This window comes from Gorilla gorilla, chromosome Y (genome assembly GCF_029281585.2).
Source record: "Gorilla gorilla gorilla isolate KB3781 chromosome Y, NHGRI_mGorGor1-v2.1_pri, whole genome shotgun sequence".
Taxonomy (NCBI): Eukaryota; Metazoa; Chordata; class Mammalia; order Primates; family Hominidae; genus Gorilla; species Gorilla gorilla.
Genome location: NC_073248.2, coordinates 15,781,736 through 15,853,673, shown reverse-complemented (window position 1 = coordinate 15,853,673; position 71,938 = coordinate 15,781,736). Strand labels below are relative to the sequence as shown.

General features: G+C 45.9%; 2 long non-coding RNA genes across 2 annotated transcripts; both read left to right on the top strand.

Annotated features, from left to right (window-relative positions):
• Positions 1 to 18,225: 18,225 nt before the first annotated feature.
• LOC129530257 (uncharacterized) lies at positions 18,226 to 59,092 on the top strand. The gene is made up of 3 exons (XR_008675770.2): positions 18,226 to 18,418; positions 31,205 to 31,470; positions 58,871 to 59,092. It is a non-coding gene; the product is annotated as an uncharacterized lncRNA (long non-coding RNA).
• Positions 34,606 to 36,199, top strand: LOC129530258 (uncharacterized). Its single transcript, XR_008675771.2, has 3 exons — positions 34,606 to 34,652; positions 35,459 to 35,666; positions 36,050 to 36,199. It is a non-coding gene; the product is annotated as an uncharacterized lncRNA (long non-coding RNA).
• Positions 59,093 to 71,938: the final 12,846 nt, after the last annotated feature.

Genomic DNA, 71,938 nt, shown 5'->3' with positions numbered 1-71,938 from the left:
CCTTTCCCAGTTCATGGAAAATGACCCTCAAGGGATTCCCTTGCGTGAGTATTTCCTCCTAAACACTGTTGTATTTTAATGACTGGGCAGCAGCGATACTTTTAAAACTGTAAATTCCTGCAACAGCCACAAACAAGGAAACTCTTGTTCTCCCACTTCTACAGAAAAGCTGCATGATTGCTGGAGGATGTTTTATTGTCCTACAGCCAACCCAAAAATGGCACTACCAGTCATGTTTCAGGGCCCCTTGAATTAACCTTGAATTAGGTTTCCAGATGAGCAGGTGCTTCATGTTGTGAAGGGGCCCTCCTCCATCATCCTAGAGTTTCATTCTGGGACACAGAGTGTGAGCAGCAATAAGGTCAGATATGGGTGAGGATACAATCTGGTGAAGGGTAGATGTGGTCCCACACCTTCCCCTGTAGAAATGGTAAAAACAGATGACACAGAAGGTGCTTCCAACTGCATTTAAGCATTCCCTTAATTGCAAAAGGATTCCACACCATGGCCCAGTTTTCTGGTGTGAGTATTCCAAGTTGCAGGAAACAGTGTTACTGTGAACTTTGGCAATGCTGGCAAGTTCCCTATTGGAGGGCTTCAGTACATGGAGCCAAGGGGGAGTGGAATGGAATGATGCTGTGTGGGATATGGCCTCCACACTTGCCTTTTCTTTTCCTCACTTTCATATTCTTCATTGGCCTAGAATTTCCTGGGTCTTGCTAAACGTCTTTCACAATAAACGTTTCCCAGTTCACAGACGATGACCCTCATGGGAATGTATTTCATCAGTGTTACCTTCTAAACACTGTCACATTTTAATGACAGAGCTGCTGTGATACTTTTAAAACCATAAATTCCCATTACAGGCACCAACAGAGAAATTCCTTTTTTTTTTTTTCTAGACAGAGTTGCACTCTGTTGCCTAGGCTGGAGTGCAGTGGCATGATCAGTCACTGCAAGCTCTGCCTCCTGGGTTCATGCCATTCTCCTGCCTCAGCCTCCTGAGTAGCTGGGACTACAGGTACCTGCCACAATGCCTAGCTAATTTTTTGTACATTTAGTAGAGATGGGGTTTCACCATTTTAGCCAGGATGGTCTCAATCTCCTGACCTCATGATCCTCCCACCTTAGCCTCCCAAAATTCTAGGATGACTAGCATAAGCCACCGTGTCCGGCCCTTGGGAAACACTTGTTTTCCCACTTCTGTCAAAAGGCTGCATAATTCCAGTATGATGAGAAGCAGACAGCCATGTCTGGTTTTTTTTTTGGTAATTTACACTCTGTTTTATTTCATCTGCAAGTCCTTTCTGATTGTGGAGGGTGTATAGCATTGACTGTTGCTGGATAGGACTGCCTCTATATACAGATTTTCCTGCCACTGATTTCAGAAACGTCCGTGGTCCGTTTGTGAGAGCTGAGGTTGTTTGCAGTTCTTGGGAGGCTTCTGGTTCCTCTGAGAGGAATCTTTGAAAGTTTCTTATATTCCAGCTCAGGTCAGCTCCTTCTCTCTGGCAAGCCTTGATTTTTCTTTCCTTCCAGGCTGGGTCCACATTGCCCCTCAACAGCATTACTGGACACCTTTGTCAGACTAGCAATTTCCACAGACACCTTCTGTGAACATTTTTCAACATCATCTGCAGCAGTGAGAGGCCAGTTTGATGTGTAAGAATACTGCTTGACTTTGGACTTGCCTTTGTCATGGTTCCTGCTTTTCTCATAGATCTCCTGCCAGGACAAGGATGATAGGAGGCAATGAAGTCAAGGGCCCAGCCCCATTCACTGAAAGCTGCCTCTGGGATCTCAGGTATGATTCCATCACATAAAATCCCCTCAACAGCTCACCAGACTATATTCCAATCTCCGTGGGACCTGATTCTTGCAAACAGCCTCTTTCATGAATGGAGCCAGAAGAGCAGTTTTCAGTGACCACCTCAGTTTGGAAAAGCCTCCTCCTTCAGTTGGTCTCAGCCACAGAGTCATCCCGAAGGGGCTCTAAGGTCAATAATTTTAGGGTCCGACAGTTGATTATCACAGACAGACTTTTTCATGATAGCAGGTCATCTCTGTCTATATCATTTTCCTCTGCTTAGACAGGCTGACAGCTCTGACAGCCAGGCACCTGAATCTACCTGGCAAATGTTCATGCTCTAGTCTCAGTGCAAAAGGCCTGTTTGGGAGTTCTGGCTAGTGTCACAATAAACGTTGGCATTGCCTAGTGACAAGTCAATGTGGATTGAGGGAGGAAACCTCTATGTAGGGGCATAGGTAGTGGACTCTCACCTGTCTTCTATGTAAATTGCATGGGACAGTCCTATGAGGCTAGAAGAGGGCAGACAGAAGCCAGCCTCAAGAAACTTCAAGGGCAGCCTCAGGAATAAACTGCATCATTCCTAATGATTTAAAAGACATGCAGTATTTCTAATGCCTGCCTAGATGTTGCAGGGGTGAGTCATTTTGAAACTTGCCCCACTGTGATATGTAGGTAAAGCCTACCTCTGTTCCTGGGGTGGCTGTCTCCCAGGTGGGGATTCCTGAAGAATCACAAAGCCTGAGAAGCTGCCGAGCTTTGTTTTTCTGTTGAGAGTGTTGTGAGTGTTGGACGTTTGCATGTATGTGTAGTTGTGTGTGTGTGTGTGTGTGTGTGTGTGTAAGGGGAGTCTGCTTAAAACAATTTTGCTAAAGAACTGCAGCCCCCCCTTTTTCAAGTCTTGCAACTTTTTAGTGGATTGTCTCAGGCTGCGGGGCTTTGTATTCTTTCTTTTCCTGTGGATTATGAATCTGCAATGAAGTCTAAGGCAGGATGAGACCTGCCAGTAACAAACCACCTCCTTCCGCCAAAAAAAAAAAAAAGCCACTTTTCTAGAAAGAAGAAGACCACACCACTCCCAAGAACAGACTTCTCCCAGTGTTTTATTGTCCTTCAGCCAACCCAGGGAGAGACAGCAGCAGTCCTGTCTGCAGGGCTTTTTAAATATACCTCAAATTCAGTTCCCAGCCAAGCACCTGCTTCACATCGTGAAGGAGAATTCCTCCATCATCGTGGGATTTCATTCTGGAACAGAGAATGTCAGCAGCAATAAGGTCACAGAGAGATTAAGATACAATGTGGTGAGGGGTGGATGAGAACCTGCACCTTCACATGTAAAAAAGATGAAGACAGAAGACAGAAGGTACTTCACACTGCATCCCTGCATTCCCTTAATTGCACAGTAGTCCACACCATGGCCTGGTGTTGAGGTGGGAGTACTACAAGGTGCAGGGAACATTTGGAGTGCAAACTGAAGCCATCTTGCAAACTGTCAATTTGAGGGTTTTCACACTAGAGCCAAATGGGAGTATGATGAATTTATCCGGGGTAGGATGTGGCATCCACACTTGCCTCTTTTTTTCCTGACTTTCATGATCCTCACCAGCCTAGGGTTTCCTGGGTCTGGCTCAATGTCTTCGACATTAAACATTTCCCCATACAGTGATTATGACCCTTATGAGAATCCATTGTGTGCGTATTTCATATTAACAATGTCACATTTTAATTACTTGGCAGCTGTGATACTTTTAAAACCATGATTTCCTGTTACAGCTGCCATCAAGGAAACTCTTGTTCTACCACTTCTATCGGGGGATGCAAGATTTCTGTAGGGTGAGAAGCAGGCAGCCATATCTCGCTTTTGCCTGGCATTCTAGGCACTATTCCATTTCATCTGCACGTCCTTTCTCATTGTGGAAAGGATCTTTCACTGGACTGTTGTTGGATGGTACTACCTCTCATCACAGATCTTTTGGCTGCCAGGGATTTCAGGGAGCAAAAGAAACTTTGGTTATGCTGGCTGAAATCCAGGTTGTAAGCCATGGTGTCATCGTGGGGGCTGAGGTTGTTTGCACTTTACAGGAGGCTTTTGGGTCCTCCGACAGGAATCTTTGAACATTGCTTGGACTGCAGCCCAAGTCAGATCATTCTTTCAGGTGAGCATTGATTTTTCTTTGCTTTCATAAGGTATGCATAATGCCCATCAACAGCAGTACTTTACACACTTTTCAGGTTTGCACGGCCACAGACAGCCTTGGAGACACTGTCTCAACCTCATCTGCACCTGTGAGAAGAGAGTCCGCGGTGTGAGAACACTGCTCCATCTTGGACTTGCCTTTATGAGGTTGCTGCCTTTCCCAGACAGCCCCTGCAAGGTCCAAAATAAAGGGAGGCAGTGAGGACAAGAGACCGGCCATCTTTCTCTGACACCCACCTTTGGGGTCTCAGGTATGATTCTATAACCCAAAAAATCCTCAACAACTCACCAGACAATACTCCAATCCTCATGGGACCTGATACTTGCACATAGACTTTTTCATAAATGGAGTCTGAAGAGCAGTTTCCAGAAACCAAGTCACCATCTTGAAACACCTTCTCCTCCAGTGGGAACCTATCACGGAGATGAATGCAAGGGGCCCTGAGTTTGTGAATTTTAAAGTCCCACAGTTGGTTTTCACAGGCAGACTTTGTCCTGATACCAGGCCATCTCTGCTTGTACTATTTTCCTCTGCTGAGGCAGGCTGACAGCTGTGACAGTCAGGTGCCTGAGCCACCCTCATGAATGCACATGTGCTAGTCTCAAGGTATCAGGCCTGACTGTGAGCTTTGGCAAAAGTTACAGAAAGGGTCACCATTGCCTAGTGACAAGTCCCTGCCTCTTGGCAGACAAGGAGACCACTGGGGAGGTGTGTCAGCAGTATACTCAGACCTATCTTCTCTGTGAAATCCACAAATAGTCTCATGAGCCTGGGAGAAGGCCTAGGGCTTGGTAGAGAAGGAGAATTCTGTGGAGGTCCATGGGCAGTGGAACCACACCTGTCTTCTCTGTGGGATTCACAGGATAGTCCTAGAAAAGGGCAGACATGAGCCAGACTGAGGAAACATCAAGAAGAGGAATAAATGGTGAACTGCCTAAGGATCCAAAAGGATTTGCAGGATTCCTCAGGCCTGCCTAGAAGTTGCAGTTGTGAGTCTTTTAGAAACCTGTCCCAACGTGATTTATAGGTAAAACCTGCCTGTGTTCCTCAGGGTTGCTCTCTCCCAGGTGGGGATTTCTGATGAACCATGCAGCCTCAGTAGCTGCCAGGCAGTGTGTTTCCATGGGAATGTTGCAAGTGTTGGATGTCTTTGTGGGTACGTGTGGCATTGTGTGTTTGTGTGTGTGTTTGTGTGCCTGTAGGTGGAGTCTGCTTAAAGGAATGTGGCTAATGCACTGCAGCACTTCTTTTATTTTTGAGTCTCTTATACTTATGGTGGTCTGTCTGTGTGGCTCAGCTTGGGTTGTGGGTCTTCCTGTTATTTGTCTGTGGATCATGAATCTGCAGTGAATTGGGAGGTGGGTTGAGACACGCAGGCATCGAAATTACCTCCCCTGCAACAAAAGCCATTCTTCTATAAAGATGAGCACACCATTCCAAAAAAAAAAAAGACATCTCCCAGTGTTTCATTGTCCAGAGTCCAAACCAGAAAGTGACACTCACAGACCTGTGTGCATGGCTCCTTGAATTTACCTTGAATTCAGTCTCCAGCTGAGCAGATGTTTCATGTCATGAGGAAGATCTCCTTCATCATCTTGGATTTCATTCTGGGACATAGATTGTGAGCAGAAATGAGGTCAGATGGGGTGAAGATACCATCTGGTGAGGGGTGGAAGTAATCCCCCAACTTCACCTGCAAAACATAAAGACAGATAACACAGAAGGTGCTTCCAACTTTATCTCTGCATCCCCTTAATTGCACAAGCAGTCCACACCATGGCCCAGTGTTCTGGTGGGAGTACTTTAACCTGCAAGGAATATTTGGAGGGCAAATTGGGGCCATTTTTGCAAACTCTCCATTTAAGAGCCTTCATACATGAGCCAAATGGGAGCAGAATTGATTGATTCTGGGTTGGATATGGCCTCCGTACTTGCCTCTTTTCCCCTGACTTCTACGTTTCTCATCAACCTAGGGTTTCCTGTTTTTGGCTCAATGACTTCCACACTAAATGTTTCCTAGTTCACAGAGAACGACCCTCCTGGGAATCCATTGCATGAGTGTTTCCTTCTAAACATTGTCACCTTTTAAAGACTGGGAAGCTTTGATAGTTTTAAAACGGTAAATTCTTGTTACACCCACCAACAAGGAATCTCTTGTTTTCCCACTTCTATCAGAGGGTTGCATGATTCCTGCAGGATGAGAAGGAGGCAGCCATGTCTGGCTTTTGCCTGGTAATCTAGCCTCTGTTTCATTTCATCTGCATGGACTTCTCATTGTGGTGGGGCCCTTTCACTGGGCCGTTGCTGGCTAGGACTGCCATTTGCCACAGATTATTTTGCTGCCAGGGATTTCAGAGAATAAAAGAGACTTTGATAAACTGGCTGCACTCCATGTTGTGGATCACTGTCTCATCTAGGAAGCTGCAGTTTTTTGCACCTTGCTGGAGGCTTTTGGTTTCTGACAGGAATCTTGAACATTGCCTGGACTCTAGCAAAGGTAGCTCATTCTTAGGTGAACCTTGATTTTTCTTTGTTTTCTTGGGGAATCCATAGTGCCCACCAACAGCAGCACTGCACACCATTTTCAAGGTTGCCATCACCAGAGATGGCCTCTGAGACACTGTCTCAACCAAATATGCACAAGTGAGAGGCCAGTCCGAGATGTGAGAACACTGCTCCACGTTAGACTTGCCTTTGTCGTGGTTCTTGCCTTTCGTAGATATCCCCTGCAAGGCTCAGAATGAAGGGAGGCATTAAGTTCAAAAGCCCAATCATCTTTTGCTGACATCCACCTCTGGTGTCTCAGGTATGTTTATGTCACCCAAAGAACACTCAACAACACACCAGATTATATTCCAATCCCCTTGGGACCCAATTATTGCACACACCCTCTTTCGCTAATGGAGTTAGAAGAGCAGTTTCCAGCGACCACATCGCAGTCGCGAAACACCTCTTCCTCCAGCGGGACCTGAACAAGGAAATGGCAGGGTCCCTGAGGTCGAGATTTTCAGGGTCCTGCAGTGGGTTTTTATAGTCAGCCTTTTTCCTGATACCAGGCGGGCTCTGCCTGTTCCATTATCCCCTGCTGAGGCAGGCTGACAGCTCTGACAACCTGACTTGAGTCTGCCTCACAAATGCGCATGCGCTAGTCTCAGGGCACCTGGTCTGATTATGAGCTCTGTCTAGCATCGCTATAAATGTCACCGTTGCCTAGCAAGAAGTATCTGCATCTTGGTGGAAAAGGGGACCTCCGTGGAGGAGCGTCAGCCGTGTCTTCTCGTCTGTCTTCTCTGTGAAATCCATGGATAGTCTCATGATCCTAGGAGAGGGTAGACGTTGGCCAGCATGAAGAAACAAGCATAGCTACAGGAATAAACCACAAAATCCTTAAGCATCCAGAAAGATCTGCAAGATTTGGTAGGCCTGCCTAGATATTGTACGGGTGAATCTTTTTGAAACTTGCCCTACTGTGGTTTCTAGGTACAGCCTGCCTATGTTCCTTGGGGTTGCTCTCTCCCAGGTGGGAATTCCTGCAGAGCCATGCATCCTCATGCACTGCTGGGCTATGTTTTTCTGTGGGAGTGTTGCAACTGTTGGATGTGTGTGTGTGTGTGTGTGTGTTTGTCATTGTGTGTTTAAGAATGTGTTTGTGGCTGTAAGTGGAGTCTGCTTAAATAATGTGTCTAATGCACTTCAGTGCTTCTTTTTTTTTTGAATGTTTCAATCTTTGTTGGCCTCTCTGTTGCTTTGCTTGTGCTGTGGGGCTCCGTGTTCTTTATTTTTCTGTGGATCATGAATCTGCAGTGAATCAGGAGGTGGGCCAAGACATGCAGGTGTCAAAATCAACTCCTCCTGAAAAAAATAAAACAAAAAAGAGCCACTCTTCTAGAAAGAAGAGGAGCACACCACACCAGAAACAGACATCTTGCAGTGTTTCACTGTGTCAACCTTATCTGCACAGTCCGAGGTCAGTCTGAGGTATGAGAATAACCACAACTGCATAGTGAAAGACCAGTCTGAGGTATGAGAACACTCCTCCACCTCAGACTTGCCATTGTCGTGGTTTCTACCTTTCCCAGAGAGCTTCTGAGAGACCCAGGATGAAGGGATGCAGTGAGGTCAAGAGCCCAACCTTCTTTCACTGACACCCACCTCTAAGGACTCAGGCCTGATTCTATCACCCAAGGAACCCTCAACAACACAACAGATCATATTCCAGTTCTTATGGGACCAGATTATTGCACACAGCCTGTTTCAAAAATGGAGTCAGAAGGGCAGTTTCCAGTGAACAGGTTACTATCTAAAAATACCTCCTCCCTGAAGAGGCCCTGAGGTTGAGACATTTAGGGTCACACAGAGGGTTTTCAAACAGCCTTTTATATCAACAATAGGCCTACTCTGCCTGTATTGTTTTTCTCTGCTTAGGATGTCAGCTTGCTTAAACACAGGCAAAAACATCTGCAGGACTTCTCAGGCTAGCCTAGACATTGTAGGCATGAGTCTTTTGAAACTTGTCCAACTGTGATTTCTAGGTATAGCCAACTGGCGTTTCTTGTGGTTGCTGTCTCCCAGGTTGGGATTCTTGCAGAATCACATAGCCTCAGGAGTGCTGAGCTCTGTTTTCCTGTGGGAGTGTTGTGAGTGTTGGATGTCTGTGTGTGTGTGTGGCATTGGGTGTGCACGTGTGCGCCTGACAGTAGAGTGTGCTGGAAATTATGTGGCTAACCCACTTCAGTCCTTTTTCCTTCTTTTTTTTTAGTCTCCCAACATTTCTGGTGGAGCATTTCAAGTGTTAGATGTCTGCATGTTTGTGTGGTATTGTGTGTGTGTGTGTGTGTGTGTGTGTGTGTGTGTGTGTGTAACTGTAAGTGGAGTCTGCTTAAAGGAATATTACTTACGCACTCCAGTGCTTTCTGTTTTTGAGTCTTCCAACATTTTGGTGGCCTGTGTTTCTCTGCTTGGGCTGTGGGACTCTCTCCAGGTAGTGCTTCGTGCACAACAATGCAGCCTCAGTAGCTGCTGGGCTGTGTATTTCTATGGGAGTATAGTGAGTGTAGGATGTCTGAATGTGTGTGTGGCATTGTGTGTTCAAAAAAAGCCGCTTTTCTAAAAAGAAGAGGAGCACACCATGCCCAAAAGAGACATCTCCTAGTGTTTCATTGTCGTGAGGCCAACCCAGGCATAGACACTAGCAGTCCTGTCCACTGGGCACTTTGAATTAACCTTGAATTTGGTTCCTAGCTGAGCAGGTGATTCACATCTTGTGGTGGGGGGGCACTCTCCATAATCTTTTGATTTCATCCTGGGACATAGAGTATGAGCAGGAATAGAGTCAGATAGCTTTAAGGACAAAATCTGGTGAGGGGTGTATAAGGTTTTGCAACATCACTTGCAAAAAAAAAATGAAGATAGATGACACAGAAGCTGCTTCCAAGTAAATAGCCTGGTTTTCAGGTGGACATGCAGAGAATATTTTGAGAACAAACTGGGGCCATCCTGGAGAACTCTCAATGTGAGGGCTTTCATAACCAGAGCCAAATGAGAGTGTGATGGATTGATGCTGGGTGAGTGTAGCCATCACACTTGTGTCTTCTTTTCCTGACTTCCATGTTCCTCTTTGGCCTAGGGTTTTCTGGGTCTGGTTCCATATCTTCTGCACTAGAAGTTTCCCAGTTCACAGAGGACCACTCTTATGTGAATCCATTGCATCATTGTTTCTTTCTTAATTCTGTCACGTTTTAATGACTAGGCAATATGAGACTTTTAAAGGCATAAATTCCCGTTACAACCACCAATATGGAAACTTTTGTTCTCCCTCATTTATTGAAGGGTTGCATGATTCCTGTAGGATGAGAAGCAGGCAGCCATGTTCTACAGTTTCCTGCTAATCTTGGCTCTGTTTCACTTCATCTGCATGTCCTTCCTTGCTGTGGAGTGGGTCTTTCATTGGTTCTTGCTAGATGGGACTGCCTCTTGCTATAGATCTTTTCAGTGCCAGGAATTTCAGGAAGCCAAAAGGACTTTGCATACGGTGGCTATGCACCAGGTTGTGGATCATGGTGTCCTTGTGGGGGCTGATGTTGTTTGCACTTTGCAGGAGGCTTTTGGGTCCTCTGACAGGAATCTTTGAACTTTGCTTGTACTCCCGCACAAGTCAGCTTGTTCGTTCAGGCGAGCCTTCATTTTTCTTTGCTTTCATGGGGAGTCCACATTGCCCCTCATCAGCACTACTGGACACCCTTTTCTGTCTTGGAATTGCCATGGACCACCTCAGAGATACTCTCTCAACCACATCTGTGTCCGAGAAAGGCCAGTTTGAGGTGTGAAAACAATGCTTTATCTGGGACTTGCTTTTGTTGTGGTTCCCGTATTTCCCAGAGAGGAACAAATACTTGCTTTTGTTGTGCTTCCCTGTATTTCCCCTGTGAGGCCCAGGATGAAGGGAGGCAGTGAGGACAAGGGCCCAGCCATCTTTCACTGACACCACTCTCTTGGGTCTCAGTGATGATTCCATCACCCAGAGATGCTTCAAAAACTCAGCAAATGGTATTTCAATCCCCATGGGAATTAACTCTTGCACATATCCTCTGTTGGGAATAGAGGCAGAGGTGCAGATTACAGTGACCCCTTCACAGTCTCAAAATGACTTCTTCTGTGGAACCCAACCTTAGTCACTGCCCAAAAGGGCCCTATCATCTATAATTTTATGTCCAGTGGTGGGTTATTACAGGCAGCTTTTTTCCCTATACCAGGAAGGCTCTGCCTGTACCATTTTCCTCTGCTTAGGCAGACTGACAGCTCTGAAGGGTGCCTTAGCCTGCCTCAGGAATGCACATGTGCTAGTCTCAGAACACCAGGCCTGACTGTGAGTGCTGGATAGCATCACAATGAATGTCACTGCTGCCTTCTGATAAGTCCCTGTGGCTTGTTGGAGGAGATCTCCTTGGGGATGCATCAGCAGTGTACTCTCACCTGACTTCTCTGTGGTGTTCATGAGATTGTCCCATGATCCTAGAAAAGCGCAGGCATGAGCCAGCCTGAAGAAAAGTCCAGTACAGCTCCAGGAATAACCTGCAGAATCCCTTAGGATGCAGAAGGATATACAGGATTTCTCAGGCCTACCCAGAAGTTTGTAGGGTTGAGTCTCCTTGAAACTTGCACCACCCTGATTTCTAGGTACAGTTCCCATGTGTTTCTTGGGGTTGCTGTCTTCCAGGTTGGGATTCCTTCAGAAGCACACTGCCTCAGGAGCTGCCAGTCTTTGATTTTCTATGAGAGTATTGCATGTGATGGACAGCTGTGTGTGTGTATAGCATTGTGTGTTTGTGTGTGTGTGTGTGTGTATGTGCCTGTAAGTGGAGTGTACTTAAAATAATGTGCCTAACACACTTTAGCAATTCTTTCTTCTTTAGTCTGCCAACCTTTCTGGTGGTGTGCTGTGAGTGTTGGATGTCTACGTGCATGTGGGTGGCATTGTGTGTTTGTATGTGTGTGTGTGTGTGTGTGAGAGACTGTTTATCCAGTCTGCCTAAAGGAAAATTGGTAATGCACTTCAGTGTTTGCTGTATTTGCATCTCCCAACCTTTTGCTGGCTTTTCTTTGTGGGTCTGCTTGGGCTGTGGGGCTCTTTCCCAGGTGGTGCTGCCTGCACAACAACACAGTCTGAGTAGTAGCTGGTTTGTACCTTGCTCTGGGAGTGTCATGAATGTTGGATGTCTGAGTGTGTGTGTGGCATTGTGTTTTTGAGAAAAGCCATGCTTCTAGAAAGAAAAGGAGCACACCACACCAAAAATGAGACATCTCCCAGTGTTTCTTTGTCTTGCAGCCAACCCAGGGAAAGACGCTAGCAGTCCTCTCCACAGGGCACATTGAATTAACCTCGAATTCGATTCCCAGCCAAGCAAGTAATTCATGTCTTTGTGGGGGTGGGGGGACACTCAAATATCATCTTTGGATTTCATCCTGGTGCATAGAGTGTCCACAGCAATAAGGTCAGGTAAGAGTAAAGATGAAATCTGGGGAGGGGTGCATGGGATACCCCAACTACACCTGTAAAAAAAAGAAGAAAGAAGATAGATGACACAGAGGTTGTTTCCAGCTAAATAGCCTGGATTTCAGGTGGAAGTACTCAAAGGCATGCAGAAAATTGTACACACTGAGGCCAGCCTGGCAGACTCCCAATGCGAGTGCTTTCATACATAAAGGCAAAGGAGGGGGTGACAGATTGATGCTGGATAGAATGTGGCCACCACCCTTGCCTCTTCTTTTCCTGACTTTCATGATCCTCTTCGGCCTAAGGTTTCCTGGGTCTGGCTACAAGTATTCCACACTAAAAGTTTCCCAATTCGCGGAGGATGAGTCTCTTGGGAATTCATTGCATGAGGGATTCTTTATAAACTCTGTCATGTTTTAATGACTGGGCAGCTGTGATACTTTTAAAAGCATAAATTCCCATTATATCCACAACCTAGAAACTCTTGTTTTCCCACTTTTATGGGAGGGCTGCATGATTCCTTTAGGATAAGAAGCAGGCAGCCATGTCTGCATTTGCCTGGTAATCTTGGCTCTGTTTCACTTCATCTGCAAGTCGTTTCTCACTGTAGAGTGGATCTTTCATTGGCTTTTGCTGGATGGGACTGACTTCTCCCTAGAGATCTTTTGGCTGCCAGGAACTTCAGGAAGCCAAAAGGACTTTTCATATGCTGGCTACGCTCCAGGTTTTTGGTCTTTATCTCCTTGTGGAGGCTGATGTTGTTTGCTCTTTTTAGGAGGATTTTGGGTCCTCTGACAAAAATCTTTGAACATTGTTTAGACTCCTGCACAAGTCAGCTTATTTGCTCAGATGAGCCTTCATTTTTCTTTGCTTTCATGAGGGTTCCACGTTGCCCCTCATCGGCACTACTGGACACACTTTTCTGGCTTGCATTCGCCACAGACAGCCACTGAGAGACTGCTTCCACCTCATCTGCACCCATGATAGGCCAGTTTAAGGTATAAGAACAATGCTTTATCTTGGACTTTCTTTTGTCATGGTTCTTACCTTTTCCCATGAAAAGGTTCTTACTGGGTGAGGCCCTGTAACTCACCAGACTGTATTACAATTCTCATAGGAATTGCCTCTTGCACACAGCCTCTTTCCAGAATGGAGGCAGAGTTTCTGTTTGCAGGGACCACCTCATAGTCTCAAAATGACTTCTCCTTTGGTGGAATTTGACCTTGGAGATTGCCCAAAAGGGCCCTATGGTCTAGACTTTTTGGGTCAAGCAGTGGTTTATCACAGTGCTTGTTCTTTGTTCCTCTTTTTGGTCAGGCTAACAGCTCTGACAGCTGGGCCCCAGAACATGATTCTTGAATGCAAAGGCACTGGTCTCAAGGCACAAAGACTGAGCTGTGAGTTTTGGTTAGAATCACAGTGAATGCCACCATTTCCTAGAGACAAGTTCCTGCAGGTTGGCAGAGAAGAAGACCTTTTTACAGGTGCTATTGGTGGTGGACTCTCACCTGTTTTCTCTGTGGGAATTACTGGGTAGTCCCCTGATTTTAGGAGAGGGCAGACATGAACCGGCCTGAAATAATGTCAATAAGCACCCCAGGAATAAACCGTGAATTCCAGAAGGATCCAAAAGTATCTGCAAGATGCCTCAGGCCTGCCTGGGTACTGTATCTTCACCCCTGTGAGTGAGTGAGGGGTGAGTCATTTTGACACTTGCCCCACTGTGATGTCTAAGTACTGCCCTCCTGTGTTCTTTGGTGTTGCTCCCTCCTAGGTGTGGCTTCCTGCAGAACCACACTGCCTCAGGAGCTGGTAGGCTGTGTGTTTCTGTGGGAGTGCTGTGAGTGTTGGATGTCTGCCTGTGTGTTTGACTTTGTGCATTTGTGTGTGTGTGTGTGTGTGTGTGTGTGTGCACCTGTAAGTGGAGTCTGCTTAAAGGAATGTGGCTAACGCACTGCAGTGCTTCATTTTGTTGAGTCTCTAACCCTTATTGTCTTCCTATATGCCTCTGCTTGGGATGTAGAGCTCTGTGTTCTTTATTTTTTTGTGAATCATGAAACTGCAGTGAGTTGGGAGGCTGGTTGAGACATGCCACTGTCCAAGTCGCCTTGCCCTGCAAGAAATGCAACTCTTCTAGATAGAAGAGGGTCAAACCACACCCAAGAGCAGACATCTCCCAGTTTTTCATTGTCATGTGGCCAACCCAGGGAGAGACACTAGGAATCCTGTCTGCAACGATCCTCGAATTTACCTCAGATTCTATTTGGAGGTGAACAGGTGCTTCACATCGTGAGGGTCACTCCTCCTTCACCTTGGGTTTTCATCCTTGGACACATAGTGTGAGCAGTAATAAGGTCAGACAGGGGTGAGGATACAATCTTGTGAGGGGTGGATGGGGTCCCACAACTTCACCTGCAAATAAGTTGAAGGCAGATGACAGAAGATGCTTCCAATTGAATCCCTACATTCCACTATTTGCACAAGTAGTCCACACCATGGCCCACTGTTGAGGTGGGAGTACTCCAATGTGCAGAGAACATTTGGAGTGCAAACTGGGGACACCCTGGCAAACTACAGATTTGAGGTCTTTCATACACAAAGCCAAATGGGAGTGGGATGGACTGGTGCTGGGGGAAATGTAGCCTCCACACTTGCCTGTTTTTTTCATGTCTTCCATGTTCCTCATTGGCCTATGGTATGCTGCATGTGGCTCAACATCTTCAACACTAAACCTTTCCCACTTCATAGAGGTCGAATGAATTGGAATCCATTGCATGAGCATTTCCTTTTAATCACTGTCACATTTTAATGAATGGGCAGGCAGCTGTATTTATTTTTAAAGCATAAATTCCTGTTATAGCTGCTAACAAGGAAAGTTTTGTTCTTCCACTTTTATTGTAAGGCTGCTTGACTCCTGTAGGATGAGAAGCAGGGAGGCATGTTTGGATTTTCCTAGTAATCAAGGCTGTGTTACACTTCATCTGCATTTCCTTTCTCATTGCAAGCAGAGTCTTTCATTGCACTTTTGCGTTATGGGACTGCCTCTCACAACAGATCTTTTTGCAGCCAGGAATTTCAGGGAGCAAAAGGCCTTTGGTCAGCTGGTGGTGTTCCAGGTTTTGTGTCATGGGCTTGTTGTAAAATATGAGGTGGTTTGCACTTTGGGGGAGGGCTTTGGTTCCTTTGGCAGAAACCTTTGAACATTTCTGGAAATCCAGGACAAGTCAGCTCGTTCTCACAGGTGAGCCTTGATTTTTCTTTGCTTTCATACTGGGCCCACATTGCCCCTCAGCAGCAATAATGGCCATGTTTTTGGGCTTGCAGTTGCCAAAAATGGTCTCTGAGATAATTTCACAATGTCATTTGCACTCATGACACTCCAGTTCGGTGTAAGAACTGCTCGACATTGAACCTACCTTTTTCATGTTTCCTGCCTTTTGCAGAGAGCCCCTGTAAGGACCATGATGAAGGGAAGCAATGAGATCAAGGGACTGGCTATATTTTACTGACACTCATTTTTGGTGTCTCAGGTATGATTCCATTACACAAAAACCCTTCAACAACTCACCAGACTATATTCCAATTTAGATGGGTCCTGATTCTTGCATAAAGGCTCTTTCAGGAACGGAGTCAGAAGAGCTCTCCTAAGTGACCACCTCACAGTCTTGAAACACCTCCTCCTCCAGCGGTACCCAAAGATGCAGAAGTCCCAAAGGGGTTCTAAGGTCAAGAATTTTAGCGCTAGTCTCAGGACACCAGGGCTTAGATCTGAGCTCTGGTTAGTGTCACAATGAATGCCCCATTTGCCTAGCAACAAGTCCCTGTGACTAGGCTGAGGGGGAGACCTTTGTGGAGGTACTTCAGCGGTGAACTCTCACTTTTATTCCCTGTGGAAGCCTTGGGATAGTCCCATGATCATAGGAGAGGGCAGATGTGAACCAGCCTAAAGAAACATCAGGCATAGCCCCAGGAATAAACCGCAAAATCCCTAAAGATCCAAAGGGATCTGCAGGATTTTTTAGGCCTGGTTAAATGCTGTATTTGTTAGTCTTTCTGAAACTTGCCCCACCGTGCTTCCAAGGTAAAGCCTGCCTGTATGGCCTGGGGTTGCTCTCTGCCAGGTTAAGATTCTTGGACAACCACAAAGCCTCAGGCGCTGCCAGGCTGTGTGTTTCTGTTGAAGTGTTGGGATCATTGGATGTCTGCATGTGTGTGGCATTTTGTGTGTGTGTGTGTCTGTAAGTGGAGAGTGCTTAAATGAATGTGGCTAACACAATTCAGGGCTTGTTCTTTAAGTCTCCAACCCTTTTGGTGGTCTGTCTATGTGGCTCTGCTTGAGCCACATCATAAGTCTCAGTGAATTGGGAGGCAGGCCATAACCCACTAATGTCCACATAACCTCCCCCTACAAAACAAAAAGCTACTCTTCTAGAAACAAGAGGAACACATCACCAAAAAACACTGATATCTTTTAGTGTTTCATTGTTATGTGGCCAACCCAGACAGAGACACTAGCAGTCTTGTTTGCAGGACCCATTCAATTTACCTCAAATTCAGTTCCCAGCTTAGTACGTGCTTCACATCATGAGGGGCACTCTTCCATCATCTTGGATTTTATTCTGGGACACAGAGTGTAAGCAGCAATAACATCAGATAGGGGTGAGAATTCAATCTGGTGAAGGTTGTCACCTGAAGACAGGTGACACAGAAGTTACTTCCAACACCATCCCCACATTCCCCTAGTTGAAGAAGCTGTCCACACCATGGCTCAGTGTTCAGGTGAGAGTGTACAAGCTGGGGCCATCCTGGCAAACTTCTGATTTGAGGGCTTTCATACCCGGAACCAAATGGAAGTGGAATAAATTCATGCTAGGTGGAATGTGGCTTCCACACTTCCCTCATCTCTTCCTGACTTCCATGTTCCTCATTGGCCTACAGTTTCCTGGGTCTGGTTCAGTGACTTCCAACACTAAACGTTTCCCAGTTCACAAAGAACAACCTTCATGGTGATCCATTGTGTGAGTGTTTCCTTCTAAACACTGTCACTTTTTAATGACTGAGCTGCTTTGATACTTTTAAAACCATGAAGTCCTGTTACAGCCACCAACAAGCAAACTCCTATTCTCCCACTTCTATCAAAGGGCTGCATGATTTCTGCAGGATGAGAAGCAGGCATTCATATCTGGCTTTTGCCTGGTAACCTATCCTCTGTTTCATTTCATCTGCCTGGTTTTCTTGTTGTGGAGGGGCTCTTTCATTCCTCTGTTTTTCAGTAGGACTGCCTCTCCGCACATATAATTTAGTTACCAGGATTTCAGAGAGGAAAAGGGACTTCAGGTAGGCTGGCTGCACTCCAGGTTCTAGGTCATTGTCTCATTTGGGGGACTGAAGTTCCTTCCACTTTACAGGAGGCATTTGGATCATCTGACAGGAATCATTGAACACTGCTTTGATTCCAGCACAAGGCAGCTAATTCTAGACAGGTGAGGTTTTATTTTTCTTCGCTTTCGTGGGGAATACACAGTACCCCTAAACAGCAATATTGGACAACTTTTTATGCTTGCCATTCCATAGATGGCCTTTTACACACTGTCTCAGGCTCTTCTCCACTCATAAGTGGTCAGTCCACGGTGTGAGAACAGTGCTCCACCTCGGACTTGTGTTTGTCTTAGGTCCAGCCTTTCACAGAGAGCCCCTGTGAGGCCCAAAATGAAGGGAGGCAGTGAGGTCAAGGGCCCAACTATCTTTCACTGAGCCCAGCTTCTGGGGTCTCAGGTATGATTCTATCCCCAAAATAACCCTCAACAACACAGCAAACTATATTTGCATCCCCATCGTACCCTATTCTTGCACGCAATCTCTTTTGAGACTGGAGTCAGAAGAACAGTTTCCAGTGATCAGCTCACAGTTTTGAAATGCCTCCTCCTCCAGCATGACATGGCCATGGAGATGCCACAAAGGGACGCTGAGGTCCCCACTTATGGTCCCACAGTGGGATTTCACAGGCAGCCTTTTTTCTCTCTAACAGGCCAGCTCTGCCTGTACCATTTTACTCTGCTTAAGCAGGCTGACAGCTCTGACAGGCAGACAAATGAGCCTGCCACAGAAATGAGCATGCAGTACTCTCAGGGCACCAGGCCTGATTGTGAGCTCTGGCTAGCATCACAATGAATGTACCTATTGCCTAGCAACAAGTCCCTGTGGCTTGGTGGAGAAGAAGACCTCAGTGGAGTTGTGTTGAAGATGGACTCCCACCTGTCTTCACTGTGGGATCCATGGAATTGTTCCATGATCCTAGGAGAGGGCAGACATGAGCTGGCCTGAAGAAACCTCAAGCAGAGTTCCAGCAATAAGCCACAAAATCCCCAAAAATCCGAAATGATCTTCAGGATTCCTCATTCATGCCTAGAGATTGTAGGGGTGAGTCTTTTTGAAACTTACCCCACTGTGATTTCTAGGTAGACCCAGGCTGTTTTCCCTGGGGTTGCTCTGTCCCAGGTGGGGGCTTCTTGCAGAACCAGTCAGCCTCAGGAGCTTCCAGGCTATGTGTTTCTGTGGGAGTGTTGCGAGTGTTGGATGTCTGCCTCTGTGTGTGGCATTGTGTGTGTGTGTGTGTGTGTGTGTGTGTGTGACTGTAAGTATAGTCTGCTTAAAGGAATGTGGTTAATGCACTTCAGCACTTCTTTTTTTTAAGTCTCAAACCTTCTGGTGGCCTGTCTGTGTGGCTGTGCTTTTGCTGTGGGGTGCTGTGTTCTTTATTGTTCTGTGAATTATGAATGTGAAGTGAATTGGGAGGTATGCTCAGATCTGTCAACATCTAAGTCACCTTTCCCTGCAAAAAAAAAAAAAAAAAGCCACTCTTCTTATAAGAAGAGGAACAGAACACAACAAAAAACAGACATCTCCCAGTGTTTCATTGTCCTGAGGCCAACCCATGAAGATACACTAGAGTCCCGACCACAGGACCCCTGTGTTTACCTCGAATTCACTTCCCAGGTGAGCAAGTGATTCTCATCACGAGGCAACACTCCTTCATCATCTTGGCATTTTATCCTTGTACACAGGGTGTGAGCAGCATTAAGGTCACATAGGGGTGAGGATACAAGTGGGTGAGGGGTGGATGAGGTCCTGCAACTTTACCTGCCAAAAAAAAAAAATGAACACAAATGACACAGAAGTTTCTTCCAACTCCATCGCTGCATTCCCTTTGTAGCAGGATGAGCCATGGACAAAACCCTTCAGACACTGGATTAAAGAAGAAAGTGGCTTTATTCAGCTGCGAGTGTGGGCAGACTACCATCTCAAGAACTGAGCTCCTTGAAGAAACAGTTCCTGGTCCTTTTAAGTGCTTACAGCTTTAAAGGATTGCAAGTGAAAGGGTTGTGATGGATTGAGATCTAGAGATAACAAATGTTAGGGTGCTGGGTTAAACTTTGAACCTCAGGCCTGCTCATTAGTGCCACCAGCTGGTCTTGCCAATGATTTCATTCCTGTTGTTTTTCAGCTTTTACTTCCTCCTTCTATTCAGAGAACAAGAGTCAGTAAAAGAAGTGGCCTGTCTCCTCATACCCCACTCTGAGAACCTTACTTACTAGTGGGAGTTCTCTCTCTCATCTTCTTGACCCAGATCTTTCTGTGAGACAGATTGATAGTGATTTATGTAATGCACTTGTGCTGTGGTCTTTTGATGAACTAAGGTGGTAAAAGTACAGGTACCATACAGGGGAGTAAACACTGGCTTGGGAGAGTGCCTGTGGACCTCCCCTTAGACTAAAATATTTACTTGGGGATCCAGTCCATTTCCACTGATTCCCAGAGTTATATACTTTCCTGTTTTCCAGTGGCGATCAGATAGTTCTAATGGGTTATCACACATCAGGATGGTTACTTCCTGGCCTGCACATCTTGTACTGGGTGGCATTATACAAAGTCATCCCTTTCAAAGTTTCAGTACATTCATAATAACCATAAAATAGAAAGACTGCCTTAACTTTTTGCGCTACCTCAGTAACTTGAACAGTCCTAAGTCTGAGGAAGGTCAGTTGAAGTCCTTACTGTACATGTCCAAAATTTAAGAAAAATGAGTCCCATGATGAGTTTCCTCATGCTTTGGCCATGCGTGAACCAGCCAGCTTCTGGGTGTGACTGGAGTAGGGCTTGTCATCTTCTTCAAGGTCACATTGCAGGTGTGGTCTGGGCTTGGTCTCTCCTCCCAGGTCTCAGGTGCTGCAGTTTTCAGTGGCTATGGTTGATACAGGCTAGAATTTTCTCCACCTTTATGGTGTGGGAGTGGTCAAGATGACAGCCTGGTGTCCTTTCCACCTGTGGCTACAAGAGGGCTACTTTCCAATCCTTGATCAACACCCACTCACCTGGGGAGAAACGGTGAACTGGGCAACTCTCATTTGCCCTGGCTGAAATTGTTTGTGTAATTTTCCCTAAATCCTGTAGCTGTTGCTGTAACTCAATTTTACCTAGCTCCCAGTGAGTGCCTGGGATCCCTGTAGCATGGGAGAGGCCTACGGTATAATATTTCATAAGGTGAATATCCTGTTCTTTTAGAAGGAATACATTTAATCTTAAACAATACCTTAGGGATAGCTTGTACCAGCTTTAATCCTGTTTCTTGAGACACTTTATCTAAACTATTTTTGATAGTCCAATTCATCTGCTTCGCCTTTCTGTGACTCTACGGTCGATAAGCAGTATGAAATTACCATGTCATTTCCAATATCTTTGCTGCCTTTTGTATCAAGTCAGCAACAAATGATGGCATGTTGTCTGAGCTCATTCATAAGGGCAGTCTAAACCTAGGGATGATATCTTGGAGAAGCATGTGTGTTACTTCAGGAGCTTTCTAATTTTGTGTTGGATAGGCCTCCACCCACCCAGAGTATGTACACACTGGAACTAGCAAATTCTTGTTACCTCCACATTTGGGCATCTTAGTGAAGTCTACTTGGATGTTTTCAAGGGGGTTAATCCATAAGCTTGTATGCTGGGCAAGAAGGTTGGACCTTGCCTAGCATTGTTCTGTGGAAAGGTGAGACACTGCTGTGCCACCGTTTGGCAAGGACTGACAGATGTGAGATGCAGCAGTAATGGCCTAACAACTTTTTAAGTGACTCTTGGTCTAGGTGAGCGGTCTCATGCAGAGCCAGTACCACTGTGGCTACTAGCAGTTGTGGCATGGCTATTCTTCCATCCAATAACAGAATCCATCCCTCTTCTATCACATGCCCTCCCTTTACCTGGAGAAAGTCCTTCTTTTCTTTAGAATAAATAGGTACAAGGTCAGGTACCTGATGGAGCAAGGGGGTTGTGAATGATGCCAGGTAGGGGGTGGATGCTGTTTTCTTAGCTTCTGAGTCAGCTCAGGAGTTATCCAAGGCACTAGAGATGGAAGCTTGCTGGTTTCCTCTGCAGTGTATGACTGCTCTTCTTGTAGATTGACAAGCTGCTCCCATCCACACACAGCTTCAACTCTACTGATGTCCAAGGATGGTCTCGGAGGTCAAGCCTGCTAAAATAAACTGTCCAACACTTCTACACAGTTATATTCAACTGGGCTGTCTGATACCTGGAGTAAGGTGGTGGAATTCAAGGTGTTGCAAACTTCAGAAGTTCTGAGGGTATTTTCACAGAGCAAGTTTTGCTACCTGGTTAAACTTGCATTCGTTAGCCAATAATGTCCTGTGGTATTCATTAATAACACCACAGCATGGGGAGACCTTATGTTCAGGTTTTGCCCAAGAGTTAGTTTATATGCTTCTTGTCCTAGCAGGGCAGTTGCTGCCAAAGCCTTCAAACATGGTGGCTAAACTTTAGAAACTCAATCTAGCTGTTTGGAGAAGTAGGTTACCAGTCTTGGTCAGGACCACTCCGTGTGGGTTAAAAGTCCAACTACAATCTTTTCTGTCTCTGACACATATAGTGTAAATGGCTTTGTGAGGTCAGGCAGCCCCAGGGCTGGGACTGATGGAAGTTTCTCTTTTAACTCATGAAAATCTCATTACTGTTGAGACTCTGATTCAAAATGCTCTTTGTTATCTCCCCTTGTGACTTCATACAGTACCGCAAATACAGCTCCTAAAAATTCTCTCATCAGCCTTCTGGTTTATGTTCCAGTAAGTTGCAAATGACCTGCTTTCTTTTTGATCCCAGGCTGCACTCCATTGTAGGATAGCAAATCCCAGGTAACATAAATGCTGTCGGCAGATCAGAGCTTTCTTCTTGGACACCTCATACCCACAGTCCTCCAGGTGCCAGAGCAGAGTTTCCATTCCCTTGGGGCACCCGACTATTGTGGGATGTCCCTGCAGGAGTTCATCAATAGATTGGAGGAACACACAGCCTAGGTCTCTGTGGGAAACTTCTGGATGTCTAGAGCCAGCACCTTCCCAAAGATAGTGGGGGGTTCTTGGACCCTTGGGGAAGCGGGGTCCAAATGTAGTGAGTGGTGACACTTGGTCCCACATATTCCCACTGAAAGACAAAGAGTTTCTGGCTCTCAGGGGCTTGTCTGATGCTAATGAAGGCACCCTTCAGCTGTCCTCAGCTGGCAGCAACCCCAACAATGTGTACGAGGTAGGTACAACTGGGGCAAAGTCACTGTACCTTGGGTGACCGAGCACAACTCTGGTACTGGCCTGTAGTCCTTGATCCCTGGCTTGGGAACAGATAGGTAGGGAGTGTTCCATGGAGACTGACAAGGGACTATAATTCCAAAGGCACTCAGCTGCTTGAGATGGACCTGTACCTTCAAGAGCATCTCTGGGGACTGGGTACTGTTTTTGCCTGGCCGGCTGGGCCATAGGCTTATCTTCTATGAATAAGAGGGCCTAGTTAATTGCCAGTCCTGGAGGGTTCTTTTCTGTCCACACTTTTGGTCATTGGTTAGCCAGAGCTGGCCCTATATCTTAGCTTGAGTCAGGTGCAAAGAGTCTCCATTCCTCCTCATGAGGAACCATAAGGACCATGATGACTCTTGTTCCAGGTAACTTTAGCTGTAAAGAGCAGTGCTTTGTAAAAGAGATGGTGGCTCTCAGCTTGCTAAGTAAGTCCCTTCCTACCAAAGGCAAGGGGCAGTCAAGCATGTACGGGAACTGATGAATCACTTAATGATCCCCCCACTTCCCACAGTGCAGTTCCCGGGCAAACAAAAAGCTTACTTTGCCAAGTTCCCTGTGTATCTGATTATATTACTAGTCTTTGTGGAAAAGAGGGTGACCAGGGTGGTTACTACTGCACATGAGCCTGGACAGTCAAATAACACTTCTGCCAGATTGAACAAGGCCCCTTCATCCTTGTCTGAGGCCTCCTGCTCAGAGTCATCTTGTTTCCCTTTCAATCTGGGGCACTTGTCCTTCCAATGTCCTATTTTCTTACAGCAAGGACATTGGTTATGCTGCAAGCATGGATGACCAGAATGGGTATTTTTCTTGGGACTCCCCTTCTCTCACCCCTTTGGAGGGACCCCTCTAATAGCTGCAGGTAGAAGGTTGACATTTCACCAGGCTTAGCATTCACTCTCTCTGTGGTAGCCTCTGCGGTTTACTGCATCTCTATTTACAAACCTCTTGTTGGATATCTCCAATAACTGTGAAGTATTCATGCTGGCAAACCTAGCCTGTTTCTGCAATTTTCTTCTAATGTCTTCTGTACTTTGAGTAACTAAAACCATGTTAATCATGTGCTGATTTTCAGGGCTATTGGGAACAAAGGGAGTATACATATGATAAGTCTCACCTAGTCTATTATAGAACATTTATGGCCTTCTGAGCTCCCTATTTTAACAATTCCAGAAGAGCTTCCCTGTGCCAGTTTAGACTTTGCCTATCTTGTCTTTCATTTAGATCCTTTTGGAGGTCTGTTCCTGGTAGTTGGATTCTCACATACTCTTGGTCATTTTGGTAGTCAGCTGGAATATGTTCTTCCAACCACTTAGTTGCTGCTTGGAACACTGTCCTCTTTTAATCTGTGTTAAAGACAAACATGAGCAACTGATGGCGATAAGCCCATGTGAGGTTGTGTGTTTGGATAATAGTTTGGAGGAAATAAGTTATACCTTGAGGCTTTTTGTCATAGGATGGATATTGTTTTTCCAGTTGAGGAGATCAGCAGAGGTGAAGGGTTGGTATACAAAGGCACGCCTTTCCACCATATGCCCATCCTTTTCTACCCCAGTATATCATTGCTCTTGCACGGGCATTTGTATCCCAGTTCTATGCCTCAAACAAACTACCAATGGAGGGTTTTCTCCCAATGTCTCACATCGTTTCTTTTCTACTCTGGGTGGCCTAGGGATATATAGGCCATTTTGAAGCTTGGGCACAGTGGGCTCAGGAATGGGAGGCCTTCATTCTTGGTGAAGTTGGGGGCCACTAGCACCATTTCTTGCCGTGAGTTCTATGATTTTGGGTGCGGACTTTAGGAGCTGATTCTGCTCAGTGGGTGGTGTGGGATTCTTCCTTGGCTGCCTGTCTCTTTGCTACAAGTACTACTGCTGCCTGTCCTCTCAACTACTCTTCAGGGGTGGGGGTGGGGTCTAAAACTAACTGTAACCATGTCTGTGTACATAAACTGGTCTGGGTATCCTGGCTTACCAGCCACCTTGTGCCACACCTGTGAAAGAAGGGACTTATCTAGGCTTCCTTCTGATGGCCAACCCATTTCTAGTATTAAAAATTTATTTATAGAAGCAGACATATTCAAATACAACACTGGAGAAAAATCAAAAATCTGGAATGCCAACAACACCAGAAAATCTCACTTGCACTTTATATTTCTCTGAATTAGCACCTTAAGTGCAGAAATCACAGATGTAATTACAATTGCTAATCCAATTCTATGGCTTATCAAAGAGAATGAGACATAATTAGCTGTATTGGAATAAAGTGCCTGAATTCAACTTCTAGCTTCCTTCTAAAAATGAAGTAGATACAGTACATTGACTATTACTACAGAAATATGAGTCATCTAAAACTGGTCTTAGAAAATATTTTCTTAAACTACAAAAATACTAAAAACATACTTAAAACTATATTATACCACAATCATCATGAACATCAAGTATTCTAATCAATATTCTATGATTCATTCTGAATCAATATTTATCCTAAAGTTTTGTTGTAGATTCAGATGCTGGCCAGTCTATCTCACACAAAGTTCTAAGTTTTCCAGGTGTCTTCAAATTTTTCAGCATAGTTCCTAATGGAATGGGCTTATTTTGCGTTCCACCTATCTTCCTCCTGAGTCAAAACAACACTCACACCACAAGAAGGAAAGGGTAAAGCGGTCACTCTCTCATCTCTCTCATCTCAAACTCAAGCACTCACTCACTTTCACTTTCCTTCTTGCAAACAAGTCAAGCCAAATGAAAATCAATACCAAAGTGCTGATAAGGGCACATCCTGGGTCATCAGGCCACATTTCCAGTCAAATATAGTGGGCAAGATCCCGGGACCAGTTCTACTGTATTCCAGATATTCAGACTCCAAGCACCAGTTTCTTCCTGGTGTGCAGCCACTGTGTTGATCCTTTGTGGAGGCCTGCAGTGTACTGCTCTGATGAAGCATTCCACTGGGGAAAATCACAGCTGCCAACAGAAAACTTGTCCTCTTACAACTATTGAAGGGGTGCATGATTCCTGTAAAATAATAAGTAGGCATCCGTGTCAGGTTTTTACCTGATAATCTAGAGTCTGTTTTATTTCATCTGCACAATCTTTTATTTTGGAGGGACACTTTCATTTAACTGTTGCTGGATGGAACTTCCTCTTGCCATGTGTCTGCCAGTGATTTCAGAGAGCAAAATGACTTCTATTAGGCTGGCTGCACTCCACGTTCTGGGTAGTTTTCTCGTTGTGGAGGCTGATGTTGTTTGCACTTTGCAGGAGGGTTTTGGGTCTCGTGACAGGAATCATTGAACATTGCTTGGATTCCAGCACAAGGCAGCTTGTTCTCTCAGGTGAGCCATTTTTTGACACCATTTTCAGGCTTGCCATCACTACCGATGGCATATGAGATACTGTCTAAACCTTATATGCACCTGAGAGATGACAATATGAGATGTGAGAATAGTGCTTCATATTGGACTTGCCTTTGCATTGGTTCCTGTATTTCTCAGAAAGCCTCTGTGAGGCCCAGGATGAAATGAAGCTGTGAGGTCAAGAATCCAGCCATCTTTCACTGGCATCCACCCTTGGGGTCTCAGGTATGATTCTATCACCCAAAGAATCCTCAACAACACAGCATACTATATTCCAATCCCCATGGTAGCAGATTCTCACAAACAACATCTTTTGGGAATGAAGTCAGAAGAACAATTTCCTGTGACCACCTCAGAGTCTTATAATGCTTTCTCCTCCAGCAAGACCCAACCATGGAAACAGTCCAAAGGGGCCCTGAGTTTGAGAATTTTAGTGTCCCACACTGGGTTTTCCAGGCCGCCTTTTTCTTGATACCAGTCTGGCTCTGCCTGTACCACTTTTTACTGCATAGGCAGGCTGACAGCTCAGATGGACTGGTGCTGGAGTCTGCCTCACAAATGCACATGCACTAGTCTCTAGACACCAGGCCTGATTGTAACCTCTGGGTAGAGTCAGAATTAATGTCATTATTGCCTAGCGCCAAGTCCCTGTGACTTGGAGAAGAAGGGCATCTCCATGCAGTTTTGTCACCCATGGACTCCCGCCTGTCTTCTCTGTAAGATAGTTGGGATAGTCCCATGATCCCAAGAGAGGGCAGATGTGAGAGTCTGAAGAAACACCAAGCACAATTCCAAATATAAATTCTGAAATCCCAAAAGATACAAAGAAATCTGCAGGATTGTTCAGGCCTTCCTCTGTATTCTAGTTGTGAGTCATTTTGAAACTTGCCCCACAGGGACTTATAGGAACAACATGCCTGTGTTCCCTGGGGTGGGGGATGGAGGGCTCTCTCCCACTTGTGGTGCCTTGCAGTACCACGCAGCCTCAGGGTTGCCAGGCTCTGTATTTCTGTGGGAGTGTTGTGAACAGTGGATGTCTCTGTGTGTGTGTGGTATTGTGTGTTAGTGTGTGTGTGTGTTTTTGTATTTGTGCATGTAAGTGGAATCTGCTTAAATGAATGTGGCTAATGCACTTCCTCAGTTCTTGTTTTTGAGTCACCAAACCCTTATGTGCCCCATCTGTGTGGCTCTGCTTGGGCTGTGGGGTCCTCTTTCTCTATTTTTCTGTGGATCATGAATCATCAGTCAATTGGGAGGCGGGCCAATACCCACAATACTTTAAATCACCTCCCTTTGCCAAAAAAGAAAAAAAAAAGGCCAGGCATAGTGGCTCACTCCTGTAATCCCAGCACTTTGAGAGGCTGTGGTGGGTGGATCATGAGGTAGAGATTGAGACCATGCTGGCTAACGTGGTGAAACCCTGTATCTACTAAAACTAAAAATAAAAAAATTAGCTGGGCAGGATGGTGGGCACCTGTAGTCCCAGCTAGTCAGGAGGCTTAGGTAGGAGAATGGAGTGAGCTCGGGAGTTGGAGCTTGCAGTGAGACAAGATTGCACCACTGAACTCCAGCCTGGGTGACAGAGTGAGATTCCGTCTCAAAACAAACAAACAAACAAACAATCAAACAAAAAAGCCATTCTTATAGAAAGAAAAGAAGCACACCACACCAAAAAAAAGAAAAAAAAAATACATCTCCCAGTCTTTTATTTTCCTGCAGCCTAACCGGGGAGAGACACTATCAGTCCTGTATGCAGGACTCTTTGAATTAATGTTGAATGCAGAGGCCAGACGAGCAGGTGCTTCACATCATTAGGGGGTACACCTTCAATGTCTTGGGATTTCATCCTAGGACATAGAGTATGAGAAGGAATAAGTGCAGATAGAGGTGAGGATAAATTCTGGTGAGGGGTGGATAGAATCCTGAACCTTCATTGGCAAAACAAATGAAGACAGGTAACACAGAAGATGCTTTCAAATCCATCCCCACAATTCCTTAATTACACAAGCAGTCCACACCATAGCCAGGTGTTCAGGTGAGAGTATTCCAACATGCTATGGTCATTAAGAGTGCAAATTGGGGCCATCCTGGCAAACTCCTAATATGAGGGCTTTCATGGCCATAGCCAAATGGGACTGGAATGGATTGAGGCTAGGAGAGATGTGGCCTACAGACTTGCCTCTTCTTTTCCTGACTTCCATGATTCTCATTGCCCTATGGTTTCCTAGTTCTGCCTCAACAACTTCCACAATAAATGTCACCCAGTTAATGGGGAATGACCCTCAGGGGAATCCATTGCCTGAGTGTTTCCTTGTAAACACCATCATGTTTTAATGACTGGGCAGCGTTGATACTTTTAAAAGTGGTAATACCCATTAGAGCCACAGATAAGGAAAATTTGTCTCTCGTTTCTATCGAAGGGCTGCATGATTCCTGGAGGATGAGAAGAAGGCAGCTGTGTCTCGCTTTTGTCTGGTAATCTGGCCTCTGTATCATTGCATCTGCATGGCCATCTTATTGTGGAGGAGCTCTTTCATTGAGCTCCATAAGACTGCCTCCAGCAACAGATTATTTAGCTACCAGAAATTTCAGAAAGTAAAAGGGACTTGGGGTAGGCTGGCTGAGTTCCAGGTTGTGGGTCATTTTCTCCTTGTAGGGGCTGAGGTGGTTTTAACTTCGCAGGATAATTTTGGGTACTGTACCAGTAATCATTCAACATTGCTTAGACTCCAGAAAAATTTAGCTTGTTCCCTCAGGTGAGCCTTGATTATTTTTTGCTTTGATGAGGAATCCACAGTACCCCCCAAAAGTACTACTGGACATGATTTTCAGGCTTGCCATGGCCACAGATGGACTCTGAGACACTGACTCAAGCTCATTTTCATCTGTAAGAGGCCAGATTAAGGTTTAAGTTCACTGCTCCACATTGGACTTGCATTTGTCTTGGTTTCTGCTTTTCCCAGATAGCCCCTGTGAGGTCCAAGATCAAGGGATGCACTGAGGTCAAGAGCCCAGCCATCTTTTGTTGAAACCCACCTCTGGGGTCTCAGGTATGATTCTATCATGCAAAGAACCCTCTACAATACACCAAACTGTATTCCAATCCACATGGGACCAGACTCTTGCACATTGCCTCTTTCTAGAATGGAGTCAGAAAAGCAGTTTCCAGTGACAACCTCATAGCCTTGAAACCTCTCCTCCTCCAGTGCGGCATGACATGGAGATGGTCTGAAGGGGCCCTGAGGTCTAGACTTTCAATGTCCCACAGTGACTTTTCATAGGCGGCCTGTTTCCCGAAACCAGACCAGATCTGACTGTACCATTTTCCTCTGCTTAGGCAGGGTGACAGATCTGACAGCAAGGGGCAGTAGCCTGCCACACAAATGTGCATGCACTAGTTTTAGGGCACCTGACCTGATTGTGAGCTCTCACTAGTGTCAGATTGAATGTCACCATTGCCTAGCGAAGAGTACCTGTGGTTTGGCAGAGACAGAGACCTCTGTGGAGTTGGGTCAGCGGTGGACTCTTGCTTGTTTTATATGTGGTATCCACTGGATTATCCCATTGTCCTAGGAAAGGGCAGACATGAGCCAGCCTGAAGAAATGTCAAACAGAGCCCCAGGAATAAAATGCAAAATCCCTAAGGATCCAAGAAAATCTGCAGGATTCCTAAGGCCTGACTAGATGTTGTAGAAATAAGTCTTTTTGAGAATTGCCCTACTGTAGTTTCTAGGCACAGCCCACCTGTGTTTCTCAGGGTTGTTCTTTCCCAGGTGGGTTTTCCTGCAGAAACACACAGTGTCAGGAGATGCCAGGCTAAGTGTTTCTGTAGGAATATTGCAAATGTCAGATGTGTAAGTGTATGTGATGCATTGTGTGTTTCCGTCTTTTTGTGTGTGTGTTTGTACGTGTGTTCCTGTAAGTGGAGTCTGCTTAAAGGAATGTGGCTAATGCACTTCAGCACTTCTTTTCGTTGTGTCTCCACAACTTTTGGTGGCCTGTGTGGCTCTGCTTGGGCTGTGAGGCTCCATGTTCTTTATTTTTATGTGGATAAGAAATCCACAGTGTATTTGGAGGTGGGCTGGGAACTGCCGGCGTGCAAATCAAACATCTCTGCAAAAAAAAGTCACTGTTATAGAAATAAGAGGAGCACACCACATCAAAATAACAGACTTCACTCTATGTTTCATATCCCTATGGCCAATACAGGGAGAGATACAAGCAGTCCTGTAGGCAGGGCACCTTGAATTTACCTCAAATTCTGTTCCCAGATGAGCAGGTGCTTCACATCATAAGGTGACACTCCTCCATCATCTTGGAATTTTATCTTGGGACATAGAGTGTGAGCAGCAATAAGGTCAGATAGAGATGAGGATACAATCTGATGAGGGGTGGAAGGGGTCTCACAACTTCACCTGCAAAATAATAGTAATAATAATAATAATAATAATAATAATAATAATAATACATTGATGACACAGAAGGTGCTTCCAATTCTATCCCTGCATCACCTTAATTGCAGAAGCAGTCCACATCATTGCTCCACCTTCAGGTGAGGGTACTCCAATGCTCAAGTAACATTTGAAGTGCAAATTGGGGCCATCCTGACAAACTTCCCATTTGAGGACTTTCATATTTGGAGCAAAATGGTAGTGGAAAGGATTGATGATAGGTGGGATGTGACTTGCTGACTTGCCTCTTCTTTTTGTGACCTTCATGATTCTTAACATCCTAGGGTTTCCTAGGCCTAGCTTAATGATTTCTACACTAATCATTTCCCAGTTCATGGATGATGACCCTCATGGAAATCCATTGTATATTTCCTTCTAAACAGCGTCACGTTTTAATGACTCGGAAGCTGTAGGATGAGAAGCAAGCAGTTGTGTTAGGCTTTTAGCTGGTAATCTCGACTCTGTTTCATTTCATCTGCATGGCCTTCTCAATTTGGAGGGGCTATTTCATTAAACTGTTGCTTGATGGGACTGACTCTCACCACAGATTATGCAACTGCCAGGGATTTCAGAGAGCAAAAGGGACTTCCATTAGGCTGTCTGTGCTCCTGGTTGTGGGTCATTGTCTCTTTGTGGGGGCTGAGGTTGTTTGCACTTTGCAGGAGGCTTTTGGGTCTTCTGAAAGGAATCATTGAACATTGCTTGGACTCCAGGATAAGGCAGCTTGTTCTTCTGGGTGAGTGTTGATTTTTCTTTCCTTTCACAGGGAATCCACAGTGCCCCTCAGCAGAACTAATGGACACCATTTTCATGTTTGCCATCTCTACAGACAGCATCTGAGACACTGTCTAAATGTCACTTGCACCCATTAGAGGACAATATGAGGTGTGAGAACACTGTTTCATCTTGGGCTTCCCTTTATCTTGGTTTCTGCATTTCCCAGAGAGCCTCTCTGTTAGGCCAAGAATGAAGGGAGGCAGTGAAGTCAAGAGACCGGCCATCTTTCACTGACATCACCATCTATGATCTCAGGTATGATTCTGTCACCTTAAGAACACTCAACAACACACCATACTGTACTCCAATCCCCATGGCATCTGATTCTTGCACATAGCCTCTTTTGGGAATGAGGTCAGAATCACAGTTTCCAGTAAGCACCTCAGAGTCTCAAAGCATTTTATCCTCCAGCGAGATCCGACAATGGAAATGACTCGAAGGGACACTGAGGTCAAGACATTTAGTGTCTAACAGTGGGTTTTTGCAGGCCGCCTTTTTCCTGATACCAGGATGGCTCTGCCTGTGCTATTTCCTACTGATTAGACAAGCTGACAGCTCTGACAGCCTGGCACCAGGGTCTGCCTCACAGATATGTATGCACAGTCTCACAGCACCAGGACTGATTGTGGGTCCTGGGTAGCGTCAGAATGAATGTCATTATTGTCTAGCGCCAAGTCCCTGCAGCTGGGAGGAGAAGAAGACCTCCATTGAGTTGCATAGGCTGTGGAATCCTGCTTGTCTTCTCTTTGGGATAGACGGGATAGTCCCATGATCCCAAGAGAGGTCAGACATGAGCCAGCCTGAAGAAACATCAAGCACAACCCCAGGAATAAATTGTGAAATAATTAAGGTTACAAAAAAAAAGATTCCTCAGGCCTGCCTAGGGTTTGTAGCTGTGAGTCTTTTTGAAACTTACCCCAGTTTGATTGCTAGGTACAGCCTCCCTCTGTTCCCTGGGGTGGCTATCTCTTCAGTGGGGCTTCCTGCAGAACCATGTAGCCTCAGGAGTTGCAGGTCTGCGTTTCTGTGGGCGTGTTGCAAGTGATGGATGTCTGAGTGTGTGTGTGTGGTATTATGTGTTTGTTTGTGTGTATGTGTGTGCCTGTAAGTGGAGTCTGCTTAAATGAATTTGATTAATTCACTTCATCAATTTTTTTTGAGTCACCAAACTTTTAGGTGGCCTGTCTCTGTGGCTCTGCTTGGGTTGTGGGGTTCCTTGTCTGTTATTTTTCTGTGGATCATGAATACTCTGTAAATTGGGAGGCGGCCTGAGACCCGCCATTGTTTAAAACACCTCCCTCTGCAAAATAAAAGAGCCACTCTTCTAGAAAGAGCAGCTGCACACCACACCAAAAGACAGATATCTTTCAATGTTTCATTGTCCTGTGGCCAAATGAGGGAGAAACACTAGCAGTCCCCTCCATAAGGCCCCTTGAATTTCATCCCTGTGACTCACATATGATTCTATCTCCCAAAGAACCCTCTAGAAGATACCAGACTATATTCCAATTAACATGGAGCCTGATACTTGCAAACAGTGTCTTTTGTGACTAGAGTCAGAAGAGCAGTTTCCAGCGACAACCTCACAGTGTCAAAACGCCTCATTCTTCAGTGGAACCTGACCATGCAGAAGGCTGGAAGAGTCCATAAGGTCTAGACTTTTAGTGTCACGCAGTGAGTTTTTGTAGGCAACTGTTTTGTGATACTGGGCTAGCTCTGCCTGTACTATTTTCCTTTGTTTAGGCAGGTGGACAGCTCTGACAGCCAAGGGCCATAGCCTGTTTCACGAATACCCATGCGTTAGCCTCAGGCACCTATCCCAATTGTGAGTTCTGGGTACCCTCCCAATGAATCTCAGCATTGCCTAGGAACAAGTTCTTGTGGCTTGGCGGAGATAGAGACCTCTGTGGAGGTGTGTCAGCTCTAGATTCTCACCTATCTTCTCTGTGGAATCCACAAGATTGTCCCATTGTTGTGGAAAAGAGCAGACTGGAGCCAGCTTGAAGAAATGTCAAGCAGAGCCCCAGGAATAAACCATAAAATTCCTAAGGATCCAAGATCTGCAGGATTCCTCAAGCCTGCCTAGACATTGTAGGTGTGAGACTTTTTGAAACTTGCCCTACTGTGATTTCTAGGTTCAGCCCACCTGTGACCCCAGGGTTGCTGTCTCCCAGGTGGGACTTCCTGCAGAACCATGCAGCATCAGGAGCTGCCAGGCCATACGTTTCTGTGGCAGTGTTGTGAATTTTGGATGTGTGTGTGTGAGGCATTGTGTGTTTGTGTCTTTGTGTCTGTGTGTGTCTGTGTTTTTGTGTGTGCTTTTAACTGGAGTCTCCTTAAAAGAACACAGCTAACAAACTTCAGCACTTCTCTTTTTTTGTCTCGCCACCTTTTGGTGGCCTGTGTGGCTCTGCTTGGGCTTCAGGGCTCCATGTTCTTTATTTTTATATGGATCATAAATCCGCAGTGAATTGAGAGATGGGCTGGGAATCGCTGGCATCCAAATCAACTCTGTCTGCAAAAAGAAGCCACTGTTCTTTAGAGAAGTGGCGCACATCACACCAAAAAACAGACACCTTCCAGTGTTTCATAGTTTTATGGCCAACACAGGTTGAGTTCACCACAGGTGGTCCTGTACACATGGCCCCTTGAATGTAGCTCGAATTCAGTTCCCAGCTGAGCAGGTGCTTCATGTCGTGAGGAGGCACTCCTCCATCATTTTGGCATTTGGGGATTTCATCCTGGGACATAGAGTGTGAGCAGGAATAAGGTCAGATGGTGTGATGATACACTGTGGTGAGGCATGGATGAGGTCCCACAACTTCACCTGAGAAAACAACAACAACAACAACAACCACAAAACAATAAAATAAACACAGATATCACCGATGGTGCTTCTAAATACATCCCTGCATTCCCTTAATTGAACAAGCAGTCCACACCATGGCTAAATGTTCAGGTGAGAGTACTCCAATGCATAAGGAATATTTGGAGTGCAAATTGGGGCCATCCTGGCAAATGGCCAATTTGAGGCCTTTCATATCCTGAGGCAAATGTGAGTGGAATGGATTGATGCTGGGTGGAATGAGGCAAACAGATATGCCTCTTCTTTTCATGACTTCCATTAATCTTCTCATTTTATTGACTGGGAAGGTTTAATACTTTTAAAACTGTGCATTCCCACTACAGCTACCAAAACAAAGAAACAAACAAAAAAACAAGTTCTCTCACATCTGTCAGAGGGGTGCAAAATTCCTGTAGGATGAGAAGAAGACTGCCATGTCAGGCTTTTACCTGGTAATCTAGACTGTTTCATTTCATCTGCACAGCCTTCTCATTTTGGAGAGGCTTTTTCATTGAACTTTTGGTGGATGGGACTTCCTCTTCCCACAGATTGTGTAGCTGCCAGCGATTTCAGAGAGCAAAAGGGACCTCAGGTAGGCAGACTGCTCTTTGTTTTCTCGTTGTTGGGGTTCAGGTTGTTTGCACTTTGCAGGAGGATTTTGGGTCTTCTGATAGGAATCATTAAACATCACTTGGACTCCAACACAAGCCTGCTCTCTCCCTCAGGAAGGCACTGATTTTTCTTTGCTTTCATGGGGAATCCACAATGCCCCTCAGCAGCAATACAGGACACCCTTTTCAGGCTTACCATCACCACAGATGGCCCCTGAGACACTGTTTCAACCTTACCTTAGAGTTGTCTTTGTCAGGGTTCCTCTCTTTCCCAGAGAGTCCCTGTGATGCCTAGGATGAAGGGAGAAAGTGAGGTCAAAATTCCATCTGTCTTTCAATGACAACAACCTCTGGGGTCTCAGGTATGATTCTGTCACTCACAGAAGAGTCAACAACACATAAGACTCTATTCCAATCTCTATGGGTCTCAATTCCTGCACACAGCCTCTTTCAGGAATGGAGTCAGAAGACGACCACCTCACAGTCTTGAAACACCCCCTCCTCCAATGGGATTGACCACGGAGATGGCCCAAAGGGATGTTGAGGTCCATACATTCAGGGTCCTGCAGTGGGTTTTGGCAGGCAGCTTTTTCCTGATACCAGGCCAACTTTGCCTGTAGCATTTTTCTCTGCTTAGGCAGGCTGATAGCTCTGATAGCCCAGTGCCTGAGCCTGCCACATGAATGTGAATGGGCTAGTCTCAGGGTAACAGGCATCATTGTGAGATTTGGCTAGCATCACAAGGAATGTCATGATTGCCTTGTGACAAGTCCCTGTGTCTTGGCAGAGAAGGAATCTTCTGTGGAGGTGTATCAGTGAAGGACTTTTGCGTGTCTTCTCTGTGGAATTCATGGGATAGTCCCATGATCCTAGAAGAGAAGAGAAGTGAGACAGCCAGAAGAAACATGAAGCACAACACCAAAAATAAAGCGTGAAATTCCTAAGGATACAAAATTATCTTCAGGATTCCTCAGGCCTGCCTATACGTTGTAGGGGTGAGTCTTTTTGAAAGTTGCCCCTCTGTGATTTCTAGGTATAGCCTGTTGTGTTCCCCTGAGTTGCTCTCTCACAGGTGGGGCTCTCTGCAAAAACACACAACCTCAACAGCTGTTGGGCTTTGTGTTTCTGTGGGACTGTTGCGTGTATTAAATGTCTGCATGTGTGTGTGGCACTGTGTGTTTGGGGGTGTGTGTGTGTGCCTGTAAGTGGAGTCTGCTTAAAGAAATGTGGCTAATGTGCTTCAGTACTTCTTTTTTATGAGTTTCCCAGTTTTTTGGTGGCTTGTCTATGTGGCTTTGCTTGGGCTGTGGGGCTTCATGTTTTTTTGTTTTGTTTTGTTTTGTTTTGTATTGTTTTGTTTTGATTTGATTTTCTGTAGATTGTGTATCTGCAGTGAATAGCAAGGCATGCAGAGATGTGCTGGTGTCCATATCAACACTGCCTGCAGAAAAATTCACTCACCTAGAAAGAAGAGGAGCACACCATACCAAAAAACTAGACATCTCCATTTTTCATTGTCCTAAGGCCACACCAGGGAGAGACACTGGCAGTCCTGTCAGGAGGTTCCCTTGAATTGAACTCCAATTTGGTTCCCAGCTGAGCAGGTGTTTCCTGTCATGAGGGTGCACTTCTCCACCGTCTTGGGGTTTTATGATGGGATATAAAGTGTGAGCAGCAATAATGTCAGATAGGGGTTAGCATACAATCTGATGAGGGGTGGATTTGTTCCAGCAACTCCACCTGCAGAAAAAAATGAAGACGGATGCCACAGAAGGTGCTTCCAACTCCATCCCTGCATTCCCTGAATTAAACAAGCAAGCAACACTGTGGCCCAGGGTTCAGGTTAAAGTACACTAATGTGCAGAAAACATTTGCAGTGCAAATTGTGGCCATTCTGGTCCACTCCCAATTCGAGGGCTTTCATTCCTGTATCTAAATGGGAGTGGAACTGATTGATGCTGGGTGGACTTTGGCCTCCACACGTGCCTCTTCTGTTTTGAATTCCATGTTCCTTATCAGCCTAGGGTTTCCTGGGTCTGGCTTAATGACTTCCACATTAAGATTTCCCAGGTGATGAAGAACAACCCTCACAGGAATCCATTGAATTAGTGTTTCCTTCTAAACAATGTCAGGTTTTAATGACTGGGCAGTTTCATACTTTTAACACTAAATTCCTGTTACAGCTATCAACAGGAAAACTCTTTTTCACCCACTTCTATCAGAGGGCTGCATGATTCCTGTAGGATGAGAATCAGGCAGCCATGTCTGGCTTTTGCCTGGTAATCTAGTCTATCTTCCATTTTATCTGCACAGCCTTCACATTGTAAAAGAGCTCTTTTATTGGGCTATTGCTGGATGGTATGGCCTCTAGAACACAAATGATTAAGCTTCCAGGCATTTCAGAGATCAAAAAGGACTTTGGGTAGGCTGACTGTGCTCCATGTTGTGGGTTGTTGTCTTGTTGTTGGGCTGAGTTTCCTTGCATTTTTCAGTAGGCTTTTGGGTTCTCTGACAGGAATCATTGAACATTGCAGAGACTCCAGAAACAAGGCAGCCTTGATTTTTCTCTAAGGCAAGCCTTGATTTTTCTTTCCTTTCAAGGGGAATCCACTGTGCCCCTCAACAGCACTGCTAGACAGGTTTTTCAGGCTTGTCATCACCACAGAGGGCATCTGAGACACTCTGTCAACCATATCTGTATGGGGGAGAAAGAAGCTGGTCTGAGGTGTGAGAACACTGCTTCATTTTGGCTTGCCTTTGTTGTGGCTCCTAATTTTCCCAGAGAGCCCCTGCAAGGCCCAGGATGAAGGGAGGCAGTTAGGTCGAGAGCCTGACCATCGTTCACTGACACCCACCTCTGGGGTCTCAGGTATGTTTCTATCACTTAAAGAACCCTCAACAACAAACCAGACTATATTGCAATGCCCATGGGGCTCGATTCTTGCACACAGCCTATTTCAGAAATTGAGTCAGAAGAGAGTTTCCAGGGACCATCTCACAGTCTTGAAACTCCTCCTTCTCCAGCGGGATCCCACATCGAAGAAGGTACAAAGGGGCACTGAGGTCTAGACTTTCAGGGTCATGCAGTGGGATGTCACATGCAGCCTTTTTCCCAATACCAGGCCGGCTCCGCCTGTACCATTTTTCTCTGTTTAGGCAGGTTGACAGTTCTGACAGCCAGGCCCCGATCCTGGCTCATGAATGTGCATGAACTACTCTCAGAGCACCATGCCTGATTATGAGCCCTGGCTTTCATCACAATGAATGTCACCATTTCGAGACAAGTCCCTGGGGCTTGGCAGAGAAGGAGACTTTGTGGCAGTGCTGCAGCAGTTGACTGTCGCCTGTCTTCTCTATGGGATCCATGGGATAGTCCCATGATCTTAGTAGAGGGCAGATGCTAACCAGCCTGAAGAAATATCAAACACAAATCAATTAATAAACCTCAAAATCCCTAAAAATCCAAAGGAATCTTAGGATTCCTCAGACCTGCCTACAAGTTGAAGGAGTGAGTCCTTTTGAAACTTGTCCCACTGTGATTTCTAGGTACAGCCCTCCTGTGTTCCCCAGGATTGCTCTCTCCCAGGTGGCACTTCCTACAGAATCATGCAGCCTAGGTGCTGCCAGACTGTGTGTTTCTGTGGGAGTGTTGCTAGTGTTGGATGTCTGCATGTGTCTGTGGCATTGTGTGTGTGTGTGTGTGTGTCTGTAATAAAGTCTGCTTAAAGGAACGTGGCTAATGCACTTCAATGTTTTTTTTTTTGTGTGTGTGTGTGTGTGTGTGTGTGTGTGTGTGTCTTCCAACCTTTTGGTGGCCTGTCTGTGTGGCTTTGCTTGGGTTGCAGGGCTCCATGTTCCTTATGTTTCTGTGCATCATGATTCCCAAGTGAATTGGGAGGCATGCCAATATTTGCTGGAGTCCAAATCACCTCCCTTTGCAAAAAAAAGCCACACTTCTAGAAAAAAGAGGACGCCACACCAAAAATCAGACATCTCCAGTGTTTTATTGTCCTGTGACCAACAACCAAAGAGACACTAGCAGTCCTTTTTGCATGACCCCTTGAATTTACCTCCTATTCGGTTCCCAGATGAGCAGGTCCTTGACTTTGTGATGGGGCTCTCTTTCATTGCCTTGGGATGTCATTCTGGGGCATCATAAAGTGTGAGAAACAGTAAGGACAGATAGGTTTGAGGATACAATCTGGTGAGGAGTAAACTCACCAGTTTCAGGTGGTCCTGAAACTTCACCTGCAAAAAAAAGTGAAAACAGCTGACACAGAATATGCTTCTAACCCCATCCCCACATTCCCTAAATTTCACAAGCAGTCCACACTATTTCCCTGTGTTCATGTGGGAGTACTGCAATGTGCAAGGAACATTTGGAATGAAATTAGGACCACCCTGGCAAACTCCCGATTTGAGGGCTTTCATACCCAGAAACAGATGCGAGTGGAATGAATTGACGCTGGGTGGGATGTGACCTCAAACCTTACCTCTTCTTTTCCTGAATTACATGTTTCTCTTTGTGCCTAGGGTTTCCTGGGTCTGGCTCAATGACTTCCACACTAAATATTTCCCAGTTCATGGAGAACAACACTCATGAGAATCTACTACAAGAGTGTTTTCTTCTAAACAGTGTCATGTCTTAATGACTGGGCAGCTTTGATACTTTTAAAATGGTAAATTCCTGTTAAAGTAGCCAACAGGGAAACTCTTGTTCACCCACTTGTAACAGAGAACTGCATGATTCCTGTAGGATGAGAAGATGGCAGCTGTTTGTGGCTTGTGCCTGGTAATCTAGCCTATGTTTTATTTTATCTGCATGACCTTTTTCTTGTGGAGGGACTCTTTCATTAAGCTGTTGCTGGATAAGACTGCCTCTCAACATGGATTATTGAATTGCCAAATATTTTAGAGAGCAAAAGGGATTTTGGGTAGGCTGACTGTGCTCTGGGTTGTGGATTATTTTCTTGTTATAGGGGCTGAGATTGTTTGCACTTTGCAGGAGGATTTTGGGTCCTCTAACAGGAATCATTGAAGGTTGCTTGACATCAGCACAAGGCAGCTCCTTCTCCCAGGTGAGCCTTGATTTATCTTTGCTCTCATGAGGAATCCACAGTACCACACAACAGCACTGTTGGATATGCTTTTCAGGCTTGACATTGCCACAGACAGCCTCTGAGACAATGTCTCAACCTCATCTTCACACTCTAGTGTTCAGTCCAAGGTGTGAGAACACTGCTCCACCTTGGACTTGCCTTTGTCCTGGTTCCTGCCTTTCCCAAAGAGCCCCTGTGAGGCCAAGGGTGGAGAGAGGGAGTGACATCAAGAACCCAGGCATTGCTCACAGACAACCACCTCTGGGGTCTCAGGTATGATTCTATTACTCAAGGGACCCTCAAGAACGCACCAGACTATATTCCAATCCTTATGGGACCCAGTTGTGGGACACAGCCTCTTTCAGGAATGGAGTCATAAGAGTAGTTTCCAGCGACCAACTCACAGTCTCATAACACGTCCTCCTCCAGAGGGACTCATCCACAGATGGCTTGCAGGACCCTGAGGTCGAGACTTTTATGGTCCTATGTGTGTTTCCCCAGGCACCCTTTTCCCCAATACCATACTGCTCTGCCTGTACCATTTTCCCCTCTTAAGGCAGGCCGAGAACTCTGACTGCTGGTCACTCAAGCCTGCCTCATGAATGTGCATGTGCTAGTCTCAGGGCAACAGGCCTGATTATGGGCTCTGGCTTGCTTCACAATGAATGTCACCATTGCCTAGTAACAAGTCCTTTTGGCTTGGTGAAGGAGGAGACTTTCATAGAGGTGTGTCAGCCATAGACTCTCACCTGTCTTTTCTGTGGGACCCCAGGACAGTCTATTGAACTTAGGAGAAGGCAGACATGAGCCAGTCTGAAGAAATGTCAGGCACAGCCTCAGAAATAAACCGAGAAATTCCAAAGAATTCAAAAGTGTCTGCAGGATTACTCAGGCTTGCAAAGCAATGTAAAATTGAGTCTTTGAAACTTGCCCAATTGTGATTTTCTATTACTCCTGTCTGTGTTCCCTGGGGTTGCAATCTCTCAGGTGGGGCTTTCTGCAGAACCACACAGCCTCAGGAGCTTCCATGGCATGTGTTTCTGTGGTAGTGTTGTGAGTGTTGAATATCTGCGTGTGTGTGTGTGTCATTGTGTGATTGTGTGTGTGTGCATGTGTCCATGTAAGTGAAGTCTGCTTAAAGGGATTTGGCTAATGCATTTCAGTGCTTCTTCTTTTTTTGAATCTCTCAACATTTTGGTGGCCTCTCTGTGTGGTTTTGCTTGGGCTACAGGGCTCAGTGTTTTTATTCTTATGTGAATTATTAATCCAAAGTGAATTGGGAGGCAGGCTTAGACAAGACAATGTCCGAATCAACTCTCCCGGCCAAAAAAAAAAAAAAAAAAAGCCACCCTTCTAGAGAGAAGAGGAGCACACCACACCAAAAAACAGACATCTCTCAGTATTTCATTGTCCAGTGACCAATGTGTCTCTCAGCAAGAGACACTAGCTGTCCTGCCCACATCACCCCTTGAACTTTTTTTTTTTTTAATTGATATGTAGTCTAGCTCTGTCTCCCAGGCTGGCAGGCAGTGGTGGGATCTCGGCTCACTGCAACCTCCACCTTCTGGTTTCATACCATTCTCCTGCCTCAGCCTCCTGAGTTGCTGTGACTACAGGTGCCCACCACTGCACCTGGCAATTTTTTTTTTCTTTTTTTTGGTAGAGACAGGGTTTCACTGTGTTAGCCAGGAGGGTCTTGATCTTGTGACCTCGTGATCTGCCCAACTCAGCATCCCCTAAGTGCTGGAATTACAGGCTTGGGCCACTGCAGCTGGCCATGTGTTTCCTTCTAAACGCTGACATGTTTTAATGACTGGGCAGCTTTGACACTTTTAAAACTGCGAATTCCTGTTACAGTCTCCAACAAGGATACTCTTGTTCTCCCACTTCTGTCAGAGGGCTGCCTGATTCCTCTAGGATGAGAAGCAGGCAGCCATTTCTGGCTTTTGCCTTGTAATCTAACCTCTGTTTTATTTTATATGCATGGTCCTCTCATCGTGGAAGGGCTCTTTCATTGGGCTGTTGCTGGATAGGAGTGCCTCTCACCACAGTTTATTTAGCTGCCAGGGATTCCAGAGAGCGAAAAAGACTTCAGAGAGGCTGGCTGTGTTCCAGGTTCTGTGTCACTATCTCACTGTGGAGGCTGAGGATGTTTGCACTTTGAAGGAAGCTTTTGAGTCCTCCACAGACTCTTTCTGGAATATAGTCAGAAGAGTATTTTCCAGCAGCCACCTCACAGTCTTGAAACAGCTTTTCTGCTAGTGGGAACAGACCATGAAGACTACATAAAAAGGTCCTGAGGCTGACAATTTTTAGGGTCTTGCAGTGGTTATTCTCAAGTAGCCTGTTTTCTGATATCAGGATGGGTCTGCCTGTACTATTTTTTTTTCTGCTCAGGCAGGCTGACAGCTCTGTCAGCTCAGTGCTGTCACAGTGAAAGTCACCATTGCTTTGCAGCAATTCCCTGCAACATGGCGAAGAAGGAGATCTCCGTGGAAGGGTGTTGGCCATGGACTCTCATTTTTCTTCTCAGTGGGGTCCATGAGATAGTCCCATAAAATTAAGAGGCCCAGCAATGAACCAAAACATCCTGAAGGATTCAAAAAGTTCTGCAGAAATTGCAGGCCTGCCTAGACATTGTAGGGTTGAGTCTTTTTGAAACTTGCTCCACTATGCTTTCTAGGTACAGCTTGCCTGTGTTCCACCAGGTTGTTCTCTTCTAGGTGGGGCTTCCAGCAAAAACACACAGTCTCAGTAGGTGCCGGCCGTTGCGTTTCTGTGGCTGTGTTGTGAGGTTTGGATGTCTGTGTGTGTGGTATTGTGTGTTTGTTTCTGTGTGAGTGTGTTTGTGTCTGTGTGTGTGTGTTTGTGCCTGTAAGTGGAGTCTCCTTAAAAGAATGTGGCTACTGCACTTCAGTGCTGCTTTTTTTTTTTTTTCTCCCAACCTTTTGTTGCCCATCTGTGTGTCTCTGTTGGGTTGCGGGGCTCCATGTTCTGCAATTTTCTGTGGATCATAAATCCACTGTGAATTTGGAGGTGGGCCAAGACATGCAAATATCCAAATCAGCTACCCCTGCAAAAAGAATCCAATATCCTAGAAAGAAGAGAAACACATCACACTGAAAATGAACATCTCCCAGTGTTTCATCATCCTGCGGCAAACTTAGGGAGAGACACTAGCAGTCCTGTCTGCAAGGCCCCAGTAAATCGACATCAAAATCTGTTCCCAGCCCAGCAGGTTCTTCAGGTCATAAGGGGGAACTCCCCCATCATTGTGGTATTTCATCCTGGGACATAGATTGTGAGCAGGAATAAGGTTAGTTAGAGGTGAGGATACAGTCTTGTGAGATGCGAATGGGGTTCTGCAACTTTACATGCAAAAAAATAAAGACGATGACACAGAAGTTGCTTCCAACTCCATCCCCACATTTCCTTAATTGCACAAGCAGTCCACACCATGGCCCAGTATTCAAGTGGGAGTATTCAAACGTGTAAGGACATTTGGAGTGAAAATTGGGGCCATGCTGGCAAACTCCCAATTTGAGGGCTTTCATACCCAGAGCAAAAAGTGAGTGGGATGGATTAATGCTGGGAAGGATGTGGCCTCCACACTTACCTCTTCTTTTCCTGACTTCTATGTTCCTTTTCTGCCTGTGGTTCCTTGGATCTGGCTCAACGATTGCCACACTAAATATTTTCAAGTTCACAGAGAACGACCTCATGGAAATCCATTGCAGGAGTGTTTCTTCTAAACACTGTCATGTTTTAATGACTGAGCAGCTTTGACACTTTTAAAACCATAACTTTCTGTCACAACTGCCAACAAGGAAATTCTTGTTCTCCCACTTCTATTGAAGAGCTGCATGATTCCTGAAAAATGAGAAGCAGACAGCCATGTCTGGGTTTTGCCTGGTACTCTAGCCTCTGTTTCATTTCATCCGCAAGGCCTTCCCATTGTGGAGCGGCTCTTTCATTAGGCTGTTGCTAAATGGGACTTCCATGCTCCACACATTATTTAACAGCCAGGGCTTTCAGAGAGCAAAAGGGACTTTCAGTAGGCAGGCTGTACTCCAGACTGTGGTCGTTGTCTTGTTTTGGTGGCTGAGGTTGTTTGCATTTTCCAGGAGGCTTTTGGGACCTCTGACAGGAATCACTGAACATTGCTAGGACTCTAGCACAAGGCAGCTCATTCTCTCAGGCAAGTCTTGATTTTTCTTTTCTTTCATGGGAATCCACGGTGTCCCTCAACAACTCTACTAGACACCATTTTCAGGCTTGCCATTGCCATGGATGGCCTGTGAGACACTGTCTTACCTCATCAGCACACGTGAGAGGCCAGTCTGATGTGTGAGAACTCTGCTTCATCTTGGACTTGCCTTTGTCATGGTTTCTTCCTTTTCCAGAAGACGCCCATGAGGCCAAGGATGAAGGGAGGCTGTGAGGTCAAGAGCCAGGGTGTCTTTCAGTGACACCCTTCTCTGGGGTCTCTGGTATGATTCTATCACACATAGAACCCTCAGCAACACACCAGATAATATTCCAATCACCATGGGACTCATTTTTAACACACAGCTTATTTTAGGAATGGAATTAGAATAGCACTTCCCCGTGACCACCTCACAGCCTCAAAACACCTCCTTCTCCACCAAGAGACAATCACAGAGATGGCCCAAAGGGGCTTTGAGGTAGAGACAATGAGGGTCCTGCATTCGATTTTACCTGGCCGCCTTTCAGCAGATACCAGGCCGGCACTGCCTGTACCAGTTTATTCTGCTTAGGCACGCTGACAGCTCTGAAAGCCAGGGGTCCAAGCCTGCCTCAGAAATTCTCATGTGCTACCCTCAGGGCACCCGGCCTGATTGTGAGCTCCGATTAACATGACAATGAATGTCTCCATTCAATGACTCTATAAGAGGGCAGATGAGAGCCAGCCTAAAGAAACATCACACACTTTCCCAGGAATAAGCTGCAATACCCCTAAGAATCCAAAAGAATATACAGGATTCCTCAAGCATGCCTAGACATTGTAGGGGTGAGTCTTTTTGAAACTCTCCCCACTGTGATTCCTAGGAGCAGCCTGCCAGTGTTCTCCAGTGTTGCTGTCTCCCAGGTGGGGCTTCTTGCTGAACCACAAAGCTTCAGGAACTGTGGGCTGCATGTTTCTGTGGGAGTACTGCAAGTGTTGCATTTCTGTGTGTTTGTGTGGCTTTGTGTGTTGGGGTGTGTGTGTGTGTGTGTGTGTCTCTAAGTGGGGTCTGCTTAAAGTGGCTAAAGCACTTCAGCGATTCTTTTTTTTTTTTTTAAGCCTCTCAACCTTTTGTTGACTTGTCTGTGTGGCTTTGCTTGGGATGCAAGTCTCCATGCTCTTTCTTTCTTTATTTTTTTGAAAATGAATCCACAATAAATTGGGAGGTAGGCCGAGACTCTCCAACATCCAAATAAATTCCACTTCAAAAAATCCACTATTCTTGAAGAAGAGGAGTACACCCCACCAAAAATAAGACATCTTCCACTGTTTCATTCACTTGCAGTCAACCCGAACAGAGACACTTTCAGTCCCAGTTGAAGGGTTCCTTGAATTTACCTCGAATTTGTTTCCCAGCCAAGCAGGATCTTCACATTATGAGGGGAACCTCCTACATCATCTTGGGATTTCATCCTAGGACATCAAGTGTGAGGAGCAATAAGGGTTGATCATACAATATGTTGAGGGGTGGATGGGGTCCCGCAACTTCAGCTGCAGAAAAAAAATGAAGATAGATGACACAGGAGGTGCTTCCAACTCCATCCCTACATTCCCTTAATTGCACAAGCAGTCTACACCATGTCCGAGTTTTCCAGTGGGTGTACTCCAATGTGCAAGTAACATTTGGAATGCAAATTTGGGCTATCCTGGCAAACACCCTATTTGAGAGCTTTCATACCCAGAGCCAAATTGGACTAAAATGGAATGATTCTGGGTGGGATGTGGCCTCCATCCTTCCCTCTTCTTTTTTTTTTTTTTTTTTTTTTTTCACTTGCAAGTTCCTCTTCTGCCTGGAGCACCATGACATCCACACTAAATGTTTCTCAGTTCATGGAGAACGACCCTCATGGGAATCCATTGCCTGAATGTTTCCTTCTAAACACTGTCACATTTTAATGACTGGCAGCTTTGATACTTTTAAAACCATAAATTCCCATTACAGACACCAATAAGTAAACTCTTTTTCTCCAACTTCTGTTTGACGGTTGCATGATTCCTGTAGGATGAGCAGCAGGCAGCTGTGTCTGGCTTTTGCCTGGTAATCTAGCCTCTGTTTCATTTCATCTGCAAGGCCTTCTGTTTGTGGAAGGGCTCTTTCATTGGGCCACAGCTGGGTGGAACAGCCTCTTGCCACAGATTACTTAGTTGCCAGGGATTTCTGAGAGCAAAAGGGACTTCAGGAAGGCCAGCTGTTCTCCAGATTTTGGGTCATTGTATCCTTGTGGAAGCTGAGGTTGTTTGCAGTTTGCAGGAGGCTTTGGTGTCTTCTGACAGGAATCATTGGACATTGCTTAAACTCAAGCACAAGGCAGCTCATTGTCTCAGGTGAGCCTTGATTTTTGTTTCATTTCATGGGGAACCCACATTGCCCCTCAACAGCACTACTGGACACCCATTTCAGGCTTGCCATCACAACAGACAGCCTCTGCAACACTGTATCAACCTCATCTGCACCCAAGAGAGGCCAGTCTGAAGTGTGAGAACACTGCTCCACCTTAGACTTGCCTTTGTCATGCTTCCTGCCTTTCCCAGAGTGCCCTTGTTAAATCTTGGGTGAAGGGAGGCTGTGAGGTCAAGAGCCCGGCATTACTTCTCTGACACCCCCCTCTGGGGTCTCAGGTATGATTCTCTCACCCAAAGAACCATCATCAACAATCCAGACTATATTCTAATTCCCATGGGACCAGATTCTTGCTCACAGCCTCTTTTGTGAATGGAGTCACAATAGCAGATTCCAGTGACCATCTTGCCATCTCCAAATACTTCCTCCTTCAGTGGGGCCATAACGTGGAGTCAGCCCGAAGGGTTCCTGAGGTTGAGAATTTTAGGGTCCCACGGTGGTTTTTCATAGTCAGCTTTTTTTGCCAATACCAGGCCAGCTCTGCCTGTAACATTTTACCTGGCTTAGGCAGGCTGACAGCTCTGACAGGATAGTGCCTGAGCCTGCCTCACAATTGTGCTTGTGCTAGTCTCTGGGAAGCAGGCCTGACTGTGAGCTATGGCTTGCATGACAATGAATGTAATCATTGCCCCGTGAGAAGTCCCTGCACCTTGGCAGAGAAGAAAACCTCCGTGGAGTTGCATCCGTGGTGGACTCTTGCCTCTCTTCTCTGTGGGATCCACGGGATAGCCCCATGATCCTAGGAGAGGGCAGACATGAGCCACACTGAAGAAACATCAAGCAGAGCCCCATGAAAAAACCATGAAATCCCTAACTTTCCAAAATGATCTGTAGGATGATTCAGGACTGCCTAGATGTAGATGCCAGTCTTTTTGAATCTTACCCCATTGTGATTACTATGTGCAATGGACTTGTGTTCCCCAGAATTGCTCTCTCTTAGATGGGGCTTCCTGCAGTAAACCATACAGCCTCAGAAGCTGCTGGGAAATGTGTTTCTTTGGGAGTGTTGTGAGTGTTGGGTGTCTCCATGTGGTTGTGTCTTTTTGGCTTTGGTTGTGTTTGTGTGTGTGTGTGTATGTGTGGGCGTGACTGTAAGTTGGGTCTGCTTAAAGGAATGCTGCTAATGCACTGCAGTGATTCTTTTTTTGAGAGTCCCAACATTTTCTTGGCCTGTGTGTGGATCAGCCATCTTTCAGTGTTTCTTTGTTCTGTGGACAAAGCATGGAGAAACACTGGCAGTCATGTTCAAAGGGCGTCTTGAATTTACCACGAATTCGGTTCCCAGCTGAGCAGGTCTTTACGCTGTGAGGTGGCACTCCTCCATTGTCTTGGGATTTCATTTTGGGACAGAGAGTGTGAGCAACAATAAGATCCTATTGGGGAGAGGATACAATCGGGTGAGGGGTGGATGGTGTCCTGCACCTTCACCTGCAAAAATTTTAAGACTGATGACACAGTTCTTTCAACTGCATCCACACATTCCCTTAATTGCACAAGCAGTCAACACCATGGCTTGGTGTTCAGGTGGGAGTACTCCAACATGTGGGGAACACATGGAGTGCAAACTGGGGCCACCCTAGCAAACTCCCGATTTGAGGTCTTTCATACCCAGAGAAAAATGAGGGTGGGTTGGATTGATGCTTGTCAAATGTTGCCTCCACCCTTGCCTCTTCTTTTCATGAATTCCATGTTCCACATCGGCCTAGTGTTTCCTGAGTCTGGATCAATGTCCTCCACACTAAACATTTCCAAATTCACTGAGGACTAACTTCACGGGAATCCTTAGCATGAGTGTTTCCTTCTAAACACTCTCACACTTTAATGACTGGGAAGCTTGATATTTTTAAAACCATAAATTCTTGCTAAAGATGCCAACAAGGAAACTCTTCTTCTCCCACTTCTATGAGAGGAATGTATGATTCCTGTATGATGATAAACATGCAGCCTTGTCTGGCTTTTGCCTGACAATCTAGCTTCTCTTTCATTTCATCTACCCATCCATTCTCATTGTGGAGGGTGTCTTTCATTAAGCTGTTGCAGGATGAGACTGCATCTTGCCACAGATCCTTTGGCTGCTGGACCACAGATCCCTGAAAGCAAAAGGGACTTCTGTTATTATGGCTGCACACCAGTTTTGGGTCATGGACTCATTGTTGGGGCTGAGGTGGTTTGCACTTTCCAGGAGGTTTTGGTCCTCTGACAGGAATCCTTGAATGTTGCTTGGACTCCAGCAGAAGTCAGCTCATTTTCTCAGACTAGCCTTGATTTTTGTTAGCTTTCATGGGGGTTCCACATTGTCCTTCAACAGCAATACTGGATACATTTTTCAGACTTGAAATTGCCATAGATGGCTTCTGAGACACTGTCTCTACTGCATCTGCACCCATGAGAGGCCAGTTTGAGGTCTGAGAACACTGCTCCACCTTTGGCTTCCCTTTGTTGTGGTTCCTGTCTTTTCCAGGGAGCATCTGCACAGCCCAGAATGAAAGAATGCAGTTAGGTCAAGGGCCAGGCGACCTTTCACTCATACCTGCCTCTGGAGTCTCAAGTATAATTCCATCACCCAAAGAAAAGACCCCTCAACATCTCACCAGACTATAATCCAATTTCCAAGGAAACTGATTCTCGCAGACAGCATATTTCAGCAATGGACTCAGAAGGACAGTTTCCAGAGACAACCTCACAGTCTCAAAACAACCCTCCCTCCAGTGTAACCCCACCATGGAGATGGTGTGTAAAGGCCCTAAGGTGGAGACTTTTAGGGCCCCACTGTTGGTTATCACAGGGCACCTTTTTCCCAATACCAGGCCAGCTTTGGCTGTACCATTTTTCTCTGCTTACAGAGGCAGACACTCTTACAGCACAGCACCCAAGTCTGCCTCGCTAGTGCAAATGTGCTCATCTCAGGGCACCAGGCATGAGCTGTGAGCTCTGGCTAGTGTCACAATGAATGCCACCTTTGCCTAGAGAAAAGTCCCTGCTGCTTGGTGGACAAGGAGACCTCCATGGATTTGTGTTGGTGATGGACTCTTGCCTGAATTATCTGTGTGATCAACAGGATAGTCTCATGATCCTAGGAGAGGGCAGATGTGAGCCAGTCTGAAGGAAAGTTAAGCATAGCCAGAGGAATAAACCATGAAATTCCTAAGGATGCAAAAGAATCTGAAGTGTGCCTCCAGCATGCCTATATGTTTTAGGGGTTAGTCTTATTGAAACGTGCCCTATTGTGATTTCTTGGTTCAGCCCTTCTGTGTTCCCCAGAACACAGGGGTTACTGTCTTCCAGGTGGGGCTTCCTGTAGAAAGACCCAATCTCAGAAGCTACCTGGCTTTGCATTTCTGTGGAAATGTTTTTATTGTTGGATGTCTTCGTGTGTGTGTGAATTTGTGTGTTTGTGTGTGTGTGTCTGTGTGTGTGCCTGTAAGTGTAGTCTACTTAAAGAAATGTGGCTAACACACTGCAGTGCCTTTTATTTTTTAGTCTCTTAACCTTTGAGTGACTTGCCTGTGTGGCTCTGTGTGGGCCGCAGGGCTCCCTGTTCTTTAATGTTCTGTGTTTCATGAATCTGAAATGAATAGGTAGGCTGGCTGTGACTAGCCGAGGTCCCCACTATCTCCCCCTGAATAAAAAATGCGCACTTCCAGAAAGAAGAGAACACCACACCCAAGAACAGACATCTCCTTGTGTTTCATTGTAATTCGGCCAACCTAGAGAGAGACACTAGCCCTCCTGTCCACATAGACCCTTGAAATTGTCTCGAGTTCATTTCTCAGCAAGCAGGTGTTTTACCCCAAGAGCATGCACTCCTCCATCATCTTGGGATTTTATCCTTGGATAGGGAGTGTGAGGAGCAATAAGTTCAGATGGGGGTGAGAATACAATCTGGTGAGGGGTCGATGTGGTCACGTACATTCACCAACAAAGAGGTGAAGACAGATGACACAGAAGGTGTTTCAAACTTCACCCCTGCATTCCTTTAATAGAACAAACAGTCCACAACATGGCCCGCTGTTCAGGTGGGAGTACTTCACCACGCAGGAAACATTTGTATTGCAAACTAAGGCCAACTGGCACACTGCTGTTTTCAGCTTTAAAACCCAAAGCCAAATGGGACTGGGATGGACTGATGCTGGGTGGGATTTGGCCTCCACACTTGCCTCTTCTTTTTGTCACTTCCATGTTCCTCATCGGCATAGGGTTTCCTGGGTCTGGCTCAGCATCTTCCACACAAAACGTTTCCCAGTTCATGGAAAATGACCCTCATAAAAATGCATTGTGGGAGTGTTTCCTTTTAAACACCATCGATTTTTCATGACTGAGCTACTGTGATACTTTTAAAACCATAATTTCCCTTTATAGCTGGCAAAAGGAAAACTCTTGTTCTCACACTTTTACCAAAGGGCTGCATTATTCCTATACTATGAGAAGCAGGCAGTCATGTCTGTAATTAGGCTATTGCTGGATGGGACACCCTCTCACCACAGATCTTTTTACTTCCACCAATTTCAAAGAGCAAAATTGACTTCAGTTAGGTTGGCCATGCTCTTGGTTGTGGGCCATTGTCTCTTTGTGGGGATTGAGATTGTTTGAACTTTGCAGGAGACTTTGGGTCCTCTGACAGGAATCTTTGAATGTTTCCTGGGCTTTAGCACAAGTCAGCTCATTCTGTCAGCTGAGCCTTGATTTTTACTTGCTTTCATGCTAGGTCCCCATTGCCCCTGAAGAGCAATGCTGGACACCCTTTTCAGGCTTGCAATCAGCACAGATGGCCTCTGAGTCTATTTTCCAACATGATCTGCAACCGTGAGACCACAGTTTCCTTTGTAAGAACACTGCTTCCTCTTGAACTTGCCTTTGTTGTGATTCCCGCCTTTCCCAGAGAGCCTTTGTAGGGCCCAGGATAAAGAGAGGCAAGGAAGTGAAGGGCCCGGCCATCATTCGCTGCTGCAAACCTCTCGGGTCTCTGACATGATTCCTTCACACAAAATATTCCCAACAAATCACCAGGGGATATTCCAACCCTCATGGGACACAATTCTTGCACACAGCCCCTTTTGGGAATGGATTCAGAAGAGCAGTCTTCAGCAAGCACCTCACAGTCTTGAACCGCCTCCTCCTACAGTGAGACCTAAGAAAGAGACATCCCAAAGGGGCCCTAAGGTTGAGAATTTTAGGGTGCCATGGTAGGTTTTGAGAGGGAGCACTACTCATGATACCAGGCCAACTGTGCCTGTAGTGTTTTCCTCTACTTAGGCAGGCTGACAGCTCTGATAGCCAGGTGTCTGAGCCAGCCTCATGAACCTGCTTGAGAAAGTCTCACAGAACCAGACCTGATAGTTAGCTCTGGCTAGCATCATGGTGAATGTCGCTGTTGCCTAGGGAAAGTCCCTGTTTCTTGGCAGAGAAGTAGACCTGCATGGAGATGCATCGGCGGTTCACTCTTGCCTGTCTTCTCTGTGGGATCCATGGGGTAGTCCGTTCAACGTAGAAGAGGGCACACATGAACCAGCCTTAAGAAACTTCAAGCACAGCCTCAGGAATAAATTGCAAAATCCCTAAAGATCCAAAAAGATCTGCAGAATTCACAAGGCCTGGCTACATGTAGTATGGGAGAGTCATTTTCAAACTTGCCCCACTGTGATTTCGAGGTGTAGCTCACAAGTGGTCACCATGGTTTCTCTACCCCAGGTGGAGATTCCTGCAGAATCATGCTGCCTCAGGAGCTGCCTGGTGGAGTGTGTCTGGGCGAGTGATGTGAGTGTTGGATGTCTGAATGTGTGTGTGGCATTGTGTGTTTGTGTGTTTGTGTGTCTGTGTATGTGTGTAACTTTAAGTGGAGTCTGCTTAAAGGAATGTAGCTAACGCACTTCAGCACTCCTTTTCTTGAGTCTCCCAACTTTTGGGGGGCCAGTCTGTGTGTCTCTGGTGGGGCTGTGGGGCTCTGTGTTCTTTAATTTTCTGTGGATCATGAATCTGCTGTAAAATGGAAGGTATGACGAGACTTGCTGGCATCCAAATCATCTTACCCTGCAATAAAAGCCACTCTTCTAAAAGCAACAGGAGCACACATAACCAAAAAAGAGACATCTACCAGTGTTTCATTGTCCTGAGGCAAACACATGGAGAGACACAAGCCTTTCTGTCTGCACAGCCCTACGTATTTACATCAAATTTCATTCCCAGCCAAGCAGGTGCTTTGCTTCATAAGGGGCACTTCTCCATCATCTTTAGATTTCATCTTGGGACATAAAGTGTGAGCAGCGATAAGTTCAGATAGGAGTGAGGATACAATCTGGTGAAGGGTGGATAAGGTCTAGCAACATCCCCTGCAAAAAAAAAAAAAAAAAAAGAAAAAGAAAAAGAAAAGAAAAGAAAGAAAGATAAAGAAATTAAGAAAGATGACACAGAAGCTGATTGTAAGGTTTTCCCTGCATTCCCTTAATTGCACAAGCAGTCCACACCATGGACACATGTTCAGGTGGGAGCACTCCAATGTGCGAGGAATATTTGGAGTGCAAATTGTGGCCATCTGGGAAAACTCCCAATCTGAGGGCTTTCATACCTGAAAACAAATGGGAGTGGGATTGATTGATGCTGGTTAGAATGTGGCCTCGACACTTACCTCTTCTTTTTCTGCCTTCCATGTTCCTCACAGCCTAGGGATTCCTGGGTCTGGATCAATGACTTTAACACTAACGTTTCCGTGTTCATAGAGAGAAACCCTCATGGGAATCCATTGCATGAGTGTTTGCTTCTAAACAATGTCAGGTTTCAATGACTGGGCAGCTTTGATACTGTTAAAATGACAAATTCCACTTACAGTCACCAAGAAAAAAAAACTCTTGTTCTCTCACTTCTCTTGGAGGACTGCATAATATCTGTAAAATGAGAAGCAGGCAGCTGTGGCTGGCCTTTGCCTTGTAATCTAGCCTCTGTTTTATTTCATCTGTACAGCCTTTCTCTTTGCAGAGGGGCTCTTTCATTGGGCTGTTGCTGGATGGGACTGCCTCTCTCCACAGATTATGTAGCTGCCATGGATTTTAGAGAGCAGTAGGGACTTTGGGTAGGGTTGCTGCACTCCAGATTGTGAGTCATGGTCTTGTGGTGGAGGCTGAGGTTGTTTGCAAGTTGTAGGAGACTTTGGTGTCCTCTGACAGGAATCACCAAGCATTGCTTGGACTCCAGCACAAGGCAGCACATTCTTTCAGATGAGCCTTGGGGCAAGGATGGGGAATCCACAGTGCCCCTCAACAGCACTACTGGATACATTTTTATACTTGCCATCACCACAGACGACCTTTGAGACATTGACTCCACCTTATCTGCACCTGTGAAAGGATAGGCCAAGGTGTGAGAACACTGCTCTACTTTGGACTTGCCTTTTTTGTGGTTCCTGCCTTTCCCAGAGAGCTCCTGCAAAGCCCAAAATGATGGGAGATGGTGAGGTCAAGAACTTGGTCATCTTTCACTGACCCCTGCCTCTAGGGTCTCCAGTATGATTCTGCCACCCAAAGAACCCTGAATAACCCCGCAGACTATATTTCAATCCCCATAGGACCAGATTCTTGCACACAGCCTCTCACAAACTGAGTCAGCAGAGCAGTTTCCAGAGACCCCGGCACAGTCTCAAATAGAATCCTCCTCCACTGGGACCAGACAACTGATATGACCGGAAAGGGCCCTGAGGTCGGGACTTTTATGGCCCTGCAGAGGATTTTCTCATACATCTTTTTCCTGATACCAGGTCGGTTCTGCCTGTAACATTTTCCTCTGCTTAGGCAGGCTGAAAGCTCTGACAGCCAGGCACCCAAGCCTGCCTCATGCATCCACAAGCACAAATCTCAGAGCACCAGGCATAATTGTGAGTTCTGCCTTGTGTCACAATGAATGTCACCATTGCCTAGTGACAAGTCCCTGTGGCTTGGTGGAGAAGGAGTCTTCCATGGAGGTGTGTCAGCAGTGGACGCTCGCCTCTTTTATCTGTGTGACCCATGGGATAGTCCCATGATCCTAGCAGAGGGCAGATTTGACATAGCCTGAAGAAATCAAGCAGAGCCCAAGGAATAATCTGCAAAATCCGTAAGGATCCAAAAGTATCTGCAGGATTTCTCAGGCCTGCCGAGACATTGTAGGGGTGAGTCTTTTTTGAAGCATGTCTCAGTGTGATTTATAGGTACAGCCCACCTGTGTTCTCCAGGTTTGCTCTTTCCCTGGTTGGTCTTGCTGCAGAACAAAGGAATCTGAGGAGCTGATGGGCTGTGTGTTTCTGTGAGTGTTGCGAGTGTTGGATGTCTGAGTGTGTGTGTGGCATCATCTCTGTGTGTGGGTGTGTGTGTGCGTGCATGCATGCGCCTGTAAGTGTAATCTGCTTAAAGGAATGTGGCTAATGCACTTCAGCACTTTTTTTTTTCAGTCTCCCATCCTTTTGGTGGCCAGTCTGTGTGACTCTGCCTGGGCTGTGGGTCACGTGTTTTGTTTTTTTTTAAATTTTTCTTTGAATCATGAATCCGCTGTGAATTGGGAGGCAAGCCGAGACCCACCGGCATCCAAATCACCTCCCGTTACAAAAAAGCCACTCTCATAGAAAAAAGAGGAGCACTTTACACAAAAAAAGCAGACATCTCCCAGTGTTTTACTGTCCTGCAAACAAACCATGGAGAGACACTAGCAGTCTTGTCTGCAGGGCTGCCTGAACTTACCTCAGATTCGGTTTGCAGCTGACTGGGTACTTCACATCATGAGGAGGCACTCCTCCATTGTCTTGAGACTTCATTCTTGGGTATCGAGTGCGAGAAGCAGTAAGGTCAGATAGTGGTTAGGATACAATCTGGTGAGGGGTGGATGGGGTCCGCAAGTTCACCTGCAAAAAAAAAAAAAAAAAAAAAAATGAAGACTGATGACACAGAAATTGCGTCCAGTTCCATCCCAGCATTCCCTTAATGAAACAAGCAGTCCACATTATGACCCTATGTTCAGGTGTTAGTACTCCAACTTGAAAATAGTTGGAGGGCAAATTGGGGCTGTCCTGGCATAATCCCGATTTGAGGGCTTTCAAACATGGAACAAAATATGGGACTGAGATTGATTGATTTTGGCAAACACAGGTGGGATGTTCCTAGAAATCACAGTGCGGAAAGTTTCAAGAAGACTCACCCCTACAACGTCTTGGCAGTCCTGAGGAATTCTGCAGATCCTTTCTGATGCTTGAAAATTTTGTGGTTTATTTCCGGGGCTGTACTTGAAGTTTCTTCAAAATGGCTGACGTCTGCCATCTCCTAGGATCGTGAGAGTATCCCGAGGATCCCACAGAGAAGACAAATGAGAGTCCACCATGCAGCCTAAGGAGCTGCCAGACTGTCTGTATCTGTGGTAGTGTTGTGAGTGTTGGACGTCTGCATTTTTGTGTGGCATTGTGTGTGTGTGTGTGTGTGTGTGTGTATGTGTATCTGTAAGTGGAGTCTGCTTAAAGGAATGTGGCCAACACACTTTTGCACTTCTTTTATTTGTCCCCCAACTTCTTGGTGGCCTGATGTGTGACTCTGCTTGGGTTGCAAGGCTCCATGTTCTTTATTTTTCTGTGGATCATGAAACTGCAGTTAATTGGGAGGTGGGCCAAGACCCACTCAAGTCCAAATCACCTCCCCCTGCAAAAAAAAAAAAAGCCACTCTTCTAGAAAGAATAGGAGCACAACCCCCGAAATACAGACATCTCCCAGTGTTTTATTGTCTTGCAGCCAACACAGGGAGAGACCCTAGCAGTCCTACCCATGAAGCCCCTTGAATTTTCCTAGGTTTTTAGCCAAGCAGTTGCTTCCCATCATGAGAAGGCACTCCTCCATTGTCTTGGGGTTTCATCCTGTGACACAGTGTGTTAGCAGCAATGAGGTCAGATAAGGGTCAGGATACAATCTGGTGAGGGGTGGATGGGGTCCAGAAACTTCACCTGTAAAAAAAAAAAAAAAAAAAAAAAGAAGATAGATGGCATGGAAGTCTCCATCTCCACATTCACTTAATTGCACAAGCAGTTCACAGCATAGCCTGGTGTTCAGGTGGGAGTACTCCAACATGCAAAGAACATTTAAAGTGCCAATTTGGGTCATCCTGGGGATTATAGGGCTTTCATACCCAGAGCCAAATGGGAGTAGAATGGATTGATGCCTGACGGGTTGTGGGCTCCACAATTGCCTAATTTTTTTTTCACACTTCCATGTTCCTCGTCTGCATAGGGTTTTCTAGGTCTGGCTCAATGTCTTCCATGCTAAACATTTCCCGCTTCATGGAGAATGACCCTCATGGCCATCCATTGTGTGAGTGTTTTCTTCTATACACTGTCATGTTTTAACATCTGGACAGCTTTGATATTTTAAAATCATAATTCCCGTTACAGATGCCAACAAGGAAATTCTTGTTCTCTCACTTTTATTGGAGGGCTGCGTCATTCCCATAGGAAGACAAGCAGGCAGCTGTGTCTGGCTTTTGCTTGGTAATCTAGCTGTTGTTTAATTTCATATGCATGATCTTCTCATTGTGAAGGGGCTCTTTCATCGGGTTGTTGCTGGATGAGACTGCCTATCACCACAGATTATTTAGCTGCCAGGAAATTCAGAGACCAAAACAAACTTCAGTTAGGCTGGCTGCACTCCATGTTGTGGGTCCTCGAAAATTTCTGTGGAGGTGCATAGGCAGTGGACTCTCTCCTGTCTTCTCTGGGGGATCCATGGGTTGGTTCCATGACACAAGTAGAGGGCAGTGGTGAGCCAGCATGAAGAAACAACAAGCACAGCCCCAGGAATAAACCAGGAAATGCCTAAAAATCCAAAAAGACCTGCAGGATTCCTCAGGCCAGCCTAGACGTTGCAGCGGTGAGTCTTTTTGAAATTTGCCCCAATGTGCTGTCTAGGTACAGCCTGCCTGTGTTATCCAGAGTTGCTCTCTCTCTGGTAGAGCTTCCTGCACAACCACACAGACTCAGGAGCTGCTGGGCTATGTGTTTCTGTGGGAGTGTTGCAACAGTTGGATGTCTGCATGTGTGTGGTATTGGGTGTTTGTATGTGTGGTATTGGGTGTGTGTGTGTGTGTGTGTGTGTGTATTTCTGTAAGCACAGTCACCTTAAAGGAATGAGGCTAATGCACTTCAGTACTTTTTTTTTTTGCTTGATTGTCACAATCTTTTGGTGGCATCTCTCTGTGGCTCTGTTCAGCTCTGGGACTCCGTATTCTTTTTATTTTTGTGGATCAGGAATCCACAGTGAATTTGGAAGCAGGCCAAGACCTGCTGGCATCCAAATCACCTTCCCCTGCAAGAAAAGCCACTTTTCTAGAAAGAAGAGGAGCACACCACACCAAAACACAGAATCTCCTACTGTTTTATTGTCATGCGGCCAACCCAAGGAGACACACTAGAAGTCCTTTCCACATGGCCCCTTGAATTTACCTCGAATCCAGTTTCCAGCTGAGCAGGTGCTTCAGCTTGTGAGGAGACACTCCTCCAACATCTTAGTATTTCATCCTGGGACACAGAGTGTGAGCAGGAATAAGGTCAGATAGGAGTGAGTATACAATCTGGTGAGGGGTGGAAGGGACTTTGCAATGGCTCCTGCAAGAAAAATGAAGGCAGATGACAGAGAATGTGCTTCCAAATCCATCCCCACATTCTTTTAATTTCACGAGCAGTCCATACCATGGCCCAGTGTTCAGCTGGGAGTACTCCAACATACAAGGAACATTTGGAGTGCAATGTGTGTCCATGCAGGCAAACTTTTGGTGTGAGGGCTTTCACATCCTGAGCCAAATGGGAGTGAAATGAAGTGATGCTGGGTAGGATGTGACCTCCACACTTACCTCTTCTCTTCCTGACTTCCATGTTCCACATTGGCCTAGGGTTTCCTGGATCTGGCTCAATGATTTTCACACTAAACGTTTCCCAGTTCATGGATAACGGCCCTCATGGAAATCCATTTCATGACTGTTCCCTTCTAAACACTGGACATTTTAATGATTGGACAGTTTTGGTACTATTAAAACTATAAATTTCCTTTACAGCTGCCAACATGAAACTCTTGTTCTCCCACTTCTATCAGAGTGCTGCATGAACCCTGTAGGATGAGAGGCAGGCAGCCATGTCTGGCATTTGCCTGGTAATCTAGCCTCTCTTTCATTTTATCTGCACTGCCTTCTCATTGTAAAGGGGATCTCTCATTGGGCTGTTGCTGGATGGGACTGTCCCTGGCCACAGATTATTTAGCTGCAAAGGATTTCAGAGAGCAAAAGAGACTTCAGGTAGGCTGGCTGCACTCCAGGTTTTATGTCTTTATCTAGTTGTAGAGGCTGAGGTGGTTTGCACTTTGCAGGAGGTTTTGTGTCCTCTGACAGGAATCATTGAACATTGTTGAGACTCCAGCACAAGGCAGCTGGATCTCTCAGGTGAGCCTTCATTTTTCTTTGTTTTCACAGGGAATCCATAGTTCCTCTATAAAGCACTGCTGGACATCAGTTTCAGGCTTGCCTTCACCCCAGATGGCCTCTGAGATCTGTCTCAACTTTATGTGCACCCGTGAGAGGCCAGTCCAAGGTGTGAGAATACTGCTTCACCTTGTACTTGCCTTGTTTGGGGTTTCTGCATTTCCCAGAGAGCCCACACGAGGCTCAGGATGAAGAGAGGCAATGAAGACAAGAGCCCTGACTTCTTTTGTTGACACCTGCCTCTGTGGTCTCAGGTATGATTCTATCACCCAAAGAACCCTCAACAACACATCAGACCAAATTCCAATCTCCAAGGGGCCCAATTCTTGCACACAGCCTCTTTTGAGAATGGAGTCAGAGGAGCAGCTTCCAGCAACCACCACACAGTTCCAAATGTCTCTCCTCACAGTGGAACTGGGCCACAGAGATGGCCCAAATGTGCCTTAAGATTGAGACTTTTAGGGTTCTGCAGTGTGTTTTTGCAGGCAGCATTTTTGGCCATACTAAGCCTGCTCTACCTGTACCGTTTTCCTTTGCTTAAGGCAGGCTGACATCTCTGACAGCCAGAGCCTGAGCCTTCCTCATGAATGTGCATGCTGCAGTCTCAGGGCACCAGGACTGATTTTGAGCATGAGTGTTTTCTTCTAACCACTGTCACATTTTAATGACTAGGAAGCTTTGATAGTTTTAAAACTGTAAATTAACCTTACAGCCTCCAACAAGAAAACTTGTGTTCTCCCACTTCTATTGGAGGGCTGCATGATTCTTGTAAGATGAGAAGAAGGCTGCAGTGTTTGGCTTTTGCCTTGTAACATAACCTCTGTTTCATTTCGTCTGAATGGGCTCCTTATTTTGGAGGGGCTCTTTCATTGTGTTGTTGCTGGATGGGACTACCTCTGGCCACAGATTATTTAGCTGCCAGGGATTTCAGGGAACAAAGGGGAGTTTGGGTAGTCTGCATATACTGCACGTTGTGGGTCATTGTCTCTTTGTGGGGGCTGAGTATATTTGTACTTTGCAGGAGGCTTTTGTGTTCTCTGACTGTAATTACTGAACATTGCATGGACTCCAGCAGAAGTCAGCTCTTTCCCTCAGCCGAGTCTTGATTTTTCTTTGCTTTCTTGGGGAATCCACATTGCTCCTTAATGGCATTACTGGACACCCTTTTCAGGCTTGCCATTGCCACAGACAACCTCTGCCACACTGTCTCAACCTCATCTGCATCCATGAGTTGCCAGTCCAAGGTGTGGGAAAGCTGCTACTACTTTGACTTGCCTTTGTCATGGTTTCTGCCTTTCCCAGAGAGGCCCTGTGAGGCCCAAGATAAAGGAGGCAGTGAGGTCAAGAGCCCAGCCATCTATCACTGACACCTGCCTCTGGGAGTCTCAGGTATGATTCTATCACCCAAAAAATTTTCAACAACACACAAGACTATATTCCAATCCTCAGTGGAGCCGATTCCTGCACACAGCCTCTTTCAATAATGGAGTCAGATGAGCAGTTTTTTGTGACCACCTCACAGTCACAAAATGCCTCCTTCTCCAGCAGGACCTGACCAGTGAGATAGCCCAGGGGGTCCTTGAGGTTGGGAATTTTAGGGTCCTGCAATGGGTTTTTGCAGGCAGCCTTATTTCCAATACCAGCCTTGCTCTGTCTGTATCATTATTCTCTACTTAGAAGGCTGATAGCTCTGACATCCAGGTGCCCCAGCCTGCCTCATGAATGTGCATGCACTAGTCTCAGGTCACCCGGCCTGATTGTGAGCACTGGCTAGTGTCACCATGAATGTCACCATTGCCTAGCAACAAGCCCTTGTGGCTTTGCAGAGAAGGGGACCTCCGTGGAGATGCGTCGGTGGTGGACTCTTGCCTGTCTTCTCTGGGTGACCCTTGTAATACTCCCATGATCCTGTGAGAGGGCAGACATAAGCCAGCCTAAAGAAACATTAAGCACAGCCCCAGGAATAAACCATGAAATCGTTAGAAATCCAAAAGGATCTGCAGGATTTTTCAGGCTGGCCTAGACTTTGTAAGGGTGAGTCTTTTTGAAATATACCACATTTATTTAATCAGACTCCAATTACAGGTACACACACACACATGTACACACACACACACCTACACACACACACATAATACCATACATACATGCAGACAATGAAACACTGAGATATGTCTGTTTTTCCATGTGGTGTGCTTCTCTTCTATATACATTGTGGCTTTATTATTTTTTTTTTTGTAGGAGGTGATTTGGAATCACTGAGTCTCAGCATGCCTCCCAACCCAGCCCACCTGTGTTTTCTGGGGTTGCTCTCTCCCAGGTGGGGTTTCCTGCAGAGCCACACAGCCTCAGGAGGTGCCCAGCTGTGTGTTTCTGTGGGGGTGTTGTAAGAGTTGGATGTCTGTATGTGTGTGTGGTATTATGGGTTTGTGTGAGTGTGTGTCTGTCCATGTAAGTGGAGTCTTCTTAAAGTAATGTTGCTATAGCACTTCAGCTCTTCTTCTTTTTTTTTTTTGAATTTCAAAACGTTTTTTGGTGGCATTCTTTGTCTCTCTGCTCGACTTTCTGTGGATCTTGAATCTGCAGTAAATTGGGAGGCATGAAGAGACTTGCTGGTGTCCAAATCACCTCCTACAAAAAAAAAAAAAAAAAGGCCACAATTCTAGATAGAAGACAAGCACACCACATGGAAAAACAGACATTTCCCAGTGTTTCATTGTCTGCGTATATGTAAGGTATTATGTGTGTGTGTGCCTGTAATTGGAGTCTAATTAAATAAATGTGGCTAATGCACTGCAGTTTGTTTTTTTTTTGAGTTTGCCAAATTTTTGGTGGCCTGTCTCTGCTGTTTTGCTTGGTATCAGTGTTTTTATTTTTCTGTAGATCTTGAATCTACAGTGAATTGGGTAGCTGACTGTGACCCACTAGGCTCCAAATCATCTCTTTTTGAAAAAAAAAAATCCACTCTTCAAAAAAAAGAGGAGCACACCACACCCGATAAAAGACCTCACCCAGTTTTTCATTGTCCTGTGGCTAACTCATGGAGAAACACTAGCAGTCCTGTTTGCATGGCCTTTTGGATTTACCTCAAATTCAGTTCCCAGCAGAGCAGGCTACACATCGTGAGGGGCCACTCCTGCATCATCTTGGGATTTTCTTCTGTAACGGAGAGTGTGAGCAGCAATAAGGACAGATAGGGATGAGGATACAAATCTGGTGAGGGGTGGATGGGGTCCTGCACCTTCACCTGCAAAATGTTGAAGGTAGATGACACAGAAGTTGCTTCCAACTGCATCCTCACATTCTCTTAATTACACAAGCAGTTCACACCATTGTCCAGTGTTCAGGTGGGAGGATTCCAACGTGCAGAGGACATTTAGTGTTCAAACTGGGGCCATCCTGTCAAACGCCCAATTTGAAGGGTTTCATACTCGGAGCCAAATAGGAGTAGGACAGATTGATGCTGGGTGGGATATAGCCTCCACACTTGCCTCTCCTTTTATTGACTTCCATGTTGCTTGTCAGCCTAGGGTTTTCTGGATTTGGCTCAAAGTCTTCCAAGCTAAACATTTCCTAGTTCAGGGAGGACAACCCTTATGGGAATCCATTGCCTGAGTGTTTTCTTCTAAACACTGTCACGTTTTAATGACTGGGCAACTGTGATAGTTTTAAAACCATAAATTCCTGTTTCATCCACCAACAAGAAAACTCTTATTCTCCCATTTCTTTTGGAGGGTTGCATGATTCCTTTAGGATGAGAACCAGGCAGCTGTGTCTAGATTTTGCCTTGTAATCTAGGCTGTTTCAATTAATATACATGTCCTGTCTCATTGTAAAGGGGGTCTTTCCTTGGGCTGTTGCTACATGGGATTGACTGTCACTGTAGATGTTTTACCTGCCAGGGATTTTAGGAAGCAAAAAGGACTTCGAGTTGGCTGGCTGTGCTTCAGGTGGTGGGTAGTGGTCTCCTTGAGGAGGCTGATATAGTTGGAGGAAGATTTTGGGTCCTCTGACAAAAATCTTGGAACATTGCTTGAACCCCAGCACATGTCCCTCGTTCTCTCAGGGGAGCTTTAATGTTTTTGTTGATTTCATGGGGTTCCACAATCCCTTCATTTGCACTATTTTACCCCCTTTCAGGTTTGCTATTGCCACAGAGGGAATCTTAGACATTGTCTAAACCTCATCTGCACCCATGAGATGGCATTTGAAGGTGTGAACATATTTCTCCAACATGGACTTGCCTTTGTCATCATTCCTGGCTTTCCCAGACAGCTGCTGTGAGGGCCAGGATGAAGGGAGAGAGTGAGGGTAAGGGCCCAGCCATCCTTTGTGGACATGTGTTTCAGGCATCTCATATATGATTCCATCACCCAAAGATCCCTTAACCTCTCACCAGACTGTATTCCAATCCTGATGGGATCAGATTATTGCACACAGCCTCTCAGGAATGGAGTCAAAAGAGTAGTTTTCAGTGACCAACTCACAGTCTCAAAATGCCTTCTCCTTCAGCAGGACAAGACCGTGGAGGTGTCCTGAGGGGGCCCTAAGGTCAAGCCTTCAAGGGTCCTGCAGTGGGTTATTGCAGGCAGCCTTCTTTTTCTTTACCAGGCCACCTCTGCCTGTACCATTTTCCTCTGCTTAAGCAGTGTGACAACTCTGACAGCTGGACACCCAAGTATGCCTTGTGAATGTGCATGCACTAGTCTCAGGACACCAGACCTGAGCTGTGAACTCTGGCCAGCAACACATTGAAGGCCACCATTGCCTAGTGGCAAGTCTCTGCAACATGGTGGTTAAGGAGACCTGTGTGGAGATGCATCAGTGGTGGACCCTTGCCTGTCTTCCCTGTGGGGTCCATGGAATAGTCCCATGATCATAGGAGAGGGCAGACATGAGCCAGCCTTAAGAAACTTCAGGCACATCCCGAGGAATAAACCGCTAATTCCCTAAGGATAAAAAAAATCTTCAGGATGCCTCAGGCCTATCTAGATTTTGTGAGCCTGAGTCTTTCTGAAACTTGCTCCACTTTGATTTCTAGTTACAGCACGCCCATGTTCCCCAGGGTTGCTCTCTCCCAGGTAGGGCTTCAGGCAGAATCACACAGCTTCAAAAGCTGCCGGGATGTATGTTACTGTGACAGTGTTGGATGTCTTCGTGTATGTGTGGCTTAGTGTGTATATGTTTGTGTGCCTTTAAATAAAGTCTGCTTAAAGAAATATGGTTAACACTCTGCAGCGCCTTTTGTTTTTTGAGTCTCCCAACCTTTGGGTAGCCTCTCTTTCTGGCTTTCCTTCGACTGCAGGGCTCTGTGTTCTTTATTTTTATGTGGATCATGAATCTGCAGTAAATTGAGAGGCTGGTTGAGATGTGCTGGGTTCCAAACAACCTCTTTCTGAAAAAACAAACAAACAAACAAACAACAACAAAAATACAAAATAGGACACTCTTCTAGAAAAAAGAGGAGTACATCACACCCAAGAACAGACATATCCCAGTGTTTCATTGTCCTGCAGCAAACACAGAAAGACACACTAGCATTCCTGTCCACTAGGCCTCTTGAATTTAGCTCCAATTTGACTCCCAGCCAAGCAGGTTATTCGCTTCATGAGGGGGCACTCCTCCATCTTCCTGGGATTTCATCATGGAATAGAGAGTATGAGCAGCAATAAGGTCAGTTAGGGGTGAGAATCCAATTTGAGGAGGAGTGGACTGGGTCCCGCACCTTCACCTGCAAAAATAATGAAGACAGATGACACAGAATGTGCTTTCAACTGCATTTCTGCATTCCCTTAATTGCAGAAGCAGTCCACAACATGGCCCAGTTTTCTGGTGTGAGCACTCCAAAGTGCAGGGAACATTGGTTTTGCCCTCCTGGCAAACTCCTTATTTGAGGGCTTGTGTACAGGGATGGACTGATGCTAGGTGGCATGAGTCCTTCACACTTGCCTCTGCTTTGCCTCACTTTCATGTTCCTCACCAGCATAGAATTTCTGGGATCTGGCTAGACATCTTCCAAACTAAATGTTTCCCAGTTCATGGAGGATGACCCTCATGGAAATGCATTAGGTGAGTGTTTCCTTCTAAACACTGTCATGTTTTAGTGACTGAGCTGCTGTGATACTTTCAAAACTATAAATTGTCATTACAGCCACCAAAAGTGAAACTCTTATTCTCCCACTTCTGTTGGAGGGCTGCAAGACTCTTGTAGGGTGAGAAGCAGGCAGCAATATCTGGCTCTTTTCTGGTAATGTATGCTCTGTTTTGTTTCATTTGCAAGAACTTTCTCATTGTCAAGGGTGTATTTAACTTGGCTGTTGCTGGATGGGACTGCCTCTCACTACACATGTCTTGGCTGTCAAGGTGTTCACAGAGCAAAAGGGACTTTGCATAGGCTGCCTGCAGTCCAGGTGGTGAGTTGTCATCTCATTGTCAGGGTTGAGGTTGTTTGCACATTGCAGGAGGCTTTTGGGTCCTCTGACAGGAATCGCTGAACATTGCTTGGACTCCAGCACAAAGCATTGCATTCTCTCAGGCAAGCCTTGACTTCTTTTTGTTTGTTTTTCATGGGGGTTCCACATTTTCCCTCAACAGCACTACTGGACATCCTTTTCCAGTTTGCAGTGGTCACAGATGGCCTCTGAGCCTCTGTCTCAACCTCATCTGTGAGAGGCCAGTTTGAGGTGTAAGAAAAATGCTTCACCTTGGACTTGTTTTGTTATGGTTTCTGCCTTTTCCAGACAGCCCCTGTGAGGCCCAGGATGTAGGGAGGCAATGAGGTCAAGGGTCTGGCCATCTTTCACTGACACCCATTTCTGGTGTCTGTATCACTTAAAGAATCCTCAAAAACACAGCAGACCATATTCCAATCCCCATGGGATGTGATTCTTGCACACAGCTTTTTTGGGAATGGAGTCAGAAAAGCAGTTTCCAGCGACTCCAAATGCCTCCCGCTTCCTGAAACCTGACCATGGAGATGGCCTGAAGAGGCCCTGAGGTCAAGATATTTAGTTTCCTGAAGTGGGTTTTTGCAGGCAGCCTTTCTCTAGATACCAGGCCAGCTCTGCCAGTACCATTTTTCTCTGCTTAGGCAAGCTGACAGCTCTGACAGCCAGATGCCCAAGGCTGCCACACAAATGCACATGAGCTATCTCAGAGCACCGGGCCTGATTGTGAGCTCTTGCTAGCTTCACAATGAATGTCACCATTGCCTAGTGACAGGTCCCTGTGGCTTGGCAGAGAAGGAGACCTCCGTGAAAGTGCATCAGTGATGGACTCCCGCCTGTCTTCTCTGTGGTATCCATGGGTTTGTCCCAAATTCCTAGGAGAGAGCAGATGTGAGCCAGCCAGAATGATGAGCACTGCAATATCCCTAAGGATGCAAGAGGATCTGCAGGAATCCTCAGGACTGCCTAAACTTTGTACAGGTGAGTTATTTTTAAACTTGCCCCACAGCGATTTCTAGGTACGACCCAACTGTGTTTCTTGGGGGTGCTCTCAACCAGGTGGGACTTCCTGCAAAACCATGCAGCCTCAGGGGCTGCCAGGCTGTGTTTTTATGTGGGAGTGTTGCGAGTGTTTTATGTCTGCGTGTGTGTGGCATTGTGTGTTTCTGTGTGTGTGTGTGTGCCTGTAAGTGGAGTCTGCTTAAAATAATATGGTTAATGCACTTTCGCGATTCTTCTTTTTTGAGTCTTCCAACATTCTGTTTGTCACTCTGTGTGGCTATGCTTGGGCTGTGGGTCTCCATGTTCTTTATTTCTCCTTGGATCATAAATCCATAGTGAAATGTGATGTGGGCCAATGTGCCGTTTTCCAAATAACCTCCTCCTGCAAAAAAAGCCACTCTTCTACAAAGAAGAGGAGCACACCACATCAAAAGACAGACATCTCACAGTGTTTTATTGTCCTGCAGCCAACCCAGGGAAAGACCCTTGCAATTCTGTCTGCAGGGCCCCTTTAATTTACCTCAAATTTGGTTCCCAGCAGAGCAGGTGCTTCATGCCATGAGGGGGCACTCCATCATCATCTTGAGATTTCACCTTGCAGCAATGAGGTCAGGTAGGGGTGAGGATACAATCTTTTGAGGGGTGCATAGGGTCCTGCCACATCACCTGCAAGAAAAATAAAGACAGATGACACAGAAGGTGCTTCCAATTCCATGACCTGGTGTTCAGGTGGAAGTACTCCAACGTGCAGGGAACATTTCAAGTACAAACTGGGGCCATCCTGATAAACTGCTAATGTGCATGCTTTCACACCCAAAGCCAAAGAAGAGTGTGATGGATTGATGCTGGGTGGGATGTGTCCTTCACACTTGACTTTTCTTTTTCTAACATCCATGTTCCTCTTTGGCCTAGGTTTTTCTGGGTCTGGATCCATGACTTCCACACTAAAAGTTTGTGAGTTTGTGGAGGAAGACCTTCATGGGAATTCATTGCATGAGTTTTTCTTTCTAAACTCTGTAATATTTTAATAACTGAGCAGCTGTTATAGTTTTAAACGCATAAATTCCTGTTACAACTGCCAACATGGAAACTCTTGTTCTCCCACTTTTATCAGATGGCTGCATGACATATGTGGAATAAGAAGCAGGCAGCTGTATCTGCATCTGCCTGATAATCTTGGCTGTTTCACTTCATCTGCCCATCCTTTCTGTCTGTAAAGATCTTTCACTGGACCTTGCTAGGTGGGACTGCCTCTCACTACAGATCTTTTGGCTGCCAGGAATTTCAGGAAGCAAAAAGGACTTTGTGTAGGCTGGCTATGCTCCAGGTTGTGGGCTGTGGTCTCTTTGTGGGGGCTAATGTTGTTTGCACTATGCTGGAGGATTTTGGGTCATCTGACAGGAATCTTTGAATATTGTTTGCAATCCCATACAAGTCGGCTTCTTTGGGCAGCTAAGCTTTCATTTTTCGTTGCTTTCACGGGGGGCCCACATTGCCCCCATGGGCACTACTGGACACTCTTTTCTGGCTTGGAATAGCTAGAGTTGGTCTCTGAGACACTGCCTCAACCTCATCTGCACCTGTAAGAGGCCAGTTTGAGGTGTCAGAACAATCCTTTATATTGGACTTGCTTTTGGCGTGGTTCCTGCATTTCCCTGAGAGCCCCTGTGAGGCCCAGGGTGAAGGGAGGCAGTGAAGTCAAGGGCCCAGCCACATTTTGCTGACACCAGCCTCTTGGTTCTCAACAATGATTCCACCACCCAAAGACCCCTCAAAAACTCACCAGATGGTATTCCAATCCCCATGGGAAATGACTCTTGCACACAGCTTCTTTTGAGAATGGAAGCATAGGAACAGATTGCAGAGACCACCATACAGTCTCAAAGTGACTTCTTTTTCAGCAGAACATGACGATGGAGACTGTCCAAAAGGGCCCTATGGTGTAGAATTTTTGGTTCTAGCAGTGGGTTATTGCAGGCAGCCTTTTTCCCAATACCTGGCAAGCTCTGCCTGTACCGTGTTACTCTGCTTAATCAGGCTGCCAGCTCTGAGAGCCAGGTGCCCTAACCTGCCTTGCAAATGCGAGTGAGCTAGTCTCAAGGCACCAGGACTGAGCTGTTAGCTTAGTTGGCATCACAGTGAATGCCACTGTTGCCTAGCAACAAGTTCTTGTGGCTTGGCTGAGAAGGAGATCTTTTTGGAGGTGTGCTGGTGGTGGACTCTCCCCTGCTTTCTCTGTGAGATTTACGGGATACTTTCATGATCCTAAGAGAGGGCAGACCTAAGTCAGCCTGAAAGAATGTAATACAAGCCCCAAGAATAAAACACCAGTTCCCGAAGGATCCCAAAGCAACTACAAGCTGCCCGAGGCCTGCCTAGATATTGTAGGGTGAATCTTTTTGAAACTTGTCCCACTGTGATTTCTAGGTACAGTCCTCCTGTGTTCTCCAGAGTTGCTCCCTCCCAGGTGAGGTTTCCTTCAGAACCAACAGCCTCAGGAGCTGCCGGGCTGTGTGTTTCTGTAGGAGTGTGGTTAGTGTTGGATGTTTACATGTGTGTGTGGCCTTGTTTTTTATTTATTTATTTATTTTTATTATTATTTGTGTGTGCGTGTGTGTGTGTGTGTGTGTTTGTGTGTTTGTGCCTGTAAGTGGAGTCTGCTTAAAAGAATGTGGCTAACCCACTTAGCAGTGCAGTGCTTCATTTGTTTGAGGCTCGCAACCTTTTGGTGCCTTTCTGTGTGCCTCTGCTTGGGATGCAGAGCTCCGTCTTCTTTATTTTACTGTGAGTCATGAATCTGCAGTGAATTGGGAGGCTGGCTGAGACATGGTCCTGTCCAAATCAACTACCCATGCAAAAAAAAAAAAAAAAAAAAAAAAAAGAAAAAAAGGAAAAAATAGAAAAGAAAAGAAAACACTCTTCTAGAAAGAAAGAGGAGCCCATCTCACCCAGGAACAGACATCTCTCACTTTTTCATTGCCTTGCGGGCAACCTAGAGACAGTAGCAATCCTGTCTGCAATAAAACTTGAATTTACCTAAAATTTAATTCCCGGATGAGCAGGTGCTTCATGTAATAAAGGGCACTCCTCCATCGCCTTGGGTTTTCATTCTTGGGAGAGAGTGTGAGGATTAATAAGGTCTGATGGGGTGAGGATACAATCTGGTGTGGGGTGGCTGGGGTTCCACTCCTTCTCCTTCACCTGCAAATAAGGGGAAGACAAGTCACACAGAACGTGCTTCCAACTGCATCTCCACATTCCATTCATTGCACAAGTAGTTCACATCATGGCCTGGTGTTCATGTGGGAATACTCAAATGTACAGGGAATATTTGGGGTGCAAACTAGGGGCATATGGGCCAACTTGCAATTTCAGGGCTTTCATATCCAAAGCCAAATAAGAGTTGGATGTATTGATGCTAGGTGGGATGAGGCTTCCACACTTGCCTCTTCTTTTCCTGGATTTAATGCAGCTTGTAGACCAAGAGTTTCCTGGGAATGACTCCATGTTTTCCACACAAAGTTCCCCAGTTCATGGAGGGCAACACTCATGGGATTGCATTGCATTAGTGTTTTCTTATAAACACTACCAATTTTTAATGACTGGGCAGCTGTGATACTTTTAAAAGCATGAATTCAGGTTACAGCCACCAACAAGCAAACACTTCTTCTCACACTTCTATCAGAGAGTTATATGATTCCTGTAAGATGAGAAGCAGGTAGCCATGTCTGCATTTTCCTGGTAATCTTGCCTCTTTTCACTTCCTCTGTATGTCCTTCCTCATTGTGGAGTGGATCTTTCGTTTGGCTCTTGCTGGATGAGACTGCCACTTGCCACAGATCTTTTTGCTGCCAGAAATTTCAGGGAGCAAAAAGGACTTTGGGTAGGCTGGCTATGCTGCCAGTCGTGGGTCATAGTCTCATTGTGGGGTCTGAGTTTGTTTGCACTTTGCAGAAGGCATTGGGTCCTCTGACAGGAATCTTTTAACATTGCTGGGACTCCAGCATAAGTCAGCTCATTCTCTCAGATGAGCCTTAGTTTTTATTTGCTTCCATGGAACGTGCACATTGCCCCTCAACAGCACCACTGGACACCATTTTCTGATTTGCAATCACCACAGACACCCACTGAGACTCTGTCTCAACCTTATCTGCACCCATGAGAGGCCAGTTGGAGATGTAAGAACATTGCTCCATCTTGGACTTGCCTTTGTCATTTTTCCTGCCTTTCCCCAAGAGCCCCTGTGAGGCCAAGGACACAGGGAAGCAGTGACATCAAGGACCCAGCCATCTTTCACTGACACCCACTTCTGGGGTCTCAGGTATGATTCCATCACTCAAAACCTGCCAAAACCACACCAGACTATACTCCCATCCCCACGTAGCCCAGTTCTTACACACAGCCTCTTTCAGGAATGGAGTCAGAAGAGCAGTTTTCAGTGACCACCTCACAGTCTTGAAATGCCTTCTCCTACAGAGAGACCTGAGCACGGAGACTACCAGAATGAGCCCTAAGGTCAAGACTTTTAGGGTACTGCAATGGGTTATCACAGTCAGCTTTTTTTTTTTTACAATAACAGACCTGCTCTGCCTGTACTATTCTCCTCTGCTTAGGCAGGGTGAAAGCTATTATAACTGGTTGCCCCAGCCTGCATTGCAAATGTGCATGCACTAGTCTCAGGGCACCAGTCCTGTGCTGTGAGCTCTGGCAAGTGTTACAATGAGTGCCACTGTTGCTGACAGACAAGTCCCTGTGGCTTGGCAAAGAAGGAGACCTCTGTGGAGATGCATTGACAGTGGACTCTTGCCTCTGTTCTCTGTGAAATCCTAGGGATAGTCCCATGATCCTAGGAGAGGCAGACATCAGCCAGCCTGAAAAAACATGAAGCACAGCCCTAGGAATAAACTGCAAAATCCCTAAGGATCCAAAATGATCTACAGGAAGCCTCAATCCTGCCTTGATGTAGTAGGGGTTCATCTTTTTGAAACTTGCCCCGATTTGATTTATAGGTACAGCCTGCCTGTTTTCCAGAGTGTTGCTCTCAAAAACTGAGGTGGAACCTCTGAGAGGTCACAACCTTTGAGGTGAAGCTCCCTGAAGAACCACTCAGTGTCAGAAGCTGCCAGGCTTTGTGTTTTTCTGGGAGTGTTGAAGGTTTTGGATGTTTGCGTGTGTGTGTGGCCTTGTGTGTGTGTGCATGTTTGTCTGTGTGTGTCTGTAAGTGTAATGTGCTTAAAGAAATGTGGCTAACAAATGTCAGTGCTTCTTTTTTCTTGAGTCTCAAAAACTTTTTGTGCCCTGTCTGTGTGGCTCTGCTTGAGCTCCAGAGCTCCGTGTTCTTTATGTTTCTGTGGATCATTAATCCACAGTGAATTGAGAGGTGGGTGGAGACCCGCCGGCATCCAAGTCACCTCACCCTGCAAGAAAAGCCACTCTTCTAGAAAGAAGAAGAGCATACCACACCAAAAAAAGAGACATCTTCCAGTGTTTCACTGCCCTGCAGCCAACCCAGGGAGAGACACTAACAGTCCTGTCCACATGTGCCCTTGAATGTACCTGGAATTCTGTTCCCAGCCCAGCAGGTGCTTCACATTCATGAGGAGGTACTCCT